General features: G+C 45.6%; 1 protein-coding gene, 1 long non-coding RNA gene and 1 pseudogene across 12 annotated transcripts in view; all 3 read right to left on the reverse strand.

Moving 5' to 3' along the window:
• Nucleotides 1-8,479: 8,479 nt before the first annotated feature.
• On the reverse strand, nt 8,480-22,768 carry LOC100337093 (zinc finger protein 75D). Of its 9 annotated transcripts, none has more exons than XR_003033806.2 (7): nt 22,522-22,706; nt 20,038-20,561; nt 18,673-18,862; nt 17,883-17,974; nt 17,427-17,553; nt 11,174-11,944; nt 8,480-8,657 (listed from the first exon to the last, which is right to left on the reverse strand). It is a non-coding gene; the product is annotated as a zinc finger protein 75D (long non-coding RNA). The 9 variants fall into 9 exon arrangements; XR_003033807.2 differs by having other exon boundaries at nt 8,481-8,657; nt 11,576-11,944; XR_003033809.2 differs by lacking the exon at nt 8,480-8,657 and adding an exon at nt 8,664-10,022 and having other exon boundaries at nt 11,576-11,944.
• Nucleotides 22,769-45,997: 23,229 nt separating this feature from the next.
• LOC112445798 (zinc finger protein 75D-like) lies at nt 45,998-55,731 on the reverse strand (annotated as a pseudogene).
• A 10,462-nt stretch (nt 55,732-66,193) lies between these two features.
• The window catches only part of LOC100851913 (zinc finger protein 75D), a 13,784-nt gene continuing 7,888 nt past the window's right edge, over nt 66,194-72,089 (reverse strand). Inside the window, exons 6-7 of one of the 3 annotated variants that reach the window (XM_024989296.2) lie at nt 69,318-69,686; nt 66,194-66,383 (exon numbers count right to left, since the gene is read on the reverse strand). In XM_024989296.2, coding sequence (XP_024845064.1) covers nt 69,460-69,686 — 227 coding nt within the window. In that variant the 3' untranslated portion in view covers nt 66,194-66,383; nt 69,318-69,459. The other 2 variants (XM_024989300.2, XM_024989299.2) reach the window with 2 other exon arrangements.

The raw sequence follows: 72,089 nt of genomic DNA on the forward strand, positions 1-72,089 counted from the left end.
CCTTCTCCTCCTGCCCCCAATCCCTCCCAGCATCAGAGTCTTTTCCAATGAGTCAACTCTTCACATGAGGTGGCCAAAGTACTGGAGTTTCAGCTTTAGCATCATTCCTTCCAAAGAAATCCCAGGGCTGATCTCCTTCAGAATGGACTGGTTGGATCTCCTTGCAGTCCAAGGGACTCTCAAGAGTCTTCTCCAACACCACAGTTCAAAAGCATCAATTCTTCGGCGCTCAGCCTTCTTCACAGTCCAACTCTCACATCCATACATGACCACAGGAAAAACCATAGCCTTGACTAGATGAACTTTTGTTGGCGAAGTAATGTCTCTGCTTTTGAATACGCTATCTAGGTTGGTCATAACTTTCCTTCCAAGGAGTAAGTGTCTTTTAATTTCATGGCTGCAGTCACCATCTGCAGTGATTTTGGAGCCCCCAAAAATAAAGTCTAAGCCTGTTTGCACTGTTTCCCCATCTATTTCCCACGAAGTGATGGGACCAGATGCCATGATCTTCGTTTTCTGAAGGTTGAGCTTTAAGCCAACTTTTTCACTCTCCTCTTTCACTTTCATCAAGAGGCTTTTTAGTTCCTCTTCACTTTCTGCCATCTAAGAGTGGTGTCATCTGCATATCTGAGGTTATTGATATTTCTCCCGGCAATCTTGATTCCAGCTTGTGCTTCTTCCAGTCAGTGCTTCTCATGATGTACTCTGCATATAAGTTAAATAAGCAGGGTGACAATATACAGCCTTGACGTACTCCTTTTCCTATTTGGAACCAGTCAGATAACCCCTTCTTCTGGCTTGTATATCTGGCATATATATCTTATATATATTCTGGCTCATCTCTGGCTTGAGACCTTGTTTTCAAGGTCTATAGGTGTCTCTCAAGTGCACAGTCTCAACATTAACTGCAGGGTTTTAATCTGTTGCACCTGTCACTTCCATAGTAGTTCCCCCTTCTTTGTTTATTTTGGCTTCCTCTGTTTGCAAGTCTCTTCCATGTCTAATTTCTGCCCTGATACAAGGGGGCGAAGGTGGCCACTTATTTAGGCTCACTTGTTTAGTTGTGTTGTGGGGAGGGAAGGGCACTGCAAACAAATACCACTGGCATGTGTGGGGAGTGCTTGCAGTGGATGGACCACACTGGGTTTGCCACAGCCCAAGGCGGCGTGTCCTTCCTGGGTCCACCCTGCTCAGGCTCCAGGGTGCTCTGCAAGGGCATTGTCCCAAGTGGGCCCTGCATTTTGTGCACTTCCCAGGTCTAAGCCACTCAGGTTCTAGGGTGCTCTGCAGGGGCACAGACCCAGATGGGCTGTGGGTTTTGTGCCTTTCCCAGGTCTGAGCAACTCAGGTAACTGGGCGCTTGGTGAGTGCACTGTCCCAGGTGGGCCATGCATCTTGTGCACCGCCCCGGTCCTGGCCACTTGGTTTCCTAGGTGCACTGTGACAGCCTCAGGTGTGCTACGTATCTCCTCTGGGGAGCTGATCTCAGGTTGTGACACTCCTGGCAGATGTGAACTGTCCAGTATCCCAGGAAGACATGATTAGCAACTGGGAGCCTGCTCACAGTTTGATAGAAGATGCAGTCTCTGGGGCCAAGATTGCAGCAGTCCCTTGCCTTCCGGCTCTGGCTGTGACACAGCTGCCTCTCTGGCACTGGGGAGGGAGGGCCCTAAATGGCAGCTGGCTTGCTCTCATTTGGTATTCGCTCAATCCTTTGTTCTGTGAGCACACCAGGGGTCATCGTGTAGCATTAGAGCCTTTCACAGGAAAGGATTATTTCTTGTTTTTCATCTCTCTAGCAATCCCACGGTTTAGGTTGCTATCTCACATTGGCTTCCTCAGATTGTCCTCAGGGCATTCAGGCCTGGTCCTTACCGTAAGGACCGATGATGCAGCCTGTACCTCCCAGTCCAGCCCCCACCTGCTGCTGGTGGAAGAGAGTGTCTGTGCCGCTTCTCCATCTCTGCTTGTAGTTGTGGTGAGGCGCATATTCTGTAGGGCATCCCCCCCATCCTGTTATGTTGCCCGCTGAGATCCCAAAACTCCCCACAGACACACCTATGAAAGGGTTTTCTACAATGTGGAAACTTCTCCTTCACGACTCCCTTTCCAGGACGGGTCTCTGTCCCTAAATCTTTTGTCTGTTTTCATCTTTTATATTTTGTCCTACCTCCTTTTGAATAGATTGGGCTGCTTTTCTGGGTGCCTGGTGTCCTCTGCCAGTGTTCAGAAATTATTTTGTGGAAGTTGCTCAACATTCAAATGATCTTTTGATGAATTTGGGGGTGAGAAAGTGGTCTCCCTATCCTTTTCCTCCACCATCTTGGGACCACCCCCCTTCTCTTTCTCATCTTGCCCATATCAAAACTGTCTGTGCTGGATGGCTGTTCCTGTACCTGAAGGTCATGGACACACAACACCCACAAGGCTTTGTGATGTCCTTCAAGAATTCCACATGCAGATGGCACTGCCCCACTAAGTTTTCCAGTTATATAAGTATGTACAGTCTCACATTGAGATATACTCCCCCTACTTTCTTCCTGTACCCCAAGACCTCTCTTCTCTTTCTTACCTTGCTCTTCTGAAGACAGAGTGTGCAGGAGGAACTGTCCCTGTGACTGAAGGCCTTGGCAACACAATACCCACAGGCTTTTCTGATTTAGTTCAACAAATCCACTAGCAGATGGTGCTGCTCCACTACATTTCCTGAATTCTACCTGGCTCTACAGCCTCACATTGACATTTACTCTCCCACTCCCTTCCTGTGCCCCGAGACCTGTCTTTTCTTTCTTCTCTTGCCCTTATCAAACGTGACTGTGCAGGAGTGACTCTCCCTGTCGCTGAAAGCCTTGTTGACACAACACCTCCATGGCTCTCAGATGTAGTTCAAGGAATACACCATCAGAAGGCACTGATTCACTAGCTCTTCGAGTTCTACTTGGCTCCACAGTCTCACAGTGATATCTACTCCCACTCCCTTCCTGTGCCTCAAGACCTCTCTTCTCTTTCTTCTTTTGTCCATATCAAAATTGTGCGAGGGTGACTGTCTCTGTCTGAAGACCTTAGCAACACAATACGCCAAGGGACTTCTGATGTAATTCAAGGAATCCACCAGCAGATGGCTCTTCTCCACTAGCATAGAAATGGGAAGCACAGAATCAGTTAATAGGTTCCTTTTTTTATTTATGTATTTATTTGACTGTGATGGGTCATCCTTGCTTCAGTGGGCTTTTATCTAGTTGCGGCGATCCAGGGCTTCTCTTGGTTCAATTTTATGAGCTTCTCATTGCTGTGACTTGTTTCCTAGCACAGGCCCTAGTGATGGCTTCAATAGTTGTGGCGCCCTGGCTTAGTTCCCCCTTGGCATGTGGGGTCTTCCTGTACCAGAAACTGAACCTCTGTCCCCTGCACTGGCAGGTGGAACCTTAACCACTGGGACCCCAAGGGAAGACCTGGAAGGTGAAGTCTTAACTACTGGACCACTGTGGAAGTTCCCCCAGGTCATAGATTTAGATGCAGACATATGACGGGAGCTTGGTCCAAGAAACAAAGCATGAACAGGGTGCAACTGACCAAAATCGTGAAGAAATGCCTGAGCTGAAAATCAAGCAAACTGGCTGCTAACCTTGAATCTCCCACCCCTAGTTCTGTGGCTTTTGTACATCATTGTGAGTCTTTAAATTTTATTTTATTTTTAAACTTTACATAATTGTATTAGTTTTGCCTTAAACTCACTTAAAATACAGTTCACTTATGTTAACCTCTCGGTCCTCAAGCTACCAGGGTGTAGTGCTTCTCAAACTTTAATGTGCATGGAATCACCAGGCATATTATGAAAGTGCAAGTCCTGGTTCAATAGGCCTGTGATGGAGGCCTCAGAGTCAGAAATTCCCAGGTGATGCTAATGCTGCTGGTCCCTAGACGACACTTTGTGTAGCAAGCAAGCATATACTACAGAAGTGGCTTAAGGGCTCTCACTGCTGGTGTGGATGGAAGGTCAGAGGCAGAACTTTAGTCATCACGCCCTTGCAGCTTCAGCCAGTGCCTTGCCTTTTGAGGTCCTGAGACTGTGGAGCTCGTCTGATCAGCTCTCAATCAAGCTGATCAGTAACAAAGATTTATCCTGGAGGATAGACTGCTTCCATGTGGTCAATGTTCCCCTTGGTCAGTGTTCATTGATTGATGTAAAATGAGTGGCCAACACATCCCCAGGGCTTTCTGATGTAGTTCATGAGATCCACCAGCAGATGGTAGGTTATTGAGTTACACTAGGCTCTACGGCCTCACATTGACATCCGCTCCTCCCACTCCTATGCTGTGCCCCAAGACCTCACTTCTCTTTCTCCTCTTGCCCTTATCAAAACTGACTCTTCTCGGGTGACTGTTCCTGTTGTTGAGGCCTTAGGAACACATCTCCCCTGGACCTTTCTGATGCAGTTCAAGGAATCCACAAGTAGAAGACGCTGCTCAAATATATTTTCGAGTTATACAAGATTCTATAGCCTCACGTTGACATCCACCACCACCCCCACTCCCTTCCTGTGCCCCCAAAGCTATCTTCTCTTTCTTCTCTTGACCTTATCAAAACTGGCTGTGCAGCAGTGACTGTGTCTGTGGTGAAGCCTTTGGCAACACAACACCCCAAGGGCTTTCTGATATAGTTCAAGGAATCAACCAGCAGATGGTGATGCTCCACTAACATAGATATCAGAACCACATAATCAGTTCATAGGTTCTTTATAATTTTTTATTTATATATTTACTTTGGCTGTGCTGGGTCTTTGGAGAAGGCAATGGCACCCCACTCAAGTCCTCTTGCCTGGAGAATCCCATGGATGGAGGAGCCTGGTGGGCTGCAGTCCATGGGGTCCCTAAGAGTCGGACATGACTGAGCGACTTCACTTTCACTTTTCACTTTCATGCATTGGAGGAGGAAATGGCAACCCACTCCAGTGTTCTTGCCTGGAGAATCCCAGGGACAGGGGAGCCTGGTAGGAGGCTGTCTATGGGGTTGCACAGAGTCGGACACAACTGAAGCGACTTAGCAGCAGCAGCTGGGTCTTTGTTGCTGTGGTGGGCCTTTCTCTAGCTGCGGTGAGCCAGGGATACTCTTTTTTGCAGCGTTCAGACTTCTCATTGCCCTGACTTCTCGTTTCAGAGCACAGGACCTAGCGCACCAGGCTTCCACAGTTGTGGAGCCCAGCTTCGTTGCTCTCTGCAAAGTGGAATCTTCCCGGACCAGGGATCGAAGCCACGTGTCATGCACTGGCGGGCTGATTCTCAACCAGTGAACCACCTGGGGAGCCCCCGAGGCTGAAATCTTAACTACTGGACCTCCAGGGAAGTCCCACAAGTCATGGATTTAGATGCAGGGACATGTGACAGGGGCTTTGTCCCAGAAACAAGGCATGAACTTGTCCTCTGGGATCAGAGGGAATCTGCCACAGGGTGCAACTGACCAGAATAGTGCAGAAAAGCCTAAGCCGAAAGTCAGGAAACCTGGCTGCTACCTTGCATCTCCCACCCACTAGTTGTGTAGCTTTGGGTGCATCATTATGAATCTTCCTTAGTTTGTTTGTACAACACAGTTCACTTACGTCAACCTCTTGGCCCTCAAGCTTCCAGGGAGTAGTGCTTCTCAGTACTGCACTACTTTGCAGGTGGCATGTATTTTGGTGTTGTCTCATGATATCTAGTTAATTTTTGTATGTTATGTGAGTTTGTTTTTAAAGATGTGCTTTTCCAATGTTTCCAGTAGTTTGCTAAAAATGTTATTTTTCTCTGTTGTACTGAATTTACATCTCAGTCAGAAGGCAATAGTCCTTCTGACTTACTTCACTCTGTATAATAGTTCCATCCACCTCGTAATTAGCCTCCAATTAAAATAAATTAAAAAAAGGCAATCCTCCATATAGTTTTGAGTATATTGTGAACTCTGTTCTGATCCATTGATCTGTAAATCTATCTTTATACCAAGATCACACTGAATTATTGTTGATCTATATCAAGTTTTGAAATGAAGTAGTATAAATCCTGCATCGTTGTTCTTTTTCAAAAATTTTGGCTCTCCTTAGCCTTTTGTATTTCTATGGAAAGGTGGAATCACTTTGTCAATTTATTTTCCAAGTCCTACTGTTGCTTCATTGGGAATGCATTGAATCTATAGGTCAGTTTTCTAGAGCTCCCATCCAGCAATATTGAGTGTTCAAATCTGTGAGCATGAGATATCAATTTATGTTTGTAGTATTTAATTCCTTCTGTAATTTTCAGTGTACAGGTCTTCCAGAAATTTTGTCAAATTTATCCCAAAGTACTAATATTTCTGCAAAGAAAACATGTAAATGGCTACCAAACAAATGAACAGATGCTCCATGTCATTGAAAGTTGAAAGTGTCAGCTGCTCAGTCATGTCCAACTCTTTTGCAATTCCAGGGACTGTAGCCCACCAGGCTCCTCTGTCCATGAAATTCTCCAGGCAAGAATACCGGAGTGGGTAGCCATTACTTTCTCCAGGGGATCTTCCCAACCTAGGGATCAAACCCTGGTCTCCTGCACTGCAGGCAGATTCTTTACTGTCTGAGCCACCAGCAAGTCCAATTTCACATCATTAGCCTTAGGGAAATGCACATGAAAATTGCTTCACACATACTAGGATAACCGTAAATTAGAAAAGAAAAATAACAACTGTTGGAGAGTGTGGAATCATCATACATTACTAAGTGGGACTGTAAATGGTGCAGCCTCTATGTAAAACAGTTTGGTGAGTTCTTCCATTAGTTAAACATAGAATTAACATGTTATCCAGCAATTCTACTCCTAGTTGTGGACCCCCAAAATTGCAATCAGGTGTTCAAACAAAACCTGTACTTGAATGTCCATAGTAACCCTATTCACAATGGCAAAAAGGTAGAAACAACACAAATGTCCACAAACATATGACTGGATAAATAAAATGTCATATATCCATAAAATGGAATTTTATTCTCCCATTAAAAGAAACATACAATAATGTGAATGAACTACAGATAATGTGAATGAACTACAAAATATTACACTAAGAAGCCAGGTATAAAAGGTTACATATCAATGATTCCATTTGTATGAAATACCCATAAAAAGTATATACATAGAGACAGAAAGCATATTTGTATTTGCCAAGGAGTAGGGTAGGGAGGTAATGAAGACTGACAATGCACATGGTGTTCTCATCTGTGGTGATGGAAATATTCTAGAATTAGATAATGGTGATGGTTACATATTGGGGATGTACTTCATGCTACTGAATTTGATACTTTAAAATGGTTAAAATGGTGACATTTGTTGTCTATTTTGCCATAATAGAAGACCCATCTCATCATAAATTTAAGGATTTGTTCATACTTTCTCAATCTGTTCCACTGATCTATGTGACTATCTTTGTACAAGATTCATAGTTTTGATTACTGTGGCTTTATGACTTCTGGAATAGGTATGATAAATCCTTCAACTGTTTTCCTTTTTCAAAATGTTTTGGCTAATTAAGGTGATATAAATGTATATTCCGCATACATTTTAAGATCAGCTTGTCAATTTCTACAGGAAATTCAGCTGAGAGATTTTGATAGATATTGGGCTCAATCTACAGATAAACTTGGGGAAGGTTGCCATATTGAGTCTCCCAACCCAATGAACTATCTTTTACTAAGTTTAATTTTCTCAGCTATGTCTTATAAATGTTTCCCTTAATGTAATTTTAGTTTTCAGGTCTTATTCATTTTTATGGGATTTATCCCTAATGTTTTATTCTTTTGAAGGCTATTGTGTATCCAGTTGCTTTCTTAACTTCATTTTTGGAATTTTTGGTGCTAGTATGTACAAGTATAAGCGATATTTTGATGTTGATATTGTGTCCTGTTGGCCTTGCTAAATTTGTTTATGGGTCTAGTGGCTTTTTTGTGTCTGTGCTTTACTTGTTATTTTCTCCATACAGGATGATCTGTGAATAAATAAAGCTTTATTTCTTCCTTTCCAATTCGGATGGATTTGTCAGGGTAGGGGGCTTATTCCATTTGCTCAAGCTTCCACTACAATGATGAATAGAAATGGCAAGAGTAGACACCATGCATTGTTCCCAATATTAGGAACATTCTTTCACCATTAAATATTATGTGCACTGAGGTTTTTTATAGACTATTTGCCAGAAGAATGAGTTCCTAACAATTTCAATGTTCTTAAAAGATTTTAAAATCATGAATGGGTACTGAATTTCACCAAATCCATTTTTTAAATCTTTTGGAATGATTATGTATTACCCCTTTGTTCTCTTAATATGAAGTATAACATTCACTGGTTTCCTGCCATGACCCCACCCAATTATAGCCCTCAGGATGCTCCCCTCCCCCAGCTTCTGGCCACCAGAGTCGGGTGAGCTCACCAACAGACCCTTTCCTCCAAGGGGCACCACACCAGAAACAAGAGGCCTCTGTGTTTTGTTTTTTTTTTTTTTTTATTGAACTAAAATAATTTTCTTTATTAACTTATACAGACACAAGATTTGACAACACTGAAAACAAGAACATTTCTCTGACCAGACTGCGCTGACTGGTGGAGAGTTCATCACACACAGAAAAGGGAAAGCTGTCTTATTCAAGTCGGTGATGGTGTAGAACCTCCACTGCCTGAAAAAGAGATTGCAAATAAAGTACACAGAGAGGAGAGCAGCAGAGGCCTAGTGAGGAGATGAGGAAGAGGTGGGAGAGCAGCAGCAGCAGCAAACTACTCAAGATCAAAATGGTAAGAAAAATAGTGGCAGGAGCACGTGCTGAGGACGTGTCCCCGCCCCTCCCACAGCCAATACCTTTGGGGGCGGACAGCCCAGCCAGAGCCCCATGGGGAGGGGGGATTCTCTGCAGGTGATGATGGGTCTCTAAGCCCGGGGCCCCTGAATCTCCAACATACTTTCTCCACTTTAGGAAGCGGCCTCCCAGGGCCCAGGCAGCTCCAACAGAGCTGGGAGCCTGGGGAGGACAGGATGCCCGTCCCCCAGAGCACACCCACTAAACAGCTCAGCACCGTCTGCATCGCACAGCCACTCATGTGTGCATAAACACTCACACACACGCATTCACACATGCACACTGACATGTATATTCACACCCACACACACACTCTCACACCAGTACCTTCACACACCCACATCTGTGCACTCATACCCATACACTCATCCACACTTATACACCCACACATCCCCATGCTCACACTCAAGCCCTCATGCATGAACATGCAAATTCACACACACATCCCCACACTCACATGCACTCAACATGCGCACTCACACACAGGCACGCACATATTAAGTAAAGACCCTCCCTAGTGCCCTCCCCAGGTCCTCTCAGGCTGGCCCAGGAAGAGGCTGCGGCTGGGGATCCAGTCACCCAGAGCGTGAGACCCGAACTTGAAAAGGGCACATTTACGCATCAGCCCCAAGGAGGCCCCTGGTCCTCCGCTCCTCTCCTCCCCTGCAGCCCATGTCACAGTCTCTCAGAACTCCAGGGATGCAGTCCAAAGGCTGGCAGTCTCCCGGAAATGGTCCTGGAGGGACACAGTTGGGGTGGAGGAGGGGCCACCAGGACCAGGGGTTTCCAGGCAACTTGGCACAAGGGAGGAAGCCATCAGCACCCTTCCGTCTGTGGGAATCTGCGGGGGGCATGTAGTAGCCTGGGTGCAGCCTCAGGCCTCGGGGTGAGGCAGGCAGAGCTCTTCAGCCGGGCCCTGGGTGGCTGAGAAGGGCACATGGTGTGAGGCTCAGCCCCTCTGTCCCAGGGGCAACCAGGCTGCTGTGGTTCTTAGTCCCAGGAACTGAGGACCAGGACCGCGAGCAATCAGTGAGGGGGCAGATGTGGATGTGGGATGGGGGTGAGGGCCAGGGCCTCTCCCGGCTCCCCTCAGTGCCGCTCCTGGTGCACCAGTCAGCAGCACAGCCAGGACCGCTGCAGGCCCATCCAGAGCAGATGCTCCTGTGTGATCCTAGCAGGAGGGGCAGCCTGGAGACAGAGATATGGGGTCATGCGTGGGTCTCAGCTCCACGCCACCCACTTGTATCCGTTCCCTCCTATTACACTCGGCCCCAGGAGCCAGCCACCACCCCACCCAAACTGAGAGGCCTGTGCCACTCGACACCAAGGAACCCCTGGTTAAGCCTTGCGTGGGGCTTGGGTTAGGGTGGGGAGGTTTGTGTGTAAGGACCTTGCTCCCCAAGGGGGTTCTGGGATTCATCTCTCCTGTGACCATATCAGCTCAGACTGTCCCCCAGTTCTTCCCTGTAACTTGCTCTCACCTTCCCTGCCACGGGCCTCTCTCTCTCTCTAGATCTCTTGGGAGTCTGTGCTCCCCTCCCCCATCCCACTGTGCCAGATCTCCCAGAGACTGGGGGGCAGGTAGGCAGTGAAGACCCAGAGGCAGGTTCAGCTCCCCCACTTCTGATCTATGTGACAAGGGCAAATGTCTCCCTTCCCAGAGCCCAGCAGGTGGGGAGAACCTGCTCCACCAGAGTGTCTCTAGCTCCATCCTTCCTTCCCCATGCCAGTACTGGATCACCAGGCCACCCCTCCCCTCGGGCTCTCCACCTGGAAGGCCCTGCCTCTCCTCGAGGGGTCAGGCTCTTCTCTCGGGTGCTCCCCAGGCAACTCTAGGGTCAGGGGTGCCCCAGGCAGGGATTTGACTCTCTGGACAAGACCACAGAAGGGGCGGTTCACCTTCTATAAAACCAGTTCCTGCAAGAAAAACATGGGGACTTGAGAGCTGCCTCTTCACCCAGAGATGTCCCCGTCTCCCCAGTTGTTGCCTACCCTACAAGCCTCTTCTCCATCTGCTCTCCCACCCCGGCCTGACAGCTGCCCTCCACTCAAGGAGACCCCCACTTTCCCAAATCCTTTGGGACACAGGGGCTGCTGGAGGCTGTCCAGGACTGGAGCAGCACATTCTGTGGCACCAGGAGGGCACTGGTAGGAGGTGGAGGGAGCGTGGCTGAGATGGGGCAGGGCTGGGAGGAACATGTCTTTCCCTCTCTTCCCTGTCCCCTGATGCAAAGCTTTGGAGGGTGGAGAGGAACAAGAGAGACAACAGGAGCAGGCAGAGAGCAGTCCCACAGACCCGCCAGGAGGAAGTCTTGTGAAGGGCTGAGAAAGTGACAGACCTGGGCTTGGGCCAAGAACACAACCATCCGTCCAGGCTGCCTCTCGAGGGGTGGAGGACAAGGGGGCCAGCATCCGCTCTCTTCTAGGGCTTTCTCAGGGCCTCTCCAGGGCCATTTCCCTCCATTCCCCCGTGTTCAGGTGACACTACCGGGGCCATGGGCCGAGGTGATGGGCTGATCCTCGGAGATGCCCAGGAAGTCGCCTCTCATCCCCAAGTTGGAAATATGACAAGGTTGTCCAGAGGGCCTGCGTGCACCCTGCCTTGCCTGCTCTCGGCTCGGCAGCTTTCCAGGCTGGCTTCCACGGGTCCCTTCCTCCCCCAAGCCCCCCAGGGGCTGGATATGTAGATGCCATAGCAACAGCCTCCCTCCAGCCCGCAAGTCCAACCTCTGGTCTCCTACCTTTTTGGTCAGGGTCAATCATTCATGTTTCTAATGAAGAATTTCTTCCTTCTGCTCCCTCCTTCGGCTAAAGTGAAACAACAGGTTGGCTGCACTCAGATAATTTCCTTGAGTTTCATGGAAAGGGCCCGTTTTGAGAGTTTCAGTGCAGTTTGTCACCAGCCACGAAGTGGCTGGCGAGGGCTGGGGCTTCGGGACTGCGAGGTCGTTTCCGTACCCTGCATGTATCACCGTGATTTTCCTTGCCCACTGTTGTCTCAGCATCTTTCATTGTGGCCTTTCCTAATACTTCGCATCCTGATGGTTGTATCTCTAATGTAGGAAGAGATACAGGTGGGTCATTTTCAGGGTCATTTGTGAGCTTTAACCCTGTTGGAATAAACAGAAGAATCAGCCATCTGTTTCCCGGAACAAGAAAACTGTCGGCATGGAAGAAAAATCAATGCTGACAGCTTTTTAAAAATACAGGAACAAGGGATTTTTGGTCCAATCTGGACAAAATGGCACAGACCCATTTTCCCCTGGACTTCCTTTCTGGGCACAACTACAAATCCATTTAAGAATGCAAGATACAATGAACAGAGAATTCTATAAAGTGGTAAGAGGAAGGCAAAATGGGTTGGGACTCCAGGACTAGAAGAGTAACACAGTAGGTATCTTACATCCCCACATCCAAAAATGTAGGCAACCCAGATCTCGTGTTTTCCAAATCTCAACTGAGCAACAGAAGGCTGCCTCAATAGGCTAACTCTATCCACAATCGGAAATGGGAAACCGTCTGACAACATCAGAACTCCAATCGGAGACATCAGATTTGTCATGCAGAACTAGCAAGATGGACCTAGCTAACCAGCCACTAGCAGCCGGCCCCAGGAAGCCTCTTCATCCCTAAGGGTCAGAGGTTCCCACTGAGAGACACTCTAGCCTAAGTAAAGATCTTCCTCATTCCTCACTCTCTGGCAGCATGAGCAGGAGCACATGGGAATCCCAGCAGTACCACATAAATCGAGGAGACCAAAATAATACCATAAAGGCTCTGAAAATTAAGCTGTCACTAGACACATATTCCACAAAGTAGAAAAGAACTTACATGCTAAACTAAAACAGAGTGACTGCCCATTAAAATATTTAAATAGGACTCAGACTCTCCTAACATAATAGACAAAATGATCAGGATACAAAAAAACAGATCACAAATCACATAGAACACCTAGAACCAAAAAAAAAAAAACACAAAACACAACTTGAGTGAGAAAAAGCAATCTGACAAAAATGGAATCAGATTGGTAATCAAAACCAGAAAGGCAACAGAAAAATTTTAAATATATGGGGACAAATGGAAATATACTTCTTAATAATCCATGATTCAAAGAGAAAGTCTCAAGGGAAATTTAAAAATACATACTTAAATGAAAATGAAATTATATAATATAATCAAAATATGTGGAATGCAGCTATAGGAATGCTCAGAGGAAAATGTATAGCCCTAAAGGCACACAACAGAAAAGAGGAAAGCTCTCAAATAAATAATCTACGTTTCTACCTCAAGAAACTAGAATAAAAGGAAAATAAAAATTGAAGGAATAATAAAGATCACAGCAAAAATTAAACAAAAAACTTGCTCCTCAAAAAATTAATAGAACTGATAAACCTGTATTAACTTAGGCAAAAATGAAAGAAGATGCAAACCATCCATATCAGGAAGGAACTGGGTCTATCACTACACGTTCTGCAGCAATTAAAGAGATAATAAGGGAATACTATCAGCAACTTATGTTCACAAATGTTAAAAGTTAGGGGGAAATGGGTAAATTTCTCAAAATCTACAAACTACCAGAATTCAACCAGTGTGAAATAGATAATCTGAATAGCACTCTGAAAATTAAAACTTGAACTCATAATTAAAAAGCTGCCAAAACAGACATCTCCAGATTCATATAGTGTTACTGGAGCATTCTACAAAGTATCTATACAATTAACACCACTTTTATATCATCTCTTCCAGAAAACAAGAACTATTACCCAAATCATTTCATAAGGCCAGTAATTACCCTGATAACAAAATCACACAAAGACAGTACTCAGAAGGAAAACTACAGACTAACATCTCCCATGAACTTCAACACGAAAATCCTCAACAAAATATTGGCAAGCTGAATGTAACAGTATGTAAGCATTATATACCGTGATCAAGTAGGATTTCCATATTTGAAATCAACCAACATAACCCACCATATATCAACAAGCTTTGAAAGATCATAATCCCATTGACTGACACAGAAAAGTATTTGACAAACCCTACATCCATTAACGATAAAAAAACTCAAGAGAGACGTCCCTGGTGGACCAGTGGCTAAGACTCCACATTCCCAATACAAGCGGCCCAGGTTCAATTCCTGGTCAGGGAACTAGATACCGAAAGGACGCAACGAAGAATTTGTATGCCACAACTAAGTGTTCACACACTTCAACTAAAGAGATCCCGAGTGCTGCAATGAAGACCCAGCATAGCCAAAAATAAATAAATAAAACCCTAGGAAAGTTAGGAATTATTATCAACCTGATAAAGTATCAATAAAAACCCTGCACGAACATCACATGTAAAAGTGAAAGACATAACGTTTCCATGATAAAACTGAGAAGAAGGCAAGGATGTTTGCTCTCACCATTCATATTCAACATTGTACCAGAAGTTGGACCTACTGCAACAAGGCAACAAATAAATAAAGAAATAAAAACCACTGTAGATCATGTGACTATGTATAAAAACCCCAAGAAATTTACCAAAAAACGCCTTCCTAGAACTCATAAGCAAGTTCAGTAGGGTCACAGGATAAAAGAAGAAAACATAAAATTAGAGGCAGACCTATATAAAAACACTGAACATTTGTTTTAACAAAAATTTAAAATAATACCATTTACAGTTATGCCAATGAAAATTAAATGCTCCTGCATATACTTGGCAAACATGTAGAGGATCTGCACACTGAAAATTATAAAAAGTAGATGAATAACTATACTCTAACACAAACATAGATAAAATAAATTTTTTTCTCTATCAGAAAGTTGGTGATGGGACTTCCCTGGTGGTCCAGTGGTTAAGAATCCACCTTCCAATGCAGGGGACTCAGGTCTGATCCCTGGTTGGGGAACTAAAATCCCACATGCCCCAGGGCAATGAAGCTAGCACCCTGCAACTAGAGAGAGCCCTCGAGCTCTAACTAGGGAGGCTGCACACCACAGTAAAGACCCAGTGTAGCCAAAATAGATAAGTAGAGAACATTTTTTAAATGATGAAAGAAATCAAAGAAAACTTGCAAAACATACTGTGTTCATTGTTTGGAAAAATCAACACAGTAAAGAGATCATTCCTCCTCAAATTCACATATAGTTTAATGTTATTTCTAGCAAAATTCCAAAAAAGTTTCTTATAGATAAGCGTATTCTAAATTTTACATGGAAAGGGACAGGCCCTAGCATAGCTTAAAATAAAATTGATCTTGACAAAATAAAGTGGGAAGAAAGACTCACACATAACTCTATGGAACAAAACAGATACACAAGTATGCCCAACTGATTTTGACCAAAGTGCAAAAGCAATTCAATGGAGGAAGGCCAGCCTTTTCAATAAACAAGGCTGAAGCAACTGGACCTACACAAGCAAAAACACAAATGAGCTTCAATCTAAATTTCGTATCTTATATAGAATCTACTCAATATGAATCACAGACTTAAATGCAAACTTAAAAAACTTTTAGGAAAAACATAGAAAATTTTAGGGATCTATGGCTAGCCCTGATAGCAAAGATACAACCGGTAAAAAGAAAAGTGAAAAACTGGGCATCAAAATAAAAAACTTACTCTGTGGAAACCCATGGGAAGAGGATAAAAGGAAAAATATACAGACTTGGGGAAACTACTTGCAAACCATATACGCTAGAAAGCACTACAATCTATACAAAAACTCTCAAAATTCAACACTTAAAAAACAACCAAATGAAAACCATGGCAAAGGCCGTTTCACTGAAGATAATATAAAGATGGCAAATAAGCACATGAAAAACTACATCATCATCAGCTATTACCGAAATGCAAGTCCAAGCCACAATGAGATAACATTACATACTTAACAGAAAGCCAAAAAATTTTTAAGTGGTAATACTATTAAACAATGGCAAGAATGTGGAGAAAGGATCACATCCATTGCTGGCCAGGAAGGTCAAATGATGCAGCCACTCTGAAAACCAGTTTAGCATTCAACATCTGATTACCATATGAAACGGCAATTTCACTCTTTCACTCTCTATCCCAGAGAAACGCAAACTTACCATCTCTACACAAAATTCTGTACAGGAATGTTCATGGCAGCTTTATTCACAATAGCCCAAGACTGAAGACAGCAAAAATATCTTTCAATGGTTTATCAATATTACAGAACACTTCTCAGCAGTAAAAATGAATGAACTACTGATACACACAATAACTTAGATGAATTTCCAGGGAATTATTGTGAAGGAGAAAAGTTAATCTCCCAAAGCTGTATTTTTGAAATGACAAAATTTTTGAAAACTGTAAGCAGATCAGTGGTTGGCACAGGTTGGTGATGAGGTAGGGTGTGGGAGGGAAGGGTGTGTTGTTGTATTGATAAAAGGGCAACAGGAAGGATCCTTGTGGTAATGGATCTGCATTGGGGTGGTGAATATACAAACCTCCACGTGATCAAATCTTATATAACTAAATACATACACACCCACCAATGAATACAAGGAAAATGAAAGTATGAATACGGTCAGTGGACTGTACCCATTTTATTATCCTGGTTGTGAGGTCATGTACGTTTGCAAAAGTTATCACTGAGGGAAAATGGGTAAAGCGTATATGGGTTCTTTGAATTACATTTTAAATATGCTTGTGAATCTACAAGTCAGTCAATAAAGAGGTTAATTTTTAAAAAATATAGAGGAACAAAATCTTAAAATTGTTAAGCCTTTATAAAGGCTCCTATTAAGGAATTTTCTCCTCTTCCTATATGTACGTTTACCTCAAAGAGACTCACCAAGAATGTCCTCGAACTCTTAGGGACGTTGGGTCTGTGGTTCTTGCCCTTGTGCTAAACAGATCACTTTAAGTTTAGGGTGCAATGATAACGCTCTGAGAATAAAACTTGGAGGTCATGGACTGCCATCTAAATTCCAGACTATTTTCAGAAAAAGCGAATAACTCTCTATACTTTTATTTACTCCAAACATTTAAATGGGCAGAATCTTAAACTCAGTATCTTCTTTATATTCTACCGTGGCTGTGGCTGGATGTACAATGAGGAAGCTAGGAACTAACCCTAAGGACACATGGAAACGTCGTGGGACAGGAGTCTTGTGGTATTCCAGCAGACCTGGTTAGAGATGAGGTGGCAGAGACCAGGATGGTAAGAGCAGAAGAGGTTGAGACATGGTTGTATTCAGGAGCTATTTTGAAGACAGAGTTAAGAGTACTTGCTCCCTGATTGGCTGGGGGGTAGGGATAACCAAAGGACTGGAAAAAAGGATAACTGAGAGTTTTGGGGCCTGAACAACTGGGTAAACTGTGCTTTCTACTGACATGGAAAAGATCTGGCAAGAGTGGGCTTGCAGGGTAGGGCAAGAGTATGATAGATCAAGCAGTCTACTTAGGAGAAAGAGGTGTATTTGTAAAAAGCTCTCCAGGTGATCTGGATCTGCCTTCCCTCTCCCCTCACACCATCAAGCTGAGAACCAACCCACTGCTGGGACACTCTCACAGGTGTGCATTTTCCATGAACTGAGGATGTAACAGATTGCTCAATTGCTGTACAAAGGAAAGGAAGACTCTTTACCTACAGAGGCGACATCCTCATAGAGTTCCTGCATTACATCAAGGTAGAGGGTCTTCTCATCAGGGGTCATTATTTTCCATTCTTCCTTGGAAAAATACAAGGCCACATCTTCAAATGTCAATGGACTCTAGAGAAGAGAGTAAGTTGTAGTTCAGTACTCGCTACAACAGAAGCCGTCCTATCACTCATTTCTGAATTACATGGGAGGCCAGTTACCAAAAAAGTTAAGAGAAGATTCAAGGGAAAAGGAGTGAGATGACAGGAAAGGTGCCCAAGAGATCAGTACACAGCTTGGGAGGTGCCCAATCCCACAGCGCCAATCCTAGTTGCCTAGGGAACACCCTGGGCTAATGTGCCTCAGAGCATCTGCTGTGTAAGGCAGGATCATGGGCAGCAGAGAAAAGCAGACAAGGCCACATTCAGGCTGCCTGAAAACGCTTGTAAAGTACAGCTCACCTGGGACATAGGCAAGGTGAGCTTAGATGCCAACTTGCAGCTTGGGGTGCTTTTCTCCTCAGAAAAGGTTGGACTCTCTTCAGCAGGCACAGCTGTGGGGAAGGAGCCAGAAAAAAAAATATATTTTTTCTGTTTATGAATACCCCAAACCAACTTCTACAGTTTAGGACTCCCTCAGTAAAGACAGCTCACCTTCACGTGTGTGTGTGCACACGCGAGCTCACACATCTGCACCACAAGTGGCCTTCTCATAAATTAGAACCAAAAAGCCACCACTCCATAGAACTGGTTCCCAGTTTTCATTAAATGAAAGGAAATCCACTGCTTTTCCTCTCATTAAAGAAAATGTTCACTGAGCTAGGCAAGCATTAGAGGTGTTTGAAAATTAAAACCTTGGTGGGAAACATGGGAGATTTCTTTTATCACTTTTTTCCTGGTGTAAAATTCTCTTCCCATTCTGCCACTGACAGCCCATTTCTGATCCCAATTTCTCCTCTAACTTCTAATGGTGAGATGACCCCCCTGCCTTGTCCCTGCTCTACCTTCTTCTCCCCTCTCAAATTTCTATAGAGAAAGGTCCACATTGTGAATACCAGGGTTCTGTGGTTTGGATGCTTCTGTACCCCAGAATGGCCTTCACCTTCACCCACCACAGACCTACTGTACTCTCACTAGAAACACATCCTAACTGAAAGCATGACTGGGCACCTGGAAAATTCCCATGCAATGCTCCCTGAACCAATTACTATCACAGCTCCCAGGAGAATATAATGATGATGAAACTCCTCACCTCCTTTATCCACAGGCTGGCTTTCTTTGTGAGTATTCCAGCCCGGATCCTGCAGTACTTGGTATATATTCGAACATGCTTCCTGGAACACACCCACTGGCTGGGGCTTTGCTGGCTTCCACTTAAAGCCTGGGGCCACTGCTGTTCCTCCCAAGAGTGTTGTGTCATTTCCCAGTTGATGGGTTGTGACCTAAAAATAACCCCCATCCTCATTAGAAAAGAGCTTTTGGTTTTGGGGTGGTGATGGAAGAACAAATAAGAGTAGAGTCCAGGTTTGGGGAGCAGTAAGGAAATTTTTAAAAATGAAGAGATATTGCGCCACGATTTTCTCACAAAGAACTGTACACATGATCTGGGAAAATCAGATTAAAATGAGAGAAGCTATGACTTGCTTGCCTCCACACCTCCTTGGACAGTCACAGCTCAGGCCAAGAGCAGGGTAGGGGTAGGCTGTCTGTTCTCTCACTGCCTCCAATCTCTTGCTTTCTAGACTTGGATCCTTGCTTTAGTGGACTTTGATTTTCTAGTTTCCTCTAAAGAATAAGAAAATGAATAAAAGAGGGTTTTCTGTCAGGTGGATTTTCCAATCCTCCCACGTCCAGGGAACAATTTCATGGAGAAAGGGGATGCAGCGGAGGAAAAAATGGGGAAAGAGCTGGATTCAACTTTCTGCCATATACTTCAGGTGTATAAGACACTTGTGCTCCTCAAGGCGGGGCTCTCAAGGAGAAGTAGGCTGCCATCGCCCCAGGGCAGACCTGGTTACCCACTCACCAGCAAGGCCAAGGCAAAGCAATGAAGGCAGGCCACGGAGACGCTTTTCTCCTGGCCCTGCGATGTGTGTTCCCAGCCCAGAGAGCACCACCCCTCAGCATTCAGATTTTCTCCATTTTACTGTTAGCTTTTTTCTTCTTTCTGATCCTTGTTTCCCTTTTCTCTTTCCATTTCCTCTCTTTCTTTGCAGTCTCCCCAGAAAGGTTTGATTTATACTTTGGCTGCTACCCTCTCCTGCCTTTGACCTTTAAAACCCTGCATTTGGAGGTTTTTTTCTCCCTTCCTAGCATTTTCTTGCCTTTTATTTCTTGGCTGCTAGGTCCTATCTCCTTGGCCATGCTAGGCCAGGCCCACCACCTTCAATTCACCCTGGCCCTAAAGAGGGCAAAATGCATTTCTTTTTCTAAGGCCAGGAAAAGACTCTCAGGAACTCCCCAACCTGGAAGCTGTCACTGCAAGCCTGTGATTTCAGATTGCACTTAGTTATTCTAAAGGAACAACAGAAGAGTGACTTAATCCATCTCATTCTCCAATTATTGACCCCACTTTCACCCTCTTTCACAGTGTACATGTAAGAATCTTTCTGCTCACCTCATTGTTTATTCCACCACATTCTCTGTGAAAACGGTCTACCAGGGCCACAGCCTCTTTGACGTTCTGTGGATGATACTTCTGCACCCAGTTCTGGATATGACTGGGCAGAATGTCCAGGAACTGCTCCAGCACCAGCAACTCCAAGATTTGCTCTTTTGAGTGGATCTCTGGCCTCAGCCACTGAGAGCATAATTCCTGCAGGTGGCTGACAGCCTCATACGGTCCAGGTGTGTCATGGTAACAGAAGCTCCGGAAGTGCTGGCGAGCACTCTCAGGATGAAGACTGCCCGTCTGTGGGCTGGATTTCTTACTCTTATTGGAACTCTCTTTCACAGACCTCTTAGTCCCCTGTAAAACCTCCACATGTGGGTACAAGCATGCAGGCACCTTCACAGGGCTCATCATTATTTGCTCTGGGAACAGCTTTTCTTCTATTTGTGACATCCTCCTGGGCCACCTGATAACTGAGGCCTTGTCAGCTTTGGTACAAAACCAATGAGTGGATCTTCTCCCCAAGGGCACTGAGAGAGGGGAGGGAAAAAAAGTACACGTCAAGAAGAAAGCCACATGACGCACATTTACTTACTTATCAGAGAAGAAGAACAGAAAGTTATCAGAAAAGGAGGAACAGAAGTAACCGTTCTGCCTCCTCTTTAAAATTAACTGCCACTCGTGAAGGCTCAAGACTCAGGACATGTTTTCAACCTTTCCTCTGTTACCCAACTTTGAAACAAATATACAACTCTGGAAAGAGAAATGCTAGTTCATCACTTTTTCTTTAAGGTTGAGGGATGAAAAAACTTACATGCATTTGCTAAAAGGAGCTTTGATGTTATCCAATACTTAATCTGTGCACTTCCTGTCCCACCTTTATAAATGGGGGTATTTGACTTTCTCTACATTTTAATAGATCATTCCAGTTTCTTATCCTCACTGAGATGAGGGACAACTGCTCTGTCCCTTCATCTTCTTATGCAGACTGATTCCTTTGCTTCATGGAACATCTAGATTATCTTTTTCAGCATATTAATACTTGAAGGGAAACTGAAACACTCAGATCAGAAAAAAATTAGAGAAAGTGTGACCTTATTCCTATCAGCAAGTTTCGCACACTAAGCTATTAGATGGCATTAACACCGCTTCTTTGGCACCTTCTGGGAACACATATGAATGTCACTGTGCCCCTTGTTCACAGAACACAATGGCACCCCACTCCAGTACTCTTGCCTGGAGGGGGGAGCCTGGTGGGCTGCCGTCCATGGGGTCCCACAGAGTCGGACACGACTGAAACGACTTAGCAGCAGCAGCAGCAGCAGCAGGAGCCCCTTTCTACCTGTGTATGAAATTTTCTGCTCACTTAACTAGAAAAACTGACAGCTCGATTTGTTTCCAATATATCCAAACGTCACACTCTTAAAACACACACACACACACACACACACACACACACACACGGAGAAACAGGGACGATAAAGGTTGTTCGGAAACAAGAAAGGTCCTAGAAAAGGTAACCCTTGTCTTGACTTGACATTTCCTCAGGGTCATAGAGATTTTTAAGCAAGGCTGACGATGGCCTTGAGAGTCTGATTTTCTCAGAGGTGACCCAAGAGAAACAACAACAAGGCTCTTTCAAGGAAGCCACAGGTGTTCAAAGGAATGGCTCCAGAGGTACAGGGACACTTCCTGCGTTTCCCTGTCAGCAGAAACTAATGTCTTGGAGGCTGAAATGACCTCTTTCTCGGAGCTTCCCTGCTAGCTCAGTTCCGCCTGCAATGCAGGAGACCCCAGTTCGATTCCTAGGCCGGGAAGATCTGCTGGAGAAGGGACAGGCTACCCACTCCAGTATTCTTGGGACTTCCCCCTTGTGGCTCCGGTGGTAAAGAATCCGCCCACAATGTGGGAGACCTAGGTTCGACCCCTGGGTTGGGAAGATCCCCTGGAGGCGGGAAACGCTACAGTTTCCCCAGTGTTCTGGCCTGGAGAATTCCACGGACTGCATTCGCAGAGAGTTGGACACAACTGCGCGACTTTCAAATTCACCAGTAATATGCTCATAAGCCGGCAGAAACGGGCAAGTTTCGCTGGGTGCCCTGGTAGGCCTTTCCGCCCTACGGCCCACCTCCACCTTCTGGGTCCAAAGTACCAAAAGCTCTCAACACACCAGCGGCCTCCGAGGCTACTTCAGCAGCAACCCTGGGGTTTGTTTCCACACGGTGTCCAGAAGTTTGCTTCCGGAGGTTAGATATGACTGTAGGTGCCGGCCTGAGTACCGGCCTCCTCGAGAACAGGTATCGCCGGGTCTCAGACCCACCCGCCGCCCGGCAAAGAAGCCACAGCGACATCGAAAAGGCCGCCCGCCCCGGCTAACTTCCGCCCTTCCCCCCACCCCCGCCGGCTCCTGAGGTATCTCTAAGGGTATGGCTCGGGATTTCTCGAGGCTCTCCCGACCAAACCCCCAAGGAAAATCAGCGTCTCGATTACCTCCACCCAGCTCTGGCTTCCGTGGACGCCAATTCCCTCTTCCTGGGCTCGGCTATCAAGTCACCACACCTCACGCCGTCGCGGGGAGGCAAGGCAGGTCCGGGTTCCCGCGCCCCCGGGGGCGGTGCCGGGAAGGCGCGAGGCCCCGGGCGCGCGCGGACCTTGCGAGTTCAGTCTCCGGCGTGACCCCTTCTAGCGCCTGAGACCCTACCCCGGCTCGCCATTCTGGGGTCTCGTGCTGTGGGCCGGGCCGCCCACCGGAAACGAAAGGATGGCTTCTGGTGGCTGGCGTGATAGCCACGCCCATCACACCCCCCCACCTCCTCTGCCCCCAAACCTGCGTAGGCGCGCACACGCGAGTCAGGAAGCGTCCGGCACGGTCCGCCCCATCTGGGGTCAGCCCCGGAATGCAGAAAAAAAGGACAGTTCAGGTCACCGAGGTTCTCGGGCTCACGGGAGTCCTGGGCCAGCGCCGCGAAGGAGGTGGTTCCTAGCGAGCTGTCCGCGATCTCGGACCCCCCGACCTCCGCGTTGTCTTGGCGTCCAGATGACTGCCGAATCGCGTTCCAACAGCCGGGGGTCTTTTCTCCCAGGAAGTTCGCCTGGCTAGGACCCCTATCTCCCAAAGTCATCACTAGGATTGTCCCGGGGACTCGAGTTAAGTCATACTTTCTGTCGTAAATGACATAGGAAATGTGGGTTTCAGAAATAAATTGATTCTGGCCCAAGTCAGAGTTTTCTAGAGCATGGGTCATGGGAAATATTGGTTCAGGTTGTAAGGTAGCACTTTCCTGTGTCAGACCTGTGTACCGCAAGGAGAAAAAGTTGTTTGAGCATGGAAAGAATGGGATTCTTGCCTCCAGGGAGAGGAATTCAATTCTGCACCAGTGATGAGCCTAATCACTCAGAGTGCTTGTGTAATACAGTTTTATAAATGTATGAAGTAGATAGTGTAAGCTTGTGATGTAGACATCAAAGGGGGCAGAAAGAGTGTCCCATGCTAGTCTTTAGCCAGAAGTTACATCGCTAACTCCAGTACTTTGGTCACCTCATGGGAAGAGTTGACTCATTGGAAAAGACTTTGATGCTGGGAGGGATTGGGGGCAGGAGGAGAGAAGGGATGGCAGAGGATGAGATGGCTGGATGGCATCACTGACTCAATGGACGTGAGTCTGAGTGAACTCCGGGAGGTGGTGATAGACAGGGAGGCCTGGCGTGCTGCGATTCATGGGGTCGCAAAGAGTCGGACACGACTGAGCGACTGAACTGAACTGAACTGATATCACTACCAGCATGTGGCTAATTAGAGAAAGGAAACGTCTCACAACTCAGAGACTGGCACCAGGCTCCTCACCCACATCATGCATTTTGTGATAGCTTGGCACAAGGTGAGTTGTCCTGTGCCATAAAACCATTGACATGAATCTTGAAGAAAGGCAGGTTTCCAAGCAAAGTGATAGCCTCCTTGAAGCATAGCTTAAAAAGAACACTTGCAGGACTAAAACATCCTGGCTTGTCAAGTCCCTTCTGAGTCTTAGGCAGAACCAATGTGAAGAAAGACAGAGTCTAGGGTAAATACATAGTTCACTAACATAGCTTAAGAAAACATTTCCATAAGAAAAATGAATGGTTACCTCAGGGTTGAGGCAAGTTTAAGTTCAGGTGGAACCAGGTGAAGTCATGGCAACACAAAATTTTAAAAGAAATTAGAGAAGGGAAAAATCTGACATTTGTAGTTTGTTTCCTCCTGCTGCTTAAGGGAGAGAGAAAAAGTGTCTGACACTTGCTGCTATCTCCTCCATTTGGAGACGCCTTTCCTTCCTGCCTGATACCCTCTCTAAAGGACATAGGAAATGTGGGGTTCAGGGTGTAAGTTGGCTCTGGCCTGAGTCAGAATTCTCTAAAGCAAGGGTCATGGGAAATGTTTTGGCCCAGCTCTTAAGTTTCCCTTTGGCCTGGGTCAGATTTCTGAGCCACAGAGGTCATAGGAAATGTGGGGATCAGGCATCAGTTGTCTCTCACCTGAGTCAGACTTCTCTAAAGTCAAGGTCATGGGAAATGTTGCATCCAGATGGTAAGATAGCTCTGGTGAGTCAGACTTCAATGCCGCAAGGGACATTCAAAATGAGGGGTTTCTGGGTGTAGTGCGCTCTGGCTTGTGTCAGACTACTCTAAGCAAGGTTATGGGAAATGTTGGGTCTGGACGGTAAGCTACCTCTGGCCTGAATCAGACATCTGTGCCGCAAAAGCCTTGGGTAATGTAAGCTCTGGGCAGAAGTTTGAAAGTCGCTTGTTGTCAGAATTCTGTGCCATTGTGCAGAGCAGGGATATTGTGAATTGTGAGGTGTCTCATCTCTGTGTGTGGGTATGTTTTTAGAACTTTCCACGTTTGCTTTTGGCACTCTTCCGCTGAGCACACTCTGCACATTGGTTGGAAAAAGGAAGTCAGGTAGGTCTTGTCAATGAGCCGTCCTTGATACAGGCCTTTGTTTCCTTCCGGGCATGCACCAATGAGCCTGGATGTCCAGGAAACTCCTGAGTCAGGTGTGACGACTGGAGGATGAAAACCTTGGTTTCCTCTTGCTGGAGAGGGCTATGCCCCAGGCTGTATCTGTCTCTCCCCTTGTGGATCTGCTAGATAGCCTTTTCTGCTAGGTGGTGGCTTCACTTCCATATGCGTCTTCAGGTTGGTGGGAATGATACTGCCTCAAGGGGACCTTATCTGCACTCTCAAGGAAGAAGGTGTTGTTAGTACCACAGTGAAGGGGAAGTTACACATTGTTTGTGGTGTTGTGCTACAGGAGTGGGTGAGCAGAAAGGGGAGCTCATTTGGGGAGGGAAAGGGCCCAGTAGTTCCCCCATTTAAGGTCTTGCTTCCTCTTGATTAGGGAAATTTGGGTCAGCAGGGGTATGAGGAAGAGGCTCGGAGAGTGGACTGACAGTGGAGAGGACAAGGATCTTGGTGTGAAACATATGGGAGACACTGTGAGTTCAGGGCTCTTTCTCCTGTCATCTAATCGTGTTCACTCACACTACCATTGGGTGGCCATAACTGTGATATAGAAGATAGTAAAGCACATGGATAGGTGTGAAGTTTGTGAATTTGGACCTCTATTGAATGTTAGGCATTAATATTGGGTTCAAGTCTTCACTTTCATTTTCCTAGTGAATTGTGGTCCTCTCTGCCAGGAGATGATTTCCCTACCTCTGCACTTTCTGCACACTGTTTAATTTTGTTATAATGTTTCCTCCTCTTGCATAATAACATAACCTGAGGGAGTTCTGAGAAGGAACACCTCTTGCTTCTGCGGATGCTGTAATCCTCCTGAGATGCTACCTTCCCTCACCTTTTCATGATTTTCTCCTGCAGCTTTACTGACTCTTGTGCACTGCTTTGATGGTCTTTTCTTTCTCTGAGTGTCCAGGAGCTCTAGCACTTTCTGGTTTCAACTGCTTAAGTTGTTCTCTGACCTAGCACCACGCTTTGCAAGGATTTTCCTGCCAGGTCCTTAAAGGAGCATTCCTGAGTTGTCACATTGGCAAGAGGCTTATTGAGCTTTTTAAATGATTTTCCACACATATAAAGAGGCAGATGAAGAACTGACACGTTTTCCAAAGTTAACCTTCTAAAGCAAATGGAGGAGTGAAGGTGTGCTGTCAGTTTAATAGGGAAAATTAAAGCTTTGTTTCTTATGTAGCTTTGTATTTGCCTCCAATACCTAACATGAGAAATCAGGTCTCTGCAGATTTCTGTCCCCCACAAATCGTGATTGCCGCACCCTGGGCCAAATTCAGGCCACAGGGAACTTCTTTCAGTGGAACTTGTGCCAACAGTACCACAAGCAAGAGGAATAAGTAGGAGCCATTGTTCACCCTCCAGTTCATTTATATGTTGACCTTGTCCACATGGGGTGGGTGGCTACCCATACTGCTCCTCGGGCGAAGCCATGGTCCTTGTCTTCTATGTGCACATGCACAGTCACACCCTGTTCCACATGGCCGCCACACATGTAGGGCACATGCTTGCACAAGGCTCATGTAACTTTGGATTGAGGGGGCAAACTTGGGTGCCTGGACAGCCTAAGGCAAGGAGGGCTAAGGAGGTCATTAAAACCTTGTGCTCATTGAAATCATCCTCCTGAGGAAAATAAAGCAAGACTGTGATAGTCTGTCCTGATTGAAGATGTGCCCACTGGTGGTGGGCTCAGGTTTCTCCCCAATTATTCAAAAGGACCTTCAAGACTGCAGGTGTCAGCAACACACATCTTGCCATCACGGTCAAGGGATCCCCAAAGCTGCAATGTGTGACCTCCCGCCCAAGGGGTTCCTCTGTATGTGGAGGTTGAAGGTCTTCTATACAGTCATTACAGCTGAAATTTCTTTCTTTGTCTCAGTATAATGACCTACTGGTGTTAAAGAATAACTTATCCATTAAGATGTGAGCTACCAGACTTAGCTATGCAAGTCCAAGTCAGCAGGCAGGAGAGAAACATGCTGAGATTTGGATGATGGAGCAGGTGGGACTACTTCTCACCAGTACTCCAAATACAGGATCTGTGGTTATCAATTACAAAATTAATCAATGGGCATGTTTTCTGTGTTATAAGAGACCAAGGCATTTTGAACCTGGGGAAGACTTGAGAGAGTGAGCATAATTTTTTCCATTTATTGAGGGCTTTTTATGGGCCAGGCTGTATGTTTCTCCCTCATAACTATTGATGTAAGGATAAATGTGATGATGCAAGGGCATCTATGTGAAACACAGGATATCCTGACACTCAGAAGGAGGGTCTCAGTGCACAGGCACATTCATATAGCAGCACACATAACTCCTGAACCTGGTGTGCACCTTTAGAACTCTGTTCTTCCAGTGGAGGTCAAGGACCTTGTAAATCGCTAAGGCTCACCTGCCCCTTCCACACCCCACCTCCCCCCACCCCCCCCCACACACACATTCAGAGAGCAGGGGATCGCTGCCTAATTCTACTCATGTTTTTCCTTGAATGTGGTCTCACCTAGGAGATAAATGAATGGGTGACAGGTAGGTTATAGGAGAACAGGATCAGTAGGGACCTGCCCATTCTGGGTTCCTTTTCTGCTTTTTGTTCTGATTCTTTTCCCCACCGAAGGAATGCCAAGACATGAAAGGCCTAGACCACCTTTCTGCCAAGACTTTGGGATTGACTGGTGGTCATCTCATGATATTTGGGATGGATCTCCAGGCACGGAGGTATTCTGGTGATGCTTGGAGGAAGGGTGGACTCAGACTGGAAAGGCTGTGAGTATCTTGGAAGCCCCTAGGGCACAAGTCTCCTCTAGACAGAGGCAAATGCAGGCTAGTCTGTGCCTTGCTTCCAGTACTGGTGTCCTCTCAGCCTTCCGTCTGCCTCCCCATTCGTTTTCTGTCACTATATCCCTCCAGCGATTTCTTTTTCCATCTGTCTGTATCCCAGGGACACAGGCTAGGACACAGGCTACAATTTCGTCCTAGTCTCCAGCCACAGTGGCACCGACATGAAGGTCCAGTTCCTGCTATGTGTGGTCTGAGTTTCTCTGCTGATTGTGACAAGTGATGTGGGTCTACTGGGGCAGCCATTACTCTTCCAGATGTAGATCTACTCTTAGTGACTGAACCAAGTCCCAGAAGATGACACACGACAATTTTCATACCCTGGTCCAGCCCTATGTTGTGGCAGCATGGAGCCCATATATCCTGAGGGAAGGACGAGGGTGGCAACTCTGACACTAAGGATTCCCGGTTCCACTGAACTTCACTGGTTAATGTCACTGTCCTAAGCCAGAATGCCATCACTACAAAAACCAGACACAAGTCTGGATTTACCAGGGACACCCTCACACTGACCAATGATCGATGGGCCAAGTTCTTGATCAGGCAATCCACAGAGAATAGTTCCAGAAGTCCAGTGAATATCTGGTATAATTTTCATTCAAATGCTTTTTGTCTGCCCCCGAGTATTATTCAAACACATGCAAAAACAAACACACACATGCAAACCAAAGAACTTAAGACTCGCCTTTTCCCTATAACATGTACAATGTTGGTTGGAAAATCTAACATTAAGAAAGCAGGGAAACCGGTGCTTTCATTCCATTCATGAGTGGATCAAATTTGAGAGACATCTTTTGTAGGAGCTTTGCACATATAATATAAAGTTGATAATGTGAATGACCTTTTGTCAGTGTGTGTGTGTGTTTACCTACACGTATGGAAGCCCTGGTGAACACTACTTCAGTGCAGACACTCAATGCTTTGACAGAAGGAGGAGCATCAAAGATCTGGACAGGCAGGCAAGTAGTGTCAGTAACAGGCCCACACCTGACCCCAGGAAGGGATGCCAGGAGGTGTGGCCATGCCAGGCCTCCCGAGGGAGGTACCAGAAGCATGGCTTAGGCAGGCAGATCCTCTAGGATATCTGGAGGCCAGCCCTCAGCCAGGTGGTGAGGGCTAAGTCTAGAGTCTGCCTCAGGGAGGCAGGATAGAGATCTGGCTCACGGGCTCTTGGAGGGATCCACTAAGGGCTGCCAATCCTTGGGGTCTCCATGCATGGCTGCTGAAACTCAAAATGCATCTGACACTTGCATTCAAGCACTACTGCAGGTGGCCACGGAGGTGGTCATTCCTCTTCTCAAGATGGTCCCAACAGGACTGACCTGGTTTAACATGTGGTTAATGGCTGCCTTTATGGCTTCTCTGGTGACACCATGGTCCTTGCCTTCGATGTCTGCACCCACAGCCACGCCCTGTTCCACGGGGCAGCAGACATGTTGTGCTTGTGCATGTGAAAGGCTCACGTGGTGTTGGAGTACGGTGACCATGGGTGCTCTGTCTCCCTCTTCTTCTGACCCTGCACTGACACCCAAATGGTAGATTTGAAAAGAAATTGGATCTCAGTGGAGCTTACCACATCCAACTCATGTTTCTTTGCCTTGGGCCACTTATCTTTTTTCCCTTCATCATTTGCAAGTTATATCATTAAGTCTCTTCGTCTCCCATGAGGCCAGAATATGTGTTCTTCCCTGAGAAGGCCATGTTCTTTCACATTCATGCTCCTCTGCACTCAGTTCAATTCAGTCACTGACTCGTGTCTGACTCTTTGCGACCCCATAAATCGCAGCACACCAGGCCTCCCTGTCCATCACCAACTCCCGGAGTTTACCCAAACTCACGTCCATCGAGTCAGTGATGCCATCCAGCCATCTCATCCTCTGTCATCCCCCACTCCTCCTGCCCCCAATCCATCCCAGCATCAGGGTCTTTTCCAATGAGTCAACTCTTTGCATGAGGTGGCCAAAGTATTGGAGTTTCAGCTTCAGCATCAGTCCTTCCAGTGAACACCCAGGAGTAATCTCCTTTAGGATGGACTGGTTGGATCTCCTTGCAGTCCAAGGGACTCTCAAGAGTCTTCTCCAACACCATAGTTCAAAAGCATCAATTCTGATGAGGAAACCAGAATTAAAAGAGACACGTGTACCCCAGTGTTCATCGCAGCACTGTTTATAATAGCCAGGACATGGAAGCAACCTAGATGTCCATCAGCAGATGAATGGATAAGAAAGCTGTGGTCGGGGGAGGAGCTAAGATGGCGGAGGAGTAGGACCGGGAGAACACTCTCTCCCCCACAAATTCATCAGAAGAACATTTAAACGCCGAGTAAATTCCACAAAACAACTTCTGAATGCCGGCAGAGGACATCAGGCACCCAGAAAAGCACCCCAAGTCTTCAAAAGGAGGTAGGAAAAAATATAAAAGACAAAAAAAGGGACAAAAGAGGGAGGGACGGAGTTCCGTCCTGGGAAGGGAGTCTTAAAAAGAGAGAAGTTTCCAAACACCAGGAAACCTTCTCACTGCCGAATCTGTGCCGAGCCTTGGAAGCACAGAGGGCAACATAACAGGGAGGAAAAATAAATAAACAATTAAAACCCGCACATTGCGAGCCCTACGCTAACTCCCCCAGCAGAGAAGCAGTGCAGACACCTGCATCCGCCATTAGCAAGTGGGGGCTGGGCAGGGAGGCGCGGCGCGGGCTGCATCGCAAGAATCTGGCCTGAATACCCCGAGCGCTATCTGAGCGAAATAATTTGGGCTAGCAAACCAGACTGTGGAATATCTACCACGCGAAAAGCCAGCCCTAACCTATGACACCGCCACGCCCGCGCACGGAACAAAGGACTGAACAGAGATACCGGCGGCAGACCATCCCCCTCTGGTGATAGGCAGCCAGAGCCGGAAGGGGACAATCGCTGCCCCAGAGAGACATTATCTACAAAACTGTAAGCAGGCTTCTTTGCTAACTAAAACTTCTTGGGGGTCTGGACGGTCAACATCTGCCTGAGAAGGTGTGCTGGTGCACACCTAGATAACCGAGCGGCAGGGAGGCGACAAGTCACAGCAATTGCACGTGCCAAACACCTCATCACCTGAGCTGCTCGGATCTGGGAAGGGCACAAAACGCAGGCCCAACCGAGAGTCTATGCCTCTGAGGACTACCCGAGTGCCTGAACCTGAGCGGCTTGGACCTGGGAAGTACAGGCAGCCCAGGGCCGGCCATGGATGGTTCCCGGCGGAGCAACCTAGAGCCTGAGCAGTGTGGGCAGAGAGGCTACACGCGCCGTGAACAGGGGGCAGACCCAATGTGGCTGAGGCACTGCAAGCACACACCAGTGTTATTTGTTTGCAGCATCCCTCCCTACCTCCCCACCTCCCCTCAGTGGGACCGAACAAGTGAGCCTAAAAAAAAAAAAAAAAAAAGTGTCCTCCACCGTCCCCTTTGTGTCAGGGCAGAAACCAGACACTGAAGAGACCAGCAAACAGAAGAAGTTATAACAGAGGGAACCGCCTTGGAAGCTACAGGCAATAGATTAAAACCCTGTGGTTACTACCAACTACATAGGAAGGGGCCTATAGATCTTGAGAAATATAAGTCAGACCAAGGAACTAGCCAAAAATGAACTGAACCCACAATACTCACAACAAAACCGGAGAAAGTCCTAGATATATTTTTACTATTTGTACGATCATTCTTTCTTTCTTTTTTTTTTTTTAAATTTTTTTTAATTAAAAAAAATTTAAGTCCTCTATTATTCCTTTAATTTCCACTTTTATAACTGATTACTTTGCAAAAAAAAGACCCTTTTTTTAAAAGCAAACTTCATATACATATATATATATATATTTTATAATTTTTTGACCTTTTTTTTCCTTCTTTTCTCTAACATTGTATTTTTGAAATTCCAAACTCTACTCTAGATTTTTAATTTTAGCTTTTTGGTATTTGTTATCAATTTTGTACCTATATATATATATATTTTTTTTTAATAATTTCTGTGACCCTTTTTTATTTTTTATTTTTCTTTTTCTCTGTTTCTTTCTCTTCTTCTTTTAAATAACATTGTATATCTGAAATTCCAAACTCTACTCTAGATTTTTAATTTATGCATTTTGGTATTTGTTATCAATTTTGTACCTGTATTTTTTTTTATAATTTATGCGACTTTGTTGGTTCTTGTTTGTTTTTTTTTTTTTTTTCCTCTCTCTTTTTCTTCTTCTTTTTTTAACATTGTATTTTTGAAATTCCAAACTCTACTCTAGATTTTTAACTTTTGCTTTTTGGTATTAGTTATCAATTTTGTACCTATATTTTCTTTATAATTTTCACGACCTTGTTTGTTTTTGTTTGTTCGTTTTTTCTCTCTTTCTTTTCCTTCTTCTTTTCTTTAACATCGTATTTTTAAAATTCCAAACTCTACTCTAGATTTTTAAGTTTTGCTTTTATGTATTTGTTACCAATTTTGTACCTTTAAGAACCCAATCTTCAGTACCCATTTTTCACTAGGGAGCGAGATTACTGGCTTAACTGCTCTCTCTCCCTTTGGACTCTCCTTTTTCTCCACCAGGTCGCCTGTGTCTCCTCCCTAACCCCTCTCTACTCTACCCAACTCTGTGAATTTCTGTGTGTTCCAGACGGTAGAGAACACTTATGGAACTGATTACTGGCTGGATCTGTCTCCCTCCTTTTCATTCCCCCCATTTATCCTCCTGGCCACCTCTGCCACCTTCCTCCTTCTTCTCTTCTCTATATAACTCTGTGAACAACTCTGACCGGTCCAGTGGTGGAGTGCACATAAGGAAGAGATTACTGAACAGCCCACTCTCTCCTCTACTGATTCCACCTCATCTCATTCGGGTCACCTCTAACTCCCTCCTCACTCTTCTCTTCTCCATATAACGCTGTAAACCTCTCTGGGTGAAACAAGTTTCAGGGCAAGACATACCAAGCAAATTCTTCAGCAGCAAGGAACACAGCCCTGAGCTCCAAGATACAGGCAGCCCAAAGTCACCCCAAAACCATAGACATCCCATAACTCATTACTGGACATTTCATTGCACTCCAGAGAGAAGAAATACAGCTCCACCCACCAGAACACCGACACAAGCTTCCCTAACCAAGAAATCTTGACAAGCCACCTGTACAAACCCACACAGAGCGAGGAAACGCCACAATAAAGAGAACTCCACAAACTGCCAGAATACAGAAAGGACACCCCAAACTCAGCAATTTAAACAAGATGAAGAGACAGAGGAATACCCAGCAGATAAAGGAACAGGATAAATGCCCACCAAACCAAACAAAAGTGGAAGAGATAGGGAATCTACCTGATAAAGAATTCCGAATAATGATAGTGAAATTGATCCAAAATCTTGAAATCAAAATGGAATCACAGATAAATAGCTTGGAGACAAAGATTAAGAAGATGCAAGAAAGGTTTAACAAGGACCTAGAAGAAATAAAAGAGAGTCAATATAAAATGAATAATGCAATAAATGAAATTAAAAACACTCTGGAGGCAACAAATAGTAGAATAACAGAGGCAGAAGATAGGATTAGTGAATTAGAAGATAGAATGGCAGAAATAAATGAATCAGAGAGGATAAAAGAAAAACGAATTAAAAGAAATGAGGACAATCTCAGAGACCTCCAGGACAATATTAAACGCTACAACATTCGAATCATAGGGGTCCCAGAAGAAGAAGACAAAAAGAAAGACCACGAGAAAATACTTGAAGAGATAATAGTTGAAAACTTCCCTAAAATGGGGAAGGAAATAATCACCCAAGTCCAAGAAACCCAGAGAGTCCCAAACAGGATAAACCCAAGGCGAAACACCCCAAGACACATATTAATCAAATTAACAAAGATCAAACACAAAGAACAAATAGTAAAAGCAGCAAGGGAAAAACAACAAATAACACACAAGGGAATTCCCATAAGGATAACAGCTGATCTTTCAATAGAAACTCTTCAAGCCAGGAGGGAATGGCAAGACATACTTAAAGTGATGAGAGAAAATAACCTACAGCCCAGGTTATTGTACCCAGCAAGGATCTCATTCAAATATGAAGGAGAAATCAAAAGCTTCTCAGACAAGCAAAAGCTGAGAGAATTCAGCACCACCAAACCAGCTCTCCAACAAATACTAAAGGATATTCTCTAGACAGGAAACACAAAAACGGTGTATAAACTCAAACCCAAAACAATAAAGTAAATGGCAACGGGATCATACTTATCAGTAATTACCTTAAACGTAAATGGGTTGAATGCCCCAACCAAAAGACAAAGACTGGCTGAATGGATACAAAAACAAGACCCCTACATATGTTGTCTACAAGAGCCCCACCTCAAAACAGGGGACACATACAGACTGAAAGTGAAGGGCTGGAAAAAGATTTTCCATGCAAATAGGGACCAAAAGAAAGCAGGAGTAGCGATACTTATATCAGATAAAATAGACTTTAAAACAAAGGCTGTGAAAAGAGACAAAGATGGTCACTACATAATGATCAAAGGATCAATCCAAGAAGAAGCTATAACAATTATAAATATATATGCACCCAACACGGGAGCGCCGCAATATGTAAGACAAATGCTAACAAGTATGAAAGGAGAAATTAACAATAACACAATAATAGTGGGAGACTTTAATTCCCCACTCACACCTATGGATAGATCAACTAAACAGAAAATTAAAAGGAAACACAAACGTTAAATGATACAATAGACCAGTTAGACCTAATTGATATCTATAGGACATTTCATCCCAAAACAATGAATTTCACCTTTTTCTCAAGCACACATGGAACCTTCTCCAGGATAGATCACATCCTGGGCCATAAATCTAGCCTTGGTAAATTCAAAAAAATAGAAAGCATTCCAAGCATCTTTTCTGACCACAATGCAGTAAAATTAGATCTCAATTACAGGAGAAAAACTATTAAAAATGCCAACATATGGAGGCTGAACAACACGCTGCTGAATAACCAACAAATCACAGAAGAAATCAAAAAAGAAATCAAAATTTGCATAGAAACTAATGAAAATGAAAACACAACAACTCAAAACCTGTGGGACACTTTAAAAGCAGTCCTAAGGGGAAAGTTCATAGCAATACAGGCATACCTCAAGAAACAAGAAAAAAGTCAAATAAATAACCTAACCCTACACCTAAAGAAAGGTAATAGAAGGCTATAAAAATGAAAGTTAAAAGAGTAATAACCAAAATTTTTTAAAAATCAAAAAATAATCATAGTAAAAATACATCTAGGCATTTCTCTGGACCTTTTGTGGGCAGTGTGGGGTCAGTTCAGTGTCAGTTCAGTTCAGTTCAGTCGCTCAGTCGTGTCTGACTCTTTGCGACCCCATGAATCGCAGCACGCCAGGCCTCCCTGTCCATCACCAACTCCCGGAGTTCACTCAGACTCATGTCCATCGAGTCAGTGATGACATCCAGCCATCTCATCCTGTCGTCCCCTTCTCCTCCTGCCCCCAATCCCTCCCAGCATCAGAGTCTTTTCCAATGAGTCGACTCTTCGCATGAGGTGGCCAAAGTACTGGAGTTTCAGCTTTAGCATCATTCCTTCCAAAGAAATCCCAGGGCTGATCTCCTTCAGAATGGACTGGTTGGATCTCCTTGCAGTCCAAGGGACTCTCAAGAGTCTTCTCCAACACCACAGTTCAAAAGCATCAATTCTTTGGCACTCAGCCTTCTTCACAGTCCAACTCTCACATCCATACATGACCACAGGAAAAACCATAGCCTTGACTAGACGAACCTTTGTTGGCAAAGGAATGTCTCTGCTTTTGAATACGCTATCTAGATTGGTCATAACTTTCCTTCCAAGGAGTAAGTGTCTTTTAATTTCATGGCTGCAGTCACCATCTGCAGTGATTTTGGAGCCCCCCAAAATAAAGTCTGACCCTGTTTCCACTGTTTCCCCACCTATTTCCCATGAAGTGGTGGGACCGGATGCCATGATCCTCATTTTCTGAATGTTGAGCTTTAAGCCAACTTTTTCACTCTCCATTTTCACTTTCATCAAGAGGCTTTTAGTTCCTTTTCACTTTCTGCCATAAGAGTGGTGTCATCGGCATATCTGAGGTTATTGATGTTTCTCTTGGCAATCTTGATTCCAGCTTGTGCTTCTTCCAGCCCAGCGTTTCTCATGATGTACTCTGCATATAAGTTAAATAATCAGGGTGACAATATACAGCCTTGACGTACTCCTTTTCCTATTTGGAACCAGTCAGATAACCCCTTATTCTGGCTTGTATATCTGGCATATATATCTTATATATATTCTGGCTCATCTCTGGCTTGAGATCTTGTTTTCAAGGTCTATAGGTGCCTCTCAAGTGCACAGTCTCAACATTAACTGCAGGGTTTTATTCTGTTGCACTTGTCACTTGCAGAGTGGTTCCCCCTTCTTTGTTTATTTTGGCTTCCTCTGTTTTCAGTTCTCTTCCATGTCTAATTTCTGCCCTGACTCAAGGGGGTGAAGGTGGCCACTTATTTAGGCTCATTTGTTTAGTTGTGTTGTGGGGAGGGAGGGGCACTGCAAACAAATACCACTGGCATGTGTGGGGAGTGCTTGCAGTGGATGGACCACACTGGGTTTGCCACAGCCCAAGGTGGTGTGTACTTCCTGGGTCCACACTGCTCAGGCTCCAGGGTGCTCTGCAAGGGCATTGTCCCAAGTGGGCCCTGCATTTTGTGCACTTCCCAGGTCTAAGCCACTCAGGTTCTAGGGTGCTCTGCAGGGGCACAGACCCAGATGGGCTGTGGGTTTTGTGCCTTTCCCAGGTCTGAGCAACTCAGGTAACTGGGCGCTTGGTGAGTGCACTGTCCCAGGTGGGCCATGCATCTTGTGCACCGCCCCGGTCCTGGCCACTTGGTTTCCTAGGTGCACAGTGACAGCCTCAGGTGTGCTACGTATCTCCTCTGGGGAGCTGATCTCAGGTTGTGACACTCCTGGCAGATGTGAACTGTCCAGTATCCCAGGAAGACATGATTAGCAACTTCGAGCCTGCTCACAGTTTGATAGAAGATGCAGTCTCTGGGGCCAAGATTGCAGCAGCCCCTTGCCTTCCAGCTCTGGCTGTCACACAGCTGCCTCTCTGGCACTGGGGAGGGAGGGCCCTAAATGGCAGCTGGCTTGCTCTCATTTGGTATTCGCTCAATCCTTTGTTCTGTGAGCACACCAGGGGTCATCGTGTAGCATTAGAGCCTTTCACAGGAAAGGTTTATTTCTTGTTTTTCATCTCTCTAGCAATCCCACGGTTTAGGTTGCTATCTCACATTGGCTTCCTCAGATTGTCCTCAGGGCATTCAGGCCCGGTCCTTACCATAAGGATCGATGATGCAGCCTGTACCTCCCAGTCCAGCCCCCACCTGCTGCTGGTGGAAGAGAGTGTCTGTGCCGCTTCTCCATCTCTGCTTGTAGTTGTGGTGAGGCGCATATTCTGTAGGGTATCCCCCCCGTCCTGTTATGTTGCCCGCTGAGATCCCAAAACTCCCCACAGACACACCTATGAAAGGGTTTTCTACAATGTGGAAACTTCTCCTTCACGACTCCCTTTTCAGGACGGGTCTCTGTCCCTAAATCTTTTGTCTGTTTTCATCTTTTATATTTTGTCCTACCTCCTTTTGAATAGATTGGGATGCTTTTCTGGGTGCCTGGTGTCCTCTGCCAGTGTTCAGAAATTATTTTGTGGAAGTAGCTCCACATTCAAACGATCTTTTGATGGATTTGGGGGTGAGAAAGTGGTCTCCCTATCCTTTTCCTCCACCATCTTGGGACCACCCCCCTTCTCTTTCTCATCTTGCCCATATCAAAACTGTCTGTGCTGGATGGCTGTTCCTGTACCTGAAGGTCATGGACACACAACACCCACAAGGCTTTGTGATGTCCTTCAAGAATTCCACATGCAGATGGCGCTGCCCCACTAAGTTTTCCAGTTATTTAAGTATCTACAGTCTCACATTGAGATATACTCCCTCTACTTTCTTCCTGTACCCCAAGACCTCTCTTCTCTTTCTTACCTTGCTCTTCTGAAGACTGGGTGTGCAGGAGGCACTGTCCCTATGACTGAAGGCCTTGGCAACACAACACCCACAGGCTTTTCTGATTTAGTTCAACAAATCCACTAGCAGATGGTGCTGCTCCACTACATTTCCTGAATTCTACCTGGCTCTACAGCCTCACATTGACATTTACTCTCCCACTCCCTTCCTGTGCCCCGAGACCTGTCTTTTCTTTCTTCTCTTGCCCTTATCAAACGTGACTGTGCAGGAGTGACTCTCCCTGTCGCTGAAAGCCTTGTTGACACAACACCTCCATGGCTCTCAGATGTAGTTCAAGGAATACACCATCAGAGGGCACTGATTCACTAGCTCTTCGAGTTCTACTTGGCTCCACAGTCTCACAATGATATCTACTCCCACTCCCTTCCTGTGCCTCAAGACCTCTCTTCTCTTTCTTCTTTTGTTCATATCAAAATTGTGCGAGGGTGACTGTCTCTGTGTCTGAAGACCTTAGCAACACAATACTCCAAGGGACTTCTGGTGTAATTCAAGGAATCCACCAGCAGATGGCTCTTCTCCACTAGTATAGAAATCGGAAGCACACAATCAGTTAATAGGTTCTTTTTTTATTTATGTATTTATTTGACTGTGATGGGTCATCCTTGCTTCAGTGGGCTTTTATCTAGTTGCAGCGATCCAGGGCTTCTCTTGGTTCAATTTTATGGGCTTCTCATTGCTGTGACTTGTTTCCTAGCACAGGCCCTAGTGATGGCTTCAATAGTTGTGGCGCCCTGGCTTAGTTCCCCCTTGGCATGTGGGGTCTTCCTGTACCAGAAACTGAACCTCTGTCCCTTGCACTGGCAGGTGGAATCTTAACCACTGGGACCCCAAGGGAAGACCTGGAAGGTGAAGTCTTAACTACTAGACCACTGTGGAAGTTCCCCCAGGTCATAGATTTAGATGCAGACATACGACAGGAGCTTGGTCCAAGAAACAAAGCATGAACAGGGTGCAACTGACCAAAATCGTGAAGAAATGCCTCAGCTGAACATCAAGCAATCTGGCTGCTAACCTTGAATCTCCCACCCCTAGTTCTGTGGCTTTTGTACATCATTGTGAGTCTTTTTAAACTCACTTAAAATACAGTTTTTTGTTAACCTCTCAGTCCTCAAGCTACCAGGGCGTAGTGCTTCTCAAACTTTAATGTGCATGGAATCACCAGGCATATTATGAAAGTGCAAGTCCTGGTTCAATAGGCCTGTGATGGAGGCCTCAGAGTCAGAAATTCCCAGGTGATGCTAATGCTGCTGGTCCCTAGACCACACTTTGAGTAGCAAGCAAGCATATACTACAGAAGTGGCTTAAGGGCTCTCACTGCTGGTGTGGATGGAAGGTCAGAGGCAGAACTTTAGTCATCACGCCCTTGCAAGCTTCAGCCAGTGCCTTGCCTTTTGAGGTCCTGAGACTGTGGAGCTCGTCTGATCAGCTCTCAATCAAGCTGATCAGTAACAAAGATTTATCCTGGAGGATAGACTGCTTCCATGTGGTCAATGTTCCCCTTGGTCAGTGTTCATTGATTGATGTAAAATGAGTGGCCAACACATCCCCAGGGCTTTCTGATGTAGTTCATGAGATCCACCAGCAGATGGTAGGTTATTGAGTTACACTAGGCTCTACGGCCTCACATTGACATCCGCTCCTCCCACTCCTATGCTGTGCCCCAAGACCTCACTTCTCTTTCTCCTCTTGCCCTTATCAAAACTGACTCTTCTCGGGTGACTGTTCCTGTTGTTGAGGCCTTAGGAACACATCTCCCCTGGACCTTTCTGATGCAGTTCAAGGAATCCACAAGTAGAAGACGCTGCTCAAATATATTTTCGAGTTATACAAGATTCTATAGCCTCACGTTGACATCCACCACCACCCCCACTCCCTTCCTGTGCCCCCAAAGCTATCTTCTCTTTCTTCTCTTGACCTTATCAAAACTGGCTGTGCAGCAGTGACTGTGTCTGTGGTGAAGCCTTTGGCAACACAACACCCCAAGGGCTTTCTGATATAGTTCAAGGAATCAACCAGCAGATGGTGATGCTCCACTAACATAGATATCAGAACCACATAATCAGTTCATAGGTTCTTTATAATTTTTTATTTATATATTTACTTTGGCTGTGCTGGGTCTTTGGAGAAGGCAATGGCACCCCACTCCAGTACTCTTGCCTGGAGAATCCCATGGATGGAGGAGCCTGGTGGGCTGCAGTCCATGGGGTCCCTAAGAGTCGGACATGACTGAGCGACTTCACTTTCACTTTTCACTTTCATGCATTGGAAAAGGAAATGGCAACCCACTCCAGTGTTCTTGCCTGAAGAATCCCAGGGACAGGGGAGCCTGGTGGGAGGCTGTCTATGGGGTCACACAGAGTCGGACACAACTGAAGCGACTTAGCAGCGGCAACTGGGTCTTTGTTGCTGTGGTGGGCCTTTCTCTAGCTGCGGTGAGCCAGGGATACTCTTTTTTGCAGCGTTCAGACTTCTCATTGCCCTGACTTCTCTTGTTCAGAGCACAGGACCTATGGCACCAGGGCTTCCACAGTTGTGGAGCCCAGCTTCGTTGCTCCGTGCAAAGTGGAATCTTCCCGGACCAGGGATCGAAGCCACGTGTCATGCACTGGCAGGCTGATTCTCAACCAGTGAACCACCTGGGGAGCCCCCGAGGCTGAAATCTTAACTACTGGACCTCCAGGGAAGTCCCACAAGTCATGGATTTAGATGCAGGGACATGTGACAGGGGCTTTGTCCCAGAAACAAGGCATGAACTTGTCCTCTGGGATCAGAGGGAATCTGCCACAGGGTGCAACTGACCAGAATAGTGCAGAAAAGCCTAAGCCGAAAGTCAGGAAACCTGGCTGCTACCTTGCATCTCCCACCCACTAGTTGTGTAGCTTTGGGTGCATCATTATGAATCTTCCTTAGTTTGTTTGTACAACACAGTTCACTTACGTCAACCTCTTGGCCCTCAAGCTTCCAGGGAGTAGTGCTTCTCAGTACTGCACTACTTTGCAGGTGGCATGTATTTTGGTGTTGTCTCATGATATCTAGTTAATTTTTGTATGTTATGTGAGTTTGTTTTTAAAGATGTGCTTTTCCAATGTTTCCAGTAGTTTGCTAAAAATGTTATTTTTCTCTGTTGTACTGAATTTACATCTCAGTCAGAAGGCAATAGTCCTTCTGACTTACTTCACTCTGTATAATAGTTCCATCCACCTCGTAATTAGCCTCCAATTAAAATAAATTAAAAAAAGGCAATCGTCCATATAGTTTTGAGTATATTGTGAACTCTGTTCTGATCCATTGATCTGTAAATCTATCTTTATACCAAGATCACACTGAATTATTGTTGATCTATATCAAGTTTTGAAATGAAGTAGTATAAATCCTGCATCTTTGTTCTTTTTCAAAAATTTTGGCTCTCCTTAGCCTTTTGTATTTCTATGGAAAGGTGGAATCACTTTGTCAATTTATTTTCCAAGTCCTACTGTTGCTTCATTGGGAATGTGTTGAATCTATAGGTCAGTTTTCTAGAGCTCCCATCCAGCAATATTGAGTGTTCAAATCTGTGAGCATGAGATATCAATTTATGTTTGTAGTATTTAATTCCTTCTGTAATTTTCAGTGTACAGGTCTTCCAGAAATTTTGTCAAATTTATCCCAAAGTACTAATATTTCTGCAAAGAAAACATGTAAATGGCTACCAAACAAATGAACAGATGCTCCATGTCATTGAAAGTTGAAAGTGTCAGCTGCTCAGTCATGTCCAACTCTTTTGCAATTCCAGGGACTGTAGCCCACCAGGCTCCTCTGTCCATGAAATTCTCCAGGCAAGAATACCGGAGTGGGTAGCCATTACTTTCTCCAGGGGATCTTCCCAACCTAGGGATCAAACCCTGGTCTCCTGCACTGCAGGCAGATTCTTTACTGTCTGAGCCACCAGCAAGTCCAATTTCACATCATTAGCCTTAGGGAAATGCACATGAAAATTGCTTCACACATACTAGGATAACCGTAAATTAGAAAAGAAAAATAACAACTGTTGGAGAGTGTGGAATCATCATACATTACTAAGTGGGACTGTAAATGGTGCAGCCTCTATGTAAAACAGTTTGGTGAGTTCTTCCATTAGTTAAACATAGAATTAACATGTTATCCAGCAATTCTACTCCTAGTTGTGGACCCCCAAAATTGAAATCAGGTGTTCAAACAAAACCTGTACTTGAATGTCCATAGTAACCCTATTCACAATGGCAAAAAGGTAGAAACAACACAAATGTCCACAAACATATGACTGGATAAATAAAATGTCATATATCCATAAAATGGAATTTTATTCTCCCATTAAAAGAAACATACAATAATGTGAATGAACTACAGATAATGTGAATGAACTACAAAATATTACACTAAGAAGCCAGGTATAAAAGGTTACATATCATGATTCCATTTGTATGAAATACCCATAAAAAGTATATACATAGAGACAGAAAGCACGTTTGTATTTGCCAAGGAGTAGGGTAGGGAGGTATTGATGACTGACAATGCACATGGTGTTCTCATCTGTGGTGATGGAAATATTCTAGAATTAGATAATGGTGATGGTTACATATTGGGGATGTACTTCATGCTACTGAATTTGATACTTTAAAATGGTTAAAATGGTGACATTTGTTGTCTATTTTGCCATAATAGAAGACCCATCTCATCATAAATTTAAGGATTTGTTCATACTTTCTCAATCTGTTCCACTGATCTATGTGACTATCTTTGTACAAGATTCATAGTTTTGATTACTGTGGCTTTATGACTTCTGGAATAGGTATGATAAATCCTTCAACTGTTTTCCTTTTTCAAAATGTTTTGGCTAATTAAGGTGATATAAATGTATATTCCGCATACATTTTAAGATCAGCTTGTCAATTTCTACAGGAAATTCAGCTGAGATTTTGATAGATATTGGGCTCAATCTACAGATAAACTTGGGGAAGGTTGCCATATTGAGTCTCCCAACCCATGAACTATCTTTACTAAGTTTAAATTTTCTCAGCTATGTCTTATAATGTTTTAAGTAATTTTTAGTTTTCAGGTCTTATTCATTTTTATGGGATTTATCCCTAATGTTTTATTCTTTTGAAGGCTATTGTGTATCCAGTTGCTTTCTTAACTTCATTTTTGGAATTTTTGGTGCTAGTATGTACAAGTATAAGCGATATTTTGATGTTGATATTGTGTCCTGTTGGCCTTGCTAAATTTGTTTATGGGTCTAGTGGCTTTTTTGTGTCTGTGCTTTACTTGTTATTTTCTCCATACAGGATGATCTGTGAATAAATAAAGCTTTATTTCTTCCTTTCCAATTCGGATGGATTTGTCAGGGTAGGGGGCTTATTCCATTTGCTCAAGCTTCCACTACAATGATGAATAGAAATGGCAAGAGTAGACACCATGCATTGTTCCCAATATTAGGAACATTCTTTCACCATTAAATATTATGTGCACTGAGGTTTTTTATAGACTATTTGCCAGAAGAATGAGTTCCTAACAATTTCAATGTTCTTAAAAGATTTTAAAATCATGAATGGGTACTGAATTTCACCAAATCCATTTTTTAAATCTTTTGGAATGATTATGTATTACCCCTTTGTTCTCTTAATATGAAGTATAACATTCACTGGTTTCCTGCCATGACCCCACCCAATTATAGCCCTCAGGATGCTCCCCTCCCCCAGCTTCTGGCCACCAGAGTCGGGTGAGCTCACCAACAGACCCTTTCCTCCAAGGGGCACCACACCAGAAACAAGAGGCCTCTGTGTTTTTTTTTTTTTTTTTATTGAACTAAAATAATTTTCTTTATTAACTTATACAGACACAAGATTTGACAACACTGAAAACAAGAACATTTCTCTGACCAGACTGCGCTGACTGGTGGAGAGTTCATCACACACAGAAAAGGGAAAGCTGTCTTATTCAAGTCGGTGATGGTGTAGAACCTCCACTGCCTGAAAAAGAGATTGCAAATAAAGTACACAGAGAGGAGAGCAGCAGAGGCCTAGTGAGGAGATGAGGAAGAGGTGGGAGAGCAGCAGCAGCAGCAAACTACTCAAGATCAAAATGGTAAGAAAAATAGTGGCAGGAGCACGTGCTGAGGACGTGTCCCCGCCCCTCCCACAGCCAATACCTTTGGGGGCGGACAGCCCCAGCCAGAGCCCCATGGGGAGGGGGGATTCTCTGCAGGTGATGATGGGTCTCTAAGCCCGGGGCCCCTGAATCTCCAACATACTTTCTCCACTTTAGGAAGCGGCCTCCCAGGGCCCAGGCAGCTCCAACAGAGCTGGGAGCCTGGGGAGGACAGGATGCCCGTCCCCCAGAGCACACCCACTAAACAGCTCAGCACCGTCTGCATCGCACAGCCACTCATGTGTGCATAAACACTCACACACACGCATTCACACATGCACACTGACATGTATATTCACACCCACACACACACTCTCACACCAGTACCTTCACACACCCACATCTGTGCACTCATACCCATACACTCATCCACACTTATACACCCACACATCCCCATGCTCACACTCAAGCCCTCATGCATGAACATGCAAATTCACACACACATCCCCACACTCACATGCACTCAACATGCGCACTCACACACAGGCACGCACATATTAAGTAAAGACCCTCCCTAGTGCCCTCCCCAGGTCCTCTCAGGCTGGCCCAGGAAGAGGCTGCGGCTGGGGATCCAGTCACCCAGAGCGTGAGACCCGAACTTGAAAAGGGCACATTTACGCATCAGCCCCAAGGAGGCCCCTGGTCCTCCGCTCCTCTCCTCCCCTGCAGCCCATGTCACAGTCTCTCAGAACTCCAGGGATGCAGTCCAAAGGCTGGCAGTCTCCCGGAAATGGTCCTGGAGGGACACAGTTGGGGTGGAGGAGGGGCCACCAGGACCAGGGGTTTCCAGGCAACTTGGCACAAGGGAGGAAGCCATCAGCACCCTTCCGTCTGTGGGAATCTGCGGGGGGCATGTAGTAGCCTGGGTGCAGCCTCAGGCCTCGGGGTGAGGCAGGCAGAGCTCTTCAGCCGGGCCCTGGGTGGCTGAGAAGGGCACATGGTGTGAGGCTCAGCCCCTGTGTCCCAGGGGCAACCAGGCTGCTGTGGTTCTTAGTCCCAGGAACTGAGGACCAGGACCGCGAGCAATCAGTGAGGGGGCAGATGTGGATGTGGGATGGGGGTGAGGGCCAGGGCCTCTCCCAGCTCCCCTCAGTGCCGCTCCTGGTGCACCAGTCAGCAGCACAGCCAGGACCGCTGCAGGCCCATCCAGAGCAGATGCTCCTGTGTGATCCTAGCAGGAGGGACAGCCTGGAGACAGAGATATGGGGTCATGCGTGGGTCTCAGCTCCACGCCACCCACTTGTATCCCTTGCCTCCTATTACACTCGGCCCCAGGAGCCAGCCACCACCCTACCCAAACTGAGAGGCCTGTGCCACTCGACACCAAGGAACCCCTGGTTAAGCCTTGCGTGGGGCTTGGGTTAGGGTGGGGAGGTTTGTGTGTAAGGACCTTGCTCCCCAAGGGGGTTCTGGGATTCATCTCTCCTGTGACCATATCAGCTCAGACTGTCCCCCAGTTCTTCCCTGTAACTTGCTCTCACCTTCCCTGCCACGGGCCTCTCTCTCTCTCTAGATCTCTTGGGAGTCTGTGCTCCCCTCCCCCATCCCACTGTGCCAGATCTCCCAGAGACTGGGGTGCAGGTAGGCAGTGAAGACCCAGAGGCAGGTTCAGCTCCCCCACTTTGATCTATGTGACAAGGGCAAATGTCTCCCTTCCCAGAGCCCAGCAGGTGGGGAGAACCTGCTCCACCAGAGTGTCTCTAGCTCCATCCTTCCTTCCCCATGCCAGTACTGGATCACCAGGCCACCCCTCCCCTCGGGCTCTCCACCTGGAAGGCCCTGCCTCTCCTCGAGGGGTCAGGCTCTTCTCTCGGGTGCTCCCCAGGCAACTCTAGGGTCAGGGGTGCCCCAGGCAGGGATTTGACTCTCTGGACAAGACCACAGAAGGGGCGGTTCACCTTCTATAAAACCAGTTCCTGCAAGAAAAACATGGGGACTTGAGAGCTGCCTCTTCACCCAGAGATGTCCCCGTCTCCCCAGTTGTTGCCTACCCTACAAGCCTCTTCTCCATCTGCTCTCCCACCCCGGCCTGACAGCTGCCCTCCACCTAAGGAGACCCCCACTTTCCCAAATCCTTTGGGACACAGGGGCTGCTGGAGGCTGTCCAGGACTGGAGCAGCACATTCTGTGGCACCAGGAGGGCACTGGTAGGAGGTGGAGGGAGCGTGGCTGAGATGGGGCAGGGCTGGGAGGAACATGTCTTTCCCTCTCTTCCCTGTCCCCTGATGCAAAGCTTTGGAGGGTGGAGAGGAACAAGAGAGACAACAGGAGCAGGCAGAGAGCAGTCCCACAGACCCGCCAGGAGGAAGTCTTGTGAAGGGCTGAGAAAGTGACAGACCTGGGCTTGGGCCAAGAACACAACCATCCGTCCAGGCTGCCTCTCGAGGGGTGGAGGACAAGGGGGCCAGCATCCGCTCTCTTCTAGGGCTTTCTCAGGGCCTCTCCAGGGCCATTTCCCTCCATTCCCCCGTGTTCAGGTGACACTACCGGGGCCATGGTCCGAGGTGATGGGCTGATCCTCGGAGATGCCCAGGAAGTCGCCTCTCATCCCCAAGTTGGAAATATGACAAGGTTGTCCAGAGGGCCTGCGTGCACCCTGCCTTGCCTGCTCTCGGCTCGGCAGCTTTCCAGGCTGGCTTCCACGGGTCCCTTCCTCCCCCAAGCCCCCAGGGGCTGGATATGTAGATGCCATAGCAACAGCCTCCCTCCAGCCCGCAAGTCCAACCTCTGGTCTCCTACCTTTTTGGTCAGGGTCAATCATTCATGTTTCTAATGAAGAATTTCTTCCTTCTGCTCCCTCCTTCGGCTAAAGTGAAACAACAGGTTGGCTGCACTCAGATAATTTCCTTGAGTTTCATGGAAAGGGCCCGTTTTGAGAGTTTCAGTGCAGTTTGTCACCAGCCACGAAGTGGCTGGCGAGGGCTGGGGCTTCGGGACTGCGAGGTCGTTTCCGTACCCTGCATGTATCACCGTGATTTTCCTTGCCCACTGTTGTCTCAGCATCTTTCATTGTGGCCTTTCCTAATACTTCGCATCCTGATGGTTGTATCTCTAATGTAGGAAGAGATACAGGTGGGTCATTTTCAGGGTCATTTGTGAGCTTTAACCCTGTTGGAATAAACAGAAGAATCAGCCATCTGTTTCCCGGAACAAGAAAACTGTCGGCATGGAAGAAAAATCAATGCTGACAGCTTTTTAAAAATACAGGAACAAGGGATTTTTGGTCCAATCTGGACAAAATGGCACAGACCCATTTTCCCCTGGACTTCCTTTCTGGGCACAACTACAAATCCATTTAAGAATGCAAGATACAATGAACAGAGAATTCTATAAAGTGGTAAGAGGAAGGCAAAATGGGTTGGGACTCCAGGACTAGAAGAGTAACACAGTAGGTATCTTACATCCCCACATCCAAAAATGTAGGCAACCCAGATCTCGTGTTTTCCAAATCTCAACTGAGCAACAGAAGGCTGCCTCAATAGGCTAACTCTATCCACAATCGGAAATGGGAAACCGTCTGACAACATCAGAACTCCAATCGGAGACATCAGATTTGTCATGCAGAACTAGCAAGATGGACCTAGCTAACCAGCCACTAGCAGCCGGCCCCAGGAAGCCTCTTCATCCCTAAGGGTCAGAGGTTCCCACTGAGAGACACTCTAGCCTAAGTAAAGATCTTCCTCATTCCTCACTCTCTGGCAGCATGAGCAGGAGCACATGGGAATCCCAGCAGTACCACATAAATCGAGGAGACCAAAATAATACCATAAAGGCTCTGAAAATTAAGCTGTCACTAGACACATATTCCACAAAGTAGAAAAGAACTTACATGCTAAACTAAAACAGAGTGACTGCCCATTAAAATATTTAAATAGGACTCAGACTCTCCTAACATAATAGACAAAATGATCAGGATACAAAAAACAGATCAAAATCACATAGAACACCTAGAACCAAAAAAAAAAAAAACACAAAAACACAACTTGAGTGAGAAAAGCAATCTGACAAAAATGGAATCAGATTGGTAATCAAAACCAGAAAGGCAACAGAAAAATTTTAAATATATGGGGACAAATGGAAATATACTTCTTAATAATCCATGATTCAAAGAGAAAGTCTCAAGGGAAATTTAAAAATACATACTTAAATGAAAATGAAATTATATAATATAATCAAAATATGTGGAATGCAGCTATAGGAATGCTCAGAGGAAAATGTATAGCCCTAAAGGCACACAACAGAAAAGAGGAAAGCTCTCAAATAAATAATCTACGTTTCTACCTCAAGAAACTAGAATAAAAGGAAAATAAAAATTGAAGGAATAATAAAGATCACAGCAAAAATTAAACAAAAAACTTGCTCCTCAAAAAATTAATAGAACTGATAAACCTGTATTAACTTAGGCAAAAATGAAAGAAGATGCAAACCATCCATATCAGGAAGGAACTGGGTCTATCACTACACGTTCTGCAGCAATTAAAGAGATAATAAGGGAATACTATCAGCAACTTATGTTCACAAATGTTAAAAGTTAGGGGAAATGGGTAAATTTCTCAAAATCTACAAACTACCAGAATTCAACCAGTGTGAAATAGATAATCTGAATAGCACTCTGAAAATTAAAACTTGAACTCATAATTAAAAAGCTGCCAAAACAGACATCTCCAGATTCATATAGTGTTACTGGAGCATTCTACAAAGTATCTATACAATTAACACCACTTTTATATCATCTCTTCCAGAAAACAAGAACTATTACCCAAATCATTTCATAAGGCCAGTAATTACCCTGATAACAAAATCACACAAAGACAGTACTCAGAAGGAAAACTACAGACTAACATCTCCCATGAACTTCAACACGAAAATCCTCAACAAAATATTGGCAAGCTGAATGTAACAGTATGTAAGCATTATATACCGTGATCAAGTAGGATTTCCATATTTGAAATCAACCAACATAACCCACCATATATCAACAAGCTTTGAAAGATCATAATCCCATTGACTGACACAGAAAAGTATTTGACAAACCCTACATCCATTAACGATAAAAAAACTCAAGAGAGACGTCCCTGGTGGACCAGTGGCTAAGACTCCACATTCCCAATACAAGCGGCCCAGGTTCAATTCCTGGTCAGGGAACTAGATACCGAAAGGACGCAACGAAGAATTTGTATGCCACAACTAAGTGTTCACACACTTCAACTAAAGAGATCCCGAGTGCTGCAATGAAGACCCAGCATAGCCAAAAATAAATAAATAAAACCCTAGGAAAGTTAGGAATTATTATCAACCTGATAAAGTATCAATAAAAACCCTGCACGAACATCACATGTAAAAGTGAAAGACATAACGTTTCCATGATAAAACTGAGAAGAAGGCAAGGATGTTTGCTCTCACCATTCATATTCAACATTGTACCAGAAGTTGGACCTACTGCAACAAGGCAACAAATAAATAAAGAAATAAAAAGCACTGTAGATCATGTGACTATGTATAAAAACCCCAAGAAATTTACCAAAAAACGCCTTCCTAGAACTCATAAGCAAGTTCAGTAGGGTCACAGGATAAAAGAAGAAAACATAAAATTAGAGGCAGACCTATATAAAAACACTGAACATTTGTTTTAACAAAAATTTAAAATAATACCATTTACAGTTATGCCAATGAAAATTAAATGCTCCTGCATATACTTGGCAAACATGTAGAGGATCTGCACACTGAAAATTATAAAAAGTAGATGAATAACTATACTCTAACACAAACATAGATAAAATAAATTTTTTTCTCTATCAGAAAGTTGGTGATGGGACTTCCCTGGTGGTCCAGTGGTTAAGAATCCACCTTCCAATGCAGGGGACTCAGGTCTGATCCCTGGTTGGGGAACTAAAATCCCACATGCCCCAGGGCAATGAAGCTAGCACCCTGCAACTAGAGAGAGCCCTCGAGCTCTAACTAGGGAGGCTGCACACCACAGTAAAGACCCAGTGTAGCCAAAATAGATAAGTAGATAACATTTTTTAAATGATGAAAGAAATCAAAGAAAACTTGCAAAACATACTGTGTTCATTGTTTGGAAAAATCAACACAGTAAAGAGATCATTCCTCCTCAAATTCACATATAGTTTAATGTTATTTCTAGCAAAATTCCAAAAAAGTTTCTTATAGATAAGCGTATTCTAAATTTTACATGGAAAGGGACAGGCCCTAGCATAGCTTAAAATAAAATTGATCTTGACAAAATAAAGTGGGAAGAAAGACTCACACATAACTCTATGGAACAAAACAGATACACAAGTATGCCCAACTGATTTTGACCAAAGTGCAAAAGCAATTCAATGGAGGAAGGCCAGCCTTTTCAATAAACAAGGCTGAAGCAACTGGACCTACACAAGCAAAAACACAAATGAGCTTCAATCTAAATTTCGTATCTTATATAGAATCTACTCAATATGAATCACAGACTTAAATGCAAACTTAAAAACTTTTAGGAAAAACATAGAAAATTTTAGGGATCTATGGCTAGCCCTGATAGCAAAGATACAACCGGTAAAAAGAAAAGTTGAAAAACTGGGCATCAAAATAAAAAACTTACTCTGTGGAAACCCATGGGAAGAGGATAAAAGGAAAAATATACAGACTTGGGGAAACTACTTGCAAACCATATACGCTAGAAAGCACTACAATCTATACAAAAACTCTCAAAATTCAACACTTAAAAAACAACCAAATGAAACCATGGCAAAGGCCGTTTCACTGAAGATAATATAAAGATGGCAAATAAGCACATGAAAACTACATCATCATCAGCTATTACCGAAATGGCAAGTCCAAGCCACAATGAGATAACATTACATACTTAAACAGAAGCCAAAAAATTTTTAAGTGGTAATACTATTAAACAATGGCAAGAATGTGGAGAAAGGATCACATCCATTGCTGGCCAGGAAGGTCAAATGATGCAGCCACTCTGAAAACCAGTTTAGCATTCAACATCTGATTACCATATGAAACGGCAATTTCACTCTTTCACTCTCTATCCCAGAGAAACGCAAACTTACCATCTCTACACAAAATTCTGTACAGGAATGTTCATGGCAGCTTTATTCACAATAGCCCAAGACTGAAGACAGCAAAAATATCTTTCAATGTTTATCAATATTACAGAACACTTCTCAGCAGTAAAAATGAATGAACTACTGATACACACAATAACTTAGATGAATTTCCAGGGAATTATTGTGAAGGAGAAAAGTTAATCTCCCAAAGCTGTATTTTTGAAATGACAAAATTTTTGAAAAACTGTAAGCAGAATCAGTGGTTGGCACAGGTTGGTGATGAGGTAGGGTGTGGGAGGGAAGGGTGTGTTGTTGTATTGATAAAAGGGCAACAGGAAGGATCCTTGTGGTAAATGGATCTGCATTGGGGTGGTGAATATACAAACACTCCACGTGATCAAATCTTATATAACTAAATACATACACACCCACCAATGAATACAAGGAAAATGAAAGTATGAATACAGGTCAGTGGACTGTACCCACTTTATTATCCTGGTTGTGACATCATGTACGTTTGCAAAAGTTATCACTGAGGAAAATGGGTAAAGGTATATGGGTTCTTTGTTACATTTTAAATATGCATGTGAATCTACAAGTCAGTCAATAAAGAGGTTAATTTTTAAAAAATATAGAGGAACAAAATCTTAAAATTGTTAAGCCTTTATAAAGGCTCCTATTAAGGAATTTTTCCTCTTCCTATATGTACGTTTACCTCAAAGAGACTCTCAAGAATGTCCTCGAACTCTTAGGGACGTTGGGTCTATGGTTCTTGCCCTTGTGCTAAACAGAATCACTTTAAGTTTAGGGTGCAATGATAACACTCTGAGAATAAAACTTGGAGGTCATGGACTGCCATCTAAATTCCAGACTATTTTCAGAAAAAGGAATAACTCTCTATACTTTTATTTACTCTAAACATTTAAATGGCAGAATCTTAAACTCAGTATCTTTCTTATATTTCTACCGTGGCTGTGCTGGATGTGCAATGAGGAAGCTAGGACCTAACCCTAAGGACACACGGAAACGTCGTGGGACAGAGAGTCCTGTGGTATTCCAGCAGACCTGGTTAGAGATGAGGCGGCGAGACCAGGATGGTAAGAGCAGAAGAGGTTGAGACATGGTTGTATTCAGGAGCTCTTTTGAAGACAGAGTTAAGAGTACTTGCTCCCTGATTGGCTGGGGGGTAGGGATAACCAAAGGACTGGAAAAAAAGGATAACTGAGAGTTTTGGGGCCTGAACAACTGGGTAAACTGTGCTTTCTACGGACATGGAAAAGATCTGGCAAGAGTGGGCTTGCAGGGTAGGGCAAGAGTATGATAGATCAAGCAGTCTACTTAGGAGAAAGATGTGTATCTGGAAAAAGCTCTCCAGGTGATCTGGATCTGCCTTCCCTCTTCCCCTCACACCATCAGAGCTGAGACCAACCCACTGCTGGGACACTCTCACAGGTGTGCATTTTCCATGAACTGAGGATGTAACAGATTGCTCAATTGCTGTACAAAGGAAAGGAAGACTCTTTACCTACAGAGGCGACATCCTCATAGAGTTCCTGCATTACATCAAGGTAGAGGGTCTTCTCATCAGGGGTCATTATTTTCCATTCTTCCTCTGGAAAAATACAAGGCCACATCTTCAAATGCTCAATGGACTCTAGAGAAGAGAGTAAGTTGTAGTTCAGTACTCGCTACAACAGAAGCCATCCTATCACTCATTTCTGAATTACATGGGAGGCCAGTTACCAAAAAGTTAAGAGAAGATCAAGGGAAAAGGAGTGAGATGACAGGAAAGGTGCCCAAGAGATCAGTACACAGCTTGGGAGGTGCCCAATCCCACAGCGCCAATCCTAGTTGCCTAGGGAACACCCTGGGCTAATGTGCCTCAGAGCATCTGCTGTGTAAGGCAGGATCATGGGCAGCAGAGAAAAGCAGACAAGGCCACATTCAGGCTGCCTGAAAACGCTTGTAAAGTACAGCTCACCTGGACATAGGCAAGGTGAGCTTAGATGCCAACTTGCCAGCTTGGGGTGCTTTTCTCCTCAGAAAAGGTTGACTCTCTTCAGCAGGCACAGCTGTGGGGAAGGAGCCAGAAAAAAAATATATTTTTTCTGTTTATGAATACCCCAAACCAACTTCTACAGTTTAGACTCCCTCAGTAAAGACAGCTCACCTTCACGTGTGTGTGTGCACACGCGAGCTCACACATCTGCACCACAAGTGGCCTTCTCATAAATTAGAACCAAAAGCCACCACTCCATAGAACTGGTTCCCAGTTTTCATTAAATGAAAGGAAATCCACTGCTTTTCCTCTCATTAAAGAAAATGTTCCACTGAGCTAGGCAAGCATTAGAGGTGTTTGAAAATTAAAACCTTGGTGGGAAACATGGGAGATTTCTTTTATTACTTTTTTCCTGGTGGTACAATTCTCTTCCCATTCTGCCACTGACAGCCCATTTCTGATCCCAATTTCTCCTCTAACTTCTAATGGTGAGATGACCCCCCCTGCCTTGTCCCTGCTCTACCTTCTTCTCCCCTCTCAAATTTCTATAGAGAAAGGTCCACATTGTTGAATACCAGGGTTCTGTGGTTTGGATGCTTCTGTACCCAGAATGGCCTTCACCTTCACCCACCACGGACCTACTGTACTCCCACTAGAACAGTCATCCTAACTGAAAGCATGACTGGGCACCTGGAAACATTCCCATGCAATGCTCCCTGAACCAATTACTATCACAGCTCCCAGGAGAATATAATGATGATGAAACTCCTCACCTCCTTTATCCACAGGCTGGCTTTCTTTGTGAGTATTCCAGCGCGGCTCCTGCAGTACTTGGTATTATATTCGAACATTGCTTCCTGGAACACACCCACTTGGCTGGGGCTCTGCTGGCTTCCACTTAAAAGCCTGGGGCCACTGCTGTTCCTTCCCAAGAGCGCTGTGTCATTTTCCCAGTTGGTGGGTGTGACCTAAAAATTAACCCCCATCCTCATATAGAAAAGAGCTTTGTTTTGGGGTGGTGATGGAAGAACAAATAAGAGTAGAGTCCAGGTTTGGGGAGGCAGTAAGGAAATTGTTTAAAAATGAAGAGATATTGCGCCACGATTTTCTCACCAAGAACTGTACACATGATCTGGCGAAAATCAGATTAAAATGAGAGAAGCTATGACTTGCTTGCCTCCACACCTCCTTGGACAGTCCACAGCTCAGGCCAAGAGCAGGGTAGGGGTGGCTGTCTGTTCTCTCACTGCCTCCAATCTCTTGCTTTCTAGACTTGGATCCTTGCTTTAGTTGGACTTTGATTTTCTAGTTTCCTCTAAAGAATTAAGAAAATGAATAAAAGAGGGTTTTCTGTCAGGTGGATTTCCAATCCTCCCACGTCCAGGGAACAATTTCATGGAAAGGGGATGCAGCGGAGGAAAAAAGTGGGAAGAGCTGGATTCAACTTCGCCATACACTTCAGGTGTATAAGACACTTGTGCTCCTCAAGGCGGCTGCTCAAGGAGAAGTAGGCTGCCTCTCCCCAGGGCAGACCTGGTTACCTACTCACCAGCAAAGCCAAGGCAAAGCATGAAGGCAGGCCACGGAGACACCTTTTATCCTGGCCCTGCGATGTGTGTTCCCAGCCCAGAGAGCACCACGCCTCAGCATTCTGATTTTCTCCATTTTACTGTGAGCTTATATTCTTGCTTTTCTGATCCTTTTCCCTTCTCTTCCATTTCTTCTCTTTCTTTGCAGTTCTCCCCAGAAAGGTTTGATTTATACTTTGGCTGCTACCTCTCCTGCCTTTGACCTTTAAAACCCTGCATTTGGAGGTTTTTTCTCTCCCTTCTAGCATTTTCTTGCTCCTTTTATTTCTTGGCTGCTAAGTCCTTCTCCTTGGCCATGCTCTAGGCCAGGCCCACCACCTTCAATTCACCCTGGCCCTAAAAGAGGCAAATTGCATTTCTTTTTCTAAGGCCAGGAAAAAGACTCTCAGAACTCCCCAACCTGGAAAGCTGTCAGTGCAAGCTGTGATTTCAGATTGCACTTAGTTATTCTAAAGGAACAACAGAAGAGTGACTTAATCCATCTCATTCTCCAATTATTGACCCCACTTTTCACCCTCTTTCACAGTGTACATGTAAGAATCTTTCTGCTCACCTCATTGCTTTATTCCACCACATTCTCTGTGAAAACGCGTCTACCAGGGCCACAGCCCTCTTTGACGTTCTGTGGATGATACTTCTGCACCCAGTTCTGATATGACTGGGGCAGAACGTCCAGGAACTGCTCCAGCACCAGCAACTCCAAGATTTGCTCTTTTGAGTGGATCTCTGGCTCAGCCACTGAGAGCATAATTTCCTGCAGGTGGCTGACAGCCTCATACGGTCCAGGTGTTCATTGGTAACAGAAGCTCCGGAAGTGCTGGCGAGCACTCTCAGGATGAAGACTGCCCATCTGTGGGCTGGATTTCTTACTCTTATTGAACTCTCTTTTCACAGACCTCTTATCCCCTGCAAAACCTCCACATAGTGGGTACAAGCATGCACGGCCTTCACAGGGCCTCATCATTATTTGCTCTCGGAACAGCTTTCTTCTATTTGTGACATCCTCCTGGGCCACCTGATAACTGAGGCCTTGTCAGCTTTGGCTACAAAACCAATGATGGATCTTCTCCCCAAGGCACTGAGAGAGGGGAGGGAAAAAATACACGTCAAGAAGAAAGCCACATGACGCACATTTACTTACTTATCAGAGAAAGAAGAACAGAAAGTTATCAGAAAAGGAGGAAAGACAGAAGTAACCTTTCTGCCTCCTCTTTAAAATTAACTGCCACTCGTGAAGGCTCAAGACTCAGGACATGTTTTCAACCTTTCCTCTGTTACCCAACTTTGAAACAAATATACAACTCTGGAAAGACAAATGTTAGTTCATCACTTTTCTTTAAGGTTGAGGATAAAAAACTTACACGCATTTGCTAAAAGGAGCTTTGATGTTATCCAATTACTTAATCTTGCGCAACTTCCTGTCCCACCTAAAACGGGGGTATTTGACTTTCTCTACATTTTAATAGATCATTTCCAGTTTCTTATCCTCAGTGAGATTGAGACAATGCTCTGTCCCTTCACCTTTTATGCAGAATGATTCCTTTGCTCCACTAGAACATCTAGATTGTCTTTCACATCATATTAATACTTGAAGTGAAACTGAGAAAACACCAGATCAGAAAAAAATTAGAGAAAGTAACCTTATTCCTTCAGCAAGTTTCCCCTCTAAGCAATTAGATGCATTAACACCGCTTCTTTGGACCTCTGGAACACATTATGAATGTCACTGTGCCCTTGTTCACAGAAACAATGGCACCCCACTCCAGTCTCTTGCCTGGAGGATGGAGGAGCCTGGTGGGCTGCCGTCCATGGGGTCCCAAGAGTCGGACACACTGAAAACGACTTAGCAGCAGCAGCACAGCAGCAGCAGCCCCTTTCTACCTGTGTATGAAATTTTCTGCCTCACTTACTAGAAAAAAAAACTGACATTCGTTGTTCTCAACATATCCAAACGTCACACTCTTAAAAACACACACACCACACACACCACACACACACACACACACGGAGAAAACAGGGACGATAAAGGTTGTTCGGAAACAAGAAAAGTCCAGAAAAAGGACCTGTCTGGACTTGTCATGTTCCTCAGGGTCATGAGAGATCTTTTAAAAGCAAGCTGACGCTGGCCTGAGAGTCTCGATTTTCTCAGAGGTGACCAAGAAAAACACAACAAGCGGCTCTTTCAAGGTACAGCCACAGTGTGTTCAAAGAGAATGGTCCAGAGTGACAGACGCGCCTTCCGCATTTCTCTGTCCACAAAAACTAATGTCTTGGACGGCGAAATGACCTCTTCTCCGGAGCTTCCCTGCCTAGCTCAGTTCCGCCTGGACCAATGCAGGAGACCCCAGTTCGGTTCCTAGGCGGAAGATCTGGCTGCGAGAAGGGACAGGCTACCCACTCCAAGTATTCTTGGGACTTCCCCCTTGTGGGCTCCGGTGGTAAAAGAAATCCGCCCACAATGTGGAGAAGACCTAGGTTCAGACCCCTGGGATTTGGGAAGATCCCCTAGAGGTCGGGAAAACGCTACAGTTTCCCCCAGTTCGTCTGGCCTGCGAGAATTTTCCTACGGACTGCATTCGCAGAGAGTTTTGGACAACAACTGGCCCGACTTACAAATCACCAGTAATTATGCTCAAATGCCGGCAGGAAACGGAGCATAGTTTCGCATGGTGCTCCTGGTAGCCTTTTACCGACCCACGGCCACCTCCACCTATCTGGGTCCAAAAGCTACCAAACAGCTCCTTCAACACACCAGCGGACCTCAGAGGACTACTATCAGGCGAGCAACCCTGCGGGGGTTTTGTTTCCACACAGAGTGTCCACTAAGTATGCTTCCGTGACGGGTTAGATTGAACTGTAAGGTGCCGGGCCTGAGTAACACTAGCACTCCTGCAGAGAACAGCCGTATCGACCGGGTCTCAGACCCACCCGCCAGCCCGGCAACAGAAGTCACAGAGACAAATACGGAAAAGGCCGCCGCCCCGAGGCAACTTCCGCCTCCCCCCACCCCCGCCGGCTCCTGAGGTAATACTCATAAGGTATGGTCGCGAATTTCTCAGAGCTCTACCCGACCAAACCCCAAGAAAATCAGCGTCTCGAGTTACCTCCACTCAGCTCATGGGCTTCCATAGAGGTGACGCCCAATTCCCTGCGTCCTGGGCTCAGGCTATTCACAGTCATCCACACATCACGCCGCGCAAGGAGGAGGAGGAGATGCGGGTTCCCGCGCCCAGACCGGGCGAAGGGCCGGATGCGGGAAGGCGCGAAGCCCGGAGCGCGCGGCGCACTCTGCCGAGATCATCCTCCGGCTTGACCTCTAGCGACGCTCGAGATCGAGTACACCCAGGCCGCCATTCGAGGTCGGTCGTCGTGCTGTGGGCCGGGCGTCCCACCGGAGAACGAGCTGAAGGCGCATGGCATGTCCGGTATGGCTGTCCGTGATACCCACGCCCACATCACCACCGCCTCACCTCCTCTGCCCCCCAAACCCTGCCGTAGGCGTCCGCACACGAGTCAGGAAGCGCTCCGCACGTACCGCCCCATCCTGGGGTCGAAGACCACCGGATGCCAGAAAAAAAAGAAGTCAGGATCACGAAGTCTCGAGGCTCACGGAGTCCTTGGCACGCCTCGAAGGAGGTCTTCTCTGAGCGTCGCTGATCTCGGACCCCCACCGACTGCCCGCCGTGTCTTGCGGTTCCAGATTGACTGGCGCGAATCAAGCGTTCCATAACAGCGGGGGTCATATTTACTCCCCAGGAACGCCTGGCATAGAGACCCCTACTCCAAAGTCAATCACTAGGATTGTACCCGGGGACATCTGATTACGAGGCTTTTGGTCCTCCTGGCAGACCCCTCGCTGGATCAGGAGCAGCAGTCCTGATATTTTTAAAATCCTCTTCTGGTTTGCAGGCACGTGCTTCCCAACTATTATTGTTTATTCTTTGTGTCTGCTGCTGCTGCTGCTGTGGCCGCCGCCGCCAGCCAAGTCGCTTGAGTCGTGTCCGACCGGCACCCCATGGACGGCAGCCCACCAGGCTCCCCGATGGTCCCTGGGAGTCTCCAGTCAAGAACTCTGGGTGGGGAGTGCTTGCAGTGGATGGACCACACTGGGTTTGCCACAGCCCAAGGCGGCGTGTCCTTCCTGGGTCACCCTGCTCAGGCTCCAGGGTGCTCTGCAAGGGCATTGTCCCAAGTGGGCCCTGCATTTTGTGCACTTCCCAGGTCTAAGCCACTCAGGTTCTAGGGTGCTCTGCAGGGGCACAGACCCAGATGGGCTGTGGGTTTTGTGCCTTTCCCAGGTCTGAGCAACTCAGGTAACTGGGCGCTTGGTGACTGCACTGTCCCAGGTGGGCCATGCATCTTGTGCACCGCCCCGGTCCTGGCCACTTGGTTTCCTAGGTGCACTGTGACAGCCTCAGGTGTGCTACGTATCTCCTCTGGGGAGCTGATCTCAGGTTGTGACACTCCTGGCAGATGTGAACTGTCCAGTATCCCAGGAAGACATGATTAGCCAACTGGGAGCCTGCTCACAGTTTGATAGAAGATGCAGTCTCTGGGGCCAAGATTGCAGCAGTCCCTTGCCTTCCGGCTCTGGCTGTGACACAGCTGCCTCTCTGGCACTGGGGAGGGAGGGCCCTAAATGGCAGCTGGCTTGCTCTCATTTGGTATTCGCTCAATCCTTTGTTCTGTGAGCACACCAGGGGTCATCGTGTAGCATTAGAGCCTTTCACAGGAAAGGATTATTTCTTGTTTTTCATCTCTCTAGCAATCCCACGGTTTAGGTTGCTATCTCACATTGGCTTCCTCAGATTGTCCTCAGGGCATTCAGGCCTGGTCCTTACCGTAAGGACCGATGATGCAGCCTGTACCTCCCAGTCCAGCCCCCACCTGCTGCTGGTGGAAGAGAGTGTCTGTGCCGCTTCTCCATCTCTGCTTGTAGTTGTGGTGAGGCGCATATTCTGTAGGGCATCCCCCCATCCTGTTATGTTGCCCGCTGAGATCCCAAAACTCCCCACAGACACACCTATGAAAGGGTTTTCTACAATGTGGAAACTTCTCCTTCACGACTCCCTTTCCAGGACGGGTCTCTGTCCCTAAATCTTTTGTCTGTTTTCATCTTTTATATTTTGTCCTACCTCCTTTTGAATAGATTGGGCTGCTTTTCTGGGTGCCTGGTGTCCTCTGCCAGTGTTCAGAAATTATTTTGTGGAAGTTGCTCAACATTCAAATGATCTTTTGATGAATTTGGGGGTGAGAAAGTGGTCTCCCTATCCTTTTCCTCCACCATCTTGGGACCACCCCCCTTCTCTTTCTCATCTTGCCCATATCAAAACTGTCTGTGCTGGATGGCTGTTCCTGTACCTGAAGGTCATGGACACACAACACCCACAAGGCTTTGTGATGTCCTTCAAGAATTCCACATGCAGATGGCACTGCCCCACTAAGTTTTCCAGTTATATAAGTATGTACAGTCTCACATTGAGATATACTCCCCCTACTTTCTTCCTGTACCCCAAGACCTCTCTTCTCTTTCTTACCTTGCTCTTCTGAAGACAGAGTGTGCAGGAGGAACTGTCCCTGTGACTGAAGGCCTTGGCAACACAATACCCACAGGCTTTTCTGATTTAGTTCAACAAATCCACTAGCAGATGGTGCTGCTCCACTACATTTCCTGAATTCTACCTGGCTCTACAGCCTCACATTGACATTTACTCTCCCACTCCCTTCCTGTGCCCCGAGACCTGTCTTTTCTTTCTTCTCTTGCCCTTATCAAACGTGACTGTGCAGGAGTGACTCTCCCTGTCGCTGAAAGCCTTGTTGACACAACACCTCCATGGCTCTCAGATGTAGTTCAAGGAATACACCATCAGAAGGCACTGATTCACTAGCTCTTCGAGTTCTACTTGGCTCCACAGTCTCACAGTGATATCTACTCCCACTCCCTTCCTGTGCCTCAAGACCTCTCTTCTCTTTCTTCTTTTGTCCATATCAAAATTGTGCGAGGGTGACTGTCTCTGTCTGAAGACCTTAGCAACACAATACGCCAAGGGACTTCTGATGTAATTCAAGGAATCCACCAGCAGATGGCTCTTCTCCACTAGCATAGAAATGGGAAGCACAGAATCAGTTAATAGGTTCCTTTTTTTATTTATGTATTTATTTGACTGTGATGGGTCATCCTTGCTTCAGTGGGCTTTTATCTAGTTGCGGCGATCCAGGGCTTCTCTTGGTTCAATTTTATGAGCTTCTCATTGCTGTGACTTGTTTCCTAGCACAGGCCCTAGTGATGGCTTCAATAGTTGTGGCGCCCTGGCTTAGTTCCCCCTTGGCATGTGGGGTCTTCCTGTACCAGAAATTGAACCTCTGTCCCCTGCACTGGCAGGTGGAACCTTAACCACTGGGACCCCAAGGGAAGACCTGGAAGGTGAAGTCTTAACTACTGGACCACTGTGGAAGTTCCCCCAGGTCATAGATTTAGATGCAGACATATGACGGGAGCTTGGTCCAAGAAACAAAGCATGAACAGGGTGCAACTGACCAAAATCGTGAAGAAATGCCTGAGCTGAAAATCAAGCAAACTGGCTGCTAACCTTGAATCTCCCACCCCTAGTTCTGTGGCTTTTGTACATCATTGTGAGTCTTTAAATTTTATTTTATTTTTAAACTTTACATAATTGTATTAGTTTTGCCTTAAACTCACTTAAAATACAGTTCACTTATGTTAACCTCTCGGTCCTCAAGCTACCAGGGTGTAGTGCTTCTCAAACTTTAATGTGCATGGAATCACCAGGCATATTATGAAAGTGCAAGTCCTGGTTCAATAGGCCTGTGATGGAGGCCTCAGAGTCAGAAATTCCCAGGTGATGCTAATGCTGCTGGTCCCTAGACGACACTTTGTGTAGCAAGCAAGCATATACTACAGAAGTGGCTTAAGGGCTCTCACTGCTGGTGTGGATGGAAGGTCAGAGGCAGAACTTTAGTCATCACGCCCTTGCAGCTTCAGCCAGTGCCTTGCCTTTTGAGGTCCTGAGACTGTGGAGCTCGTCTGATCAGCTCTCAATCAAGCTGATCAGTAACAAAGATTTATCCTGGAGGATAGACTGCTTCCATGTGGTCAATGTTCCCCTTGGTCAGTGTTCATTGATTGATGTAAAATGAGTGGCCAACACATCCCCAGGGCTTTCTGATGTAGTTCATGAGATCCACCAGCAGATGGTAGGTTATTGAGTTACACTAGGCTCTACGGCCTCACATTGACATCCGCTCCTCCCACTCCTATGCTGTGCCCCAAGACCTCACTTCTCTTTCTCCTCTTGCCCTTATCAAAACTGACTCTTCTCGGGTGACTGTTCCTGTTGTTGAGGCCTTAGGAACACATCTCCCCTGGACCTTTCTGATGCAGTTCAAGGAATCCACAAGTAGAAGACGCTGCTCAAATATATTTTCGAGTTATACAAGATTCTATAGCCTCACGTTGACATCCACCACCACCCCCACTCCCTTCCTGTGCCCCCAAAGCTATCTTCTCTTTCTTCTCTTGACCTTATCAAAACTGGCTGTGCAGCAGTGACTGTGTCTGTGGTGAAGCCTTTGGCAACACAACACCCCAAGGGCTTTCTGATATAGTTCAAGGAATCAACCAGCAGATGGTGATGCTCCACTAACATAGATATCAGAACCACATAATCAGTTCATAGGTTCTTTATAATTTTTTATTTATATATTTACTTTGGCTGTGCTGGGTCTTTGGAGAAGGCAATGGCACCCCACTCAAGTCCTCTTGCCTGGAGAATCCCATGGATGGAGGAGCCTGGTGGGCTGCAGTCCATGGGGTCCCTAAGAGTCGGACATGACTGAGCGACTTCACTTTCACTTTTCACTTTCATGCATTGGAGGAGGAAATGGCAACCCACTCCAGTGTTCTTGCCTGGAGAATCCCAGGGACAGGGGAGCCTGGTAGGAGGCTGTCTATGGGGTTGCACAGAGTCGGACACAACTGAAGCGACTTAGCAGCAGCAGCTGGGTCTTTGTTGCTGTGGTGGGCCTTTCTCTAGCTGCGGTGAGCCAGGGATACTCTTTTTTGCAGCGTTCAGACTTCTCATTGCCCTGACTTCTCATTTCAGAGCACAGGACCTAGGGCACCAGGGCTTCCACAGTTGTGGAACCCAGCTTCGTTGCTCCGTGCAAAGTGGAATCTTCCCGGACCAGGGATCGAAGCCACGTGTCATGCACTGGCGGGCTGATTCTCAACCAGTGAACCACCTGGGGAGCCCCCGCGGCTGAAATCTTAACTACTGGACCTCCAGGGAAGTCCCACAAGTCATGGATTTAGATGCAGGGACATGTGACAGGGGCTTTGTCCCAGAAACAAGGCATGAACTTGTCCTCTGGGATCAGAGGGAATCTGCCACAGGGTGCAACTGACCAGAATAGTGCAGAAAAGCCTAAGCCGAAAGTCAGGAAACCTGGCTGCTACCTTGCATCTCCCACCCACTAGTTGTGTAGCTTTGGGTGCATCATTATGAATCTTCCTTAGTTTGTTTGTACAACACAGTTCACTTACGTCAACCTCTTGGCCCTCAAGCTTCCAGGGAGTAGTGCTTCTCAGTACTGCACTACTTTGCAGGTGGCATGTATTTTGGTGTTGTCTCATGATATCTAGTTAATTTTTGTATGTTATGTGAGTTTTTTTGTTTTTAAAGATGTGCTTTTCCAATGTTTCCAGTAGTTTGCTAAAAATGTTATTTTTCTCTGTTGTACTGCATTTACACCTCAGTCAGAAGGCAATAGTCCTTCTGACTTACTTCACTCTGTGTAATAGTTTCATCCACCTCTTAATTACCTCCAATTAAAATAAATTTAAAAAAAGGCAATCCTCCATATAGTTTTGAGTATATTGTGAACTCTGTTCTGATCCATTGATCTGTAAATCTATCTTTATACCAAGATCACACTGAATTATTGTTGATCTATATCAAGTTTTGAAATGAAGTAGTATAAATCCTGCATCGTTGTTCTTTTTCAAAAATTTTGGCTCTCCTTAGCCTTTTGTATTTCTATGGAAAGGTGGAATCACTTTGTCAATTTATTTTCAAAGTCCTACTGTTGCTTCATTGGGAATGCATTGAATCTATAGGTCAGTTTTCTAGAGCTCCCATCCAGCAATATTGAGTGTTCAAATCTGTGAGCATGAGATATCAATTTATGTTTGTAGTATTTAATTCCTTCTGTAATTTTCAGTGTACAGGTCTTCCAGAAATTTTGTCAAATTTATCCCAAAGTACTAATATTTCTGCAAAGAAAACATGTAAATGGCTACCAAACAAATGAACAGATGCTCCATGTCATTGAAAGTTGAAAGTGTCAGCTGCTCAGTCATGTCCAACTCTTTTGCAATTCCAGGGACTGTAGCCCACCAGGCTCCTCTGTCCATGAAATTCTCCAGGCAAGAATACCGGAGTGGGTAGCCATTACTTTCTCCAGGGGATCTTCCCAACCTAGGGATCAAACCCTGGTCTCCTGCACTGCAGGCAGATTCTTTACTGTCTGAGCCACCAGCAAGTCCAATTTCACATCATTAGCCTTAGGGAAATGCACATGAAAATTGCTTCACACATACTAGGATAACCGTAAATTAGAAAAGAAAAATAACAACTGTTGGAGAGTGTGGAATCATCATACATTACTAAGTGGGACTGTAAATGGTGCAGCCTCTATGTAAAACAGTTTGGTGAGTTCTTCCATTAGTTAAACATAGAATTAACATGTTATCCAGCAATTCTACTCCTAGTTGTGGACCCCCAAAATTGAAATCAGGTGTTCAAACAAAACCTGTACTTGAATGTCCATAGTAACCCTATTCACAATGGCAAAAAGGTAGAAACAACACAAATGTCCACAAACATATGACTGGATAAATAAAATGTCATATATCCATAAAATGGAATTTTATTCTCCCATTAAAAGAAACATACAATAATGTGAATGAACTACAGATAATGTGAATGAACTACAAAATATTACACTAAGAAGCCAGGTATAAAAGGTTACATATCATATGATTCCATTTGTATGAAATACCCATAAAAAGTATATACATAGAGACAGAAAGCATATTTGTATTTGCCAAGGAGTAGGGTAGGGAGGTAATGAAGACTGACAATGCACATGGTGTTCTCATCTGTGGTGATGGAAATATTCTAGAATTAGATAATGGTGATGGTTACATATTGGGGATGTACTTCATGCTACTGAATTTGATACTTTAAAATGGTTAAAATGGCGACATTTGTTGTGTATTTTGCCATAATAGAAGACCCATCTCATCATAAATTTAAGGATTTGTTCATACTTTCTCAATCTGTTCCACTGATCTACATGACTATCTTTGTACAAGGTGCATACTGTTTTGATTGCTGTGGCTTTATGACTTCTGGAATAGGTATGATAAATCCTTCAACTGTTTTCCTTTTTCAAAATGTTTTGGCTATTTAAGGTGATATACATGTATATTCCGCATACATTTTAAGATCAGCTTGTCAACTTCTACAGGAAATTCAGCTGAGATTTTGATAGATATTGGGCTCAATCTACAGATAAACTTGGGGAAGGTTGTCATATTGAGTCTCCCAATCCATGAACTATCTTTACTAAGTTTAAATTTTCTCAGCTATGTCTTATAATGTTTTAAGTAATTTTTAGTTTTCGGGTCTTATTCATTTTTTATGGGATTTATCCCTAATGTTTTATTCTTTTGAAGGCTATTGTGTATCCAGTTGCTTTCTTAATTTCATTTTTGGAATTTTTGGTGCTAGTATGTACAAGTATAAGCGATATTTTGATGTTGATATTGTGTCCTGTTGGCCTTGCTAAATTTGTTTATGGGTCTAGTGGCTTTTTTGTGTCTGTGCTTTACTTGTTATTTTCTCCATACAGGATGATCTGTGAATAAATAAAGCTTTATTTCTTCCTTTCCAATTCGGATGGATTTGTCAGGGTAGGGGGCTTATTCCATTTGCTCAAGCTTCCACTGCAATGATGAATAGAAATGGCAAGAGTAGACACCATGCATTGTTCCCAATATTAGGAACATTCTTTCACCATTAAATATTATGCACACTGAGGTTTTTTATAGACTATTTGCCAGAAGAATGAGTTCCTAACAATTTCAATGTTCTTAAAAGATGTTAAAATCATGAATGGGTATTGAATTTCACCAAATCCATGTTTTAAATCTTTTGGAATGATTATGTATTACCCCTTTGTTCTCTTAATATGAAGTATAACATTCACTGGTTTCCTGCCATGACCCCACCCAATTATAGCCCTCAGGATGCTCCCCTCCCCCAGCGTCTGGCCACCAGAGTCGGGTGAGCTCACCAACAGACCCTCTCCTCCAAGGGGGCACCACACCAGAAACAAGAGGCCTCCGTGGTTTTTTTTATTGAACTCAAATGATTTTTTTTTATTAACTTAGATAGACACAAGATTTGACAACACTGAAAACAAGAACATTTCTCTGACCAGACTGCGCTGACTGGTGGAGAGTTCATCACACACAGAAAAGGGAAAGCTGTCTTATTCAAGTCGGTGATGGCGTAGAACCTCCACTGCCTGAAAAAGAGATTGCAAATAAATAAAGTACACAGAGAGGAGAGCAGCAGAGGCCTAGTGAGGAGATGAGGAAGAGGTGGGAGAGCAGCAGCAGCAGCAAACTACTCAAGATCAAAATAGTAAGAAAAATAGTGGCAGGAGCACGTGCTGAGGACGTGTCCCCGCCCCTCCCACAGCCAATACCTTTGGGGGCGGACAGCCCCAGCCAGAGCCCCATGGGGAGGGGGGATTCTCTGCAGGTGATGATGGGTCTCTAAGCCCGGGGCCCCTGAATCTCCAACATACTTTCTCCACTTTGGGAAGCGGCCTCCCAGGGCCCAGGCAGCTCCAACAGAGCTGGGAGCCTGGGGAGGACAGGATGCCCATCCCCCAGAGCACACCCACTGAACAGCTCAGCACCGTCTGCAACGCACAGCCACTCATGTGTGCATAAACACTCACACACACGCATTCACACATGCACACTGACATGTATATTCACACTCTCACACCCGTACCTTCACACACACACATCCGTGCATTCATCTGCACTCATACCCATACACTCATCCACATACACCCACACACACATCCCCACGCTCACACACTCAAGCCCTCATGCATGAACATGCAAATTCACACACACATCCCCACACTCACACATGCACTCAACATGCACACTCACACACCCACACACAGGCACGCACATATTAAGTAAAGACCCTCCCTAGTGCCCTCCCCAGGTCCTCTCAGGCTGGCCCAGGAAGGGGCTGCAGCTGGGCATCCAGTCACCCGGAGGATGAGATCCAAACGTGAAAAGGACATATTTATGCATCAGCCCCAAGGAGGCCCCTGGTCCTCCGCTCCTCTCCTCCCCTGCAGCCCATGTCACAGTCTCTCAGAACTCCAGGGATGCAGTCCAAAGGCTGGCAGTCTCCCGGAAGTGGTCCTGGAGGGACACAGTTGGGGTGGAGGAGGGGCCACCAGGACCAGGGGTTTCCAGGCAACTTGGCACAAGGGAGGAAGCCATCAGCGCCCTTCCGACTGCGGGAATCTGCGGGGCGCATGTGGTAGCCTGGGTGCAGCCTCAGGCCTCAGGGTGAGGCAGGCAGAGCTCTTCAGCCGGGCCCTGGGTGGCTGAGAAGGGCACATGGTGTGAGGCTCAGCCCCTCTGTCCCAGGGGCAACCAGGCTGCTGTGGTTCTTAGTCCCAGCAACTGAGGACCAGGACCGCAAGCAATCAGTGAGGGGGCAGATGTGGATGTGGGATGGGGGTGAGGGCCAGGGCCTCTCCCAGCTCCCCTCAGTGCCGCTCCTGGTGCACCAGTCAGCAGCACAGCCAGGACCGCTGCAGGCCCATCCAGAGCAGATGCTCCTGTGTGATCCTAGCAGGAGGGGCAGCCTGGAGACAGAGACATGGGGTCATGTGTGGGTCTCAGCTCCACCCCACCCACTTGTATCCCTTGCCTCCTATTACACTCGGCCCCAGGAGCCAGCCGACACCCCCACCCAAACTGAGAGGCCTGTGGCACTCAACACCAAGGAACCCCTGGTTAAGCCTTGCATGGGGCTTGGGTTGGGGTGGGGAGGTTTGTGTGTAAGGACCTTGCTCCCCAAGGGGGTTCTGGGACTCATCTCTCCTGTGACCGTATCAGCTCAGACTGTCCCCCAGTTCTTGCCTGTGACTTGCTCTCACCTTCCCTGCCACGGGCCTCTCTCTCTCTCTAGATCTCTTGGGAGCCTGTGCTCCCCTCCCCCATCCCACTGTGCCAGGTCTCCCAGAGACTGGGGGGCAGGTAGGCAGTGCAGACCCAGAGGCAGGTTCAGCTCCCCCACTTCTGATCTATGTCACAAGGGCAAATGTCTCCCTTCCCAGAGCCCAGCAGGTGGGGAGAACCTGCTCCACCAGAGTGTCTCTAGCTCCATCCTTCCTTCCCCATGCCAGTACTGGATCACCAGGCCACCCCTTCCCTCGGGCTCTCCACCTGGAAGGCCCTGCCTCTCTTCGAGGGGTCAGGCAATTTTCTCGGGTGCTCCCCAGGCAACTCTAGGGTCAGGGGTGCCCCAGGCAGGGATTTGACTCTCTGGACAAGACCACGGAAGGGGCGGTTCACCTTCTATAAAACCAGTTCCTGCAAGAAAAACATGGGGACTTGAGAGTTGCCTCTTCACCCAGAGATGTCCCCGTCTCCCCAGTTGTTGCCTACCCTACAAGCCTCTTTTCCATCTGCTCTCCCACCCCGGCCTGACAGCTGCCCGCCACTCAAGGAGACCCCCACTTTCCCAAATCCTTTGGGACACAGGGGCTGCTGGAGGCTGTCCAGGACTGGAGCAGCGCATTCTGTGGCACCAGGAGGGCACTGGTAGGAGGTGGAGGGAGCGTGGCTGAGATGGGGCAGGGCTGGGAGGAACACGTATTTCCCTCTCTTCCCTGTCCCCTGATGCAAAGCTTTGGAGGGTGGCGAGGAGCAAGAGAGACAGCGGGAGCAGGCAGAGAGCAGTCCCACAGACCCGCCAGGAGGAAGTCTTGTGAAGGGCTGAGAAAGTGACAGACCTGGGCTTGGGCCAAGAACACAACCATCCGTCCAGGCTGCCTCTCGAGGGGTGGAGGACAAGGGGGCCAGCATCCGCTCTCTTCTAGGGCTTTCTCAGGGCCTCTCCAGGGCCATTTCCCTCCATTCCCCCGTGTTCAGGTGACACTACCGGGGCCATGGGCCGAGGTGATGGGCTGACCCTCCGAGATGCCCAGGAAGCTGCCTCTCATCCCCAAGTTGGAAATATGACAAGGTTGTCCAGAGGGCCTGTGTGCACCCTGCCTTGCCTGCTCTTGGCTTGGCAGCTTTCCAGGCTGGCTTCCACGGGTCCCTTCCTCCCCCAAGCCCCCCAGGGGCTGGATATGTAGATGCCATGGCAACAGCCTCCCTCCAGCCCGCAAGTCCAACCTCTGGTCTCCTACCTTTTCGGTCAGGGTCAATCATTCATGTTTCTAATGAAAAATTTCTTCCTTCTGCTCCCTCCTTAGGCTAAAGTGAAACAACAGGTTGGCTGCACTCAGATAATTTCCTTGAGTTTCATGGAAAGGGCCCGTTTTGAGAGTTTCAGTGCAGTTTGTCACCAGGCACGAAGTGGCTGGCGAGAGCTGGGGCTTCGGGACTGCGAGGTCGTTTCCGTACCCTGCATGTATCACCGTGATTTTCATTGCCCACTGTTATCTCAGCATCTTTCATTGTGGCCTTTCCTAATACTTCGCATCCTGATGGTTGTATCTCTAATGTAGGAAGAGATACAGGTGGGTCATTTCCAGTGTCATTTGTGAGCTTTAACCCTGTTGGAATAAACAGAAGAATCAGCCATCTGTTTCCCGGAACAAGAAAACTGTCGGCATGGAAGAAAAATCAATGCTGACAGCTTTTTAAAAATACAGGAAACAAGGGATTTTTGGTCCAATCTGGACAAAATGGCACAGACCCATTTTTCCCTGGTCTTCCTTTCTGGGCACGACTACAAATCCATTTAAGAATGCAAGATACAATGAACAGAGAATTCTATAAAGTGGTAAGAGGAAGGCAAAATGGTTTGGGACTCCAGGACTGGAAGAGTAACACAGTAGGTATCTTACATCCCCACATCCAAAAATGTAGGCAACCCAGATCTCGTGTTTTCCAAATCTCAACCGAGCAACAGAAGGCTACCTGAATAGGCTCAGTCCATCCGCAATCGGAAACGGGAAACCATCTGACAACATCAGAACTCCAATCGGAGACGTAAGATTGGTCATGCAGAACTAGCAAGATGGACCTAGCTAACCAGCCACTAGCAGCCGGCCCCAGGAAGCCTCTTCATCCCTATGGGTCAGAGATTCCCACTGAGAGACACTCTAGCCTAAGTAAAGATCTTCCTCATTCCTCACTCTCTGGCAGCATGAGCAGGAGCACATGGGAATCCCAGCAGTACCACATAAATCGAGAAGACCAAAATAACATAAAGGCTCTGAAAATTAAGCTGTCACTAGACACATATTCCACAAAGTAGAAAAGACCCAGTGTAGCCAAAATAGGTAAGTAGGTAACATTTTTTAAACGATGAAAGAAATCGAAGAAAACTTGAAAAACATACTGTGTTCATTGTTTGGAAAAATCAACACAGTAAAGAGATCATTCCTCCTCAAATTCACATGTAGTTTAATGTTATTTCTAGCAAAATTCCAAAAAAGTTTCTTATAGGTAAGCGTATTCTAAACTTTACATGGAAAGGGACAGGCCCTAGCATAGCTTAAAATAAAATTAATCTTGACAAAAGAATAAAGTGGGAAGAAAGACTCACACATAACTCGATGGAACAAAACAGATACACAAGTATGCCCAACTGATTTTCACCAAAGTGCAAAAGCAATTCAATGGAGGAAGGCCAGCCTTTTCAATAAACAAGGCTGAAGCAACTGGACCTACACAGGCAAAAAAACAAATGAGCTTCAATCTAAATTTCGTATCTTATATAGAATCTACTCAATATGAATCACAGACTTAAATGCAAACTTAAAAAACTTTTAGGAAAAACTTAGAAAATTTTAGGGATCTATGGCTTGCCCTGATAGCAAACATACAATCAGTAAAAAGAAAAGTGAAAAACTGGGCATCAAAATAAAAAACTTACTCTGTGGAAACCCATGGGAAGCGGATAAAAAGAAAAATATACAGACTTGGGGAAACTACTTGCAAACCATATACGCTAGAAAGCACTACAATCTATACAAGAACTCTCAAAATTCAACAGTTAAAAAACAACCAAATGAAAACCATGGCAAAGGCCGTTCCACTGAAGATAATATAAAGATGGCAAATAAGCACATGAAAAACTACATATCATCAGCTATTAGCGAAATGCAAGTCCAAGCCACAATGAGATAACATTACATACTTAACAGAAAGCCAAAAAATTTTTAAGTGGTAATACTATTAAACAATGGCAAGAATGTGGACAAACGATCACATCCATTGCTGGCTAGGAAGGTCAAATGATGCAGCCACTCTGAAAACCAGTTTAGCATTCAACATCTGATTACCATATGAAACGGCAATTTCACTCCTTCACTCTCTATCCCAGAGAAACGCAAACTTACCATCTCTACACAAAATTCTGTACAGGAATGTTCATGGCAGCTTTATTCACAATAGCCCAAGACTGAAGACAGCAAAAATATCTTTCAATGGTTTATCAATATTACAGAACACTTCTCAGCAGTAAAAATGAATGAACTACTGATACACACAATAACTTAGATGAATTTCCAGGGAATTATTGTGAAGGAGAAAAGTTAATCTCCCAAAGCTGTATTTTTGAAATGACAAAATTTTTAAAAACTGTAAGCAGATCAGTGGTTGGCACAGGTTGGTGACGAGGTAGGGTGTGGGAGGGAAGGGTGTGTTGTTGTATTGATAAAAGGGCAACAGGAAGGATCCTTGTGGTAATGGATCTGCATTGGGGTGGTGAATATACAAACCTCCACGTGATCAAATCTTATATAACTAAATACATACACACCCACCAATGAATACAAGAAAAATGAAAATATGAATAAGGTCAGTGGACTGTACCCACTTTATTATCCTGGTTGTGACATCATGTACGTTTGCAAAAGTTATCACTGAGGAAAATGGGTAAAGTGTATATGGGTTCTTTGTGTTACATTTTAAATATGCATGTGAATCTACAAGTCAGTCAATAAAGA

Source organism: Bos taurus, unplaced genomic scaffold, assembly GCF_002263795.3.
Source record: "Bos taurus isolate L1 Dominette 01449 registration number 42190680 breed Hereford unplaced genomic scaffold, ARS-UCD2.0 ScbfJmS_848_142, whole genome shotgun sequence".
In the NCBI taxonomy this organism is placed as follows: Eukaryota; Metazoa; Chordata; class Mammalia; order Artiodactyla; family Bovidae; genus Bos; species Bos taurus.